This window comes from Phaseolus vulgaris, chromosome 3, assembly GCF_000499845.2.
Source record: "Phaseolus vulgaris cultivar G19833 chromosome 3, P. vulgaris v2.0, whole genome shotgun sequence".
In the NCBI taxonomy this organism is placed as follows: Eukaryota; Viridiplantae; Streptophyta; class Magnoliopsida; order Fabales; family Fabaceae; genus Phaseolus; species Phaseolus vulgaris.
This window is the reverse complement of record NC_023757.2, coordinates 29,879,725-29,951,813: the sequence shown is the minus strand read 5'-3', so window position 1 is coordinate 29,951,813 and position 72,089 is coordinate 29,879,725. Positions and strand designations below refer to the sequence as shown.

Sequence of the window (72,089 nt, the reverse complement as noted above, 5' to 3'; positions counted from 1 at the left end):
TTAATAATATGAATATAATATTAATTATAATAATAATGTTAATATAATATTAATATGTATAAATTATGTTAATAATAATAAGTAAAATAAAAATGATAATATGACCAAAGAACTTCTTCGGTCTAGTGGTTAACCCTAGTTACTAGAAGGACTTGGGTTCAAATCCTGGTTGATGTGCTTTCTTTGCAATATTAATTGTGGGTGGTTTGGGTTTTTATTTTACGGAGGTTTGAAAGCCTTTTCCTGGTTTTTAAAAAAACCCTGGGGAACCGCAACCCAGGGTAAACCATTTTTTCTTGTAGTGTCTTTCAATTCAAAAATTTTGCTCCATTTATTTCAAATATTTTTAAAAAAATAAGAAATGACACAATGCGCAAAATACTGAAATAAAATCAAATATTAATCTAACATAAAATAAGAAAAAAATTCAGAGTAGTTAAAGAGAATCCCCTTTAATATAGGTATAGATTAATAATTTTTTTTATTAATGTTAAATAAAATTTCTCAATTATAAGAAAAAATATTATGTCTTAAAAAGAATAATACAGAAGAAATATTTGTAAATTGTAGATAAATTAGTCCAAATTTTAAAGTTTATTAACATATCTCAAATACCTAACAAATTCATACCAATTGAGATCCATGTAGGAACTAATTGAAGGAAATAAGAGAATGCAAAAGGTTGTAGCAACTGATTGAACGTAATTGCACAAAATTGCAAAACTGATCTTATTCATTTTGATTTACTCAATCATATATATATATATATAATAAAATTATAATTATTAGAAGCTATAAAATAGGAATACTAACAGGCCTGTAAACTGGCTATTAATGCAATATAACAGTAAAATAGTTTAAGGGTAATAAAATAAAAATTAATAATAATAAAATCTGAATTAATAACCAACATCATCCCTTAGTTCTGATTTGGAACAACCTTCATGCCCAACATATCTCTTAACTTGATGAAAGCATCGATCTTCAATGGCTTAGTGAAAATATATGTAATCTGATCTTCTGATCAGCAGTATTCCAATTTGATCATGTTCTTCCCAACTTGGTCTCGCAGGAAGTGATATCGAATATCAATGTGTTTACTTCTTTGATGAAAAACCGGATTCTTTGCAAGATTAATTGCAGAGACATTATCAACATAAATCTTAATTTGAACATCTAGATTAAAACCAATTTGAGTAATGATATTGCTAAGCCAAACTGATTGACAAGCACTTGCTGCTGCTACATACGCAACTTCACAAGTAGATAATGCAACAATCGACTGTTTCTTTGATGACCATAAGCAAACAGTCTTTACGATTATAAAACAATTACCACTAGTGCTCTTCCTCTCGTCTGAATCTCCACTCCAATCACTGTCTGAGTATCCGACGATCTCAATCTTCTTAGATGAAGAGTAAAATAGACCAAAAGTTGTAGTACCTTTGATGTAGCGCATAATTCTCTTCACAGCTTGTAAATGAACTTATCGAGGTAGCTCCATGTATCGATTGACCAATCCCACAACATAACATATGTCGGGTCTAGTACACGTGAGATATATAAGGCTCCCAACAATCTGCTTAAAGTATGTTGCATCTACAGTTTGCCCATCACCTTCCTTCGTGAGCTTAATTCCAGTTTCAATTAGAGTCTTAACTGGGTTTGAATCCTTCATCTTAAACTTCTTTAAAAACTCATCAGCAAATTTTATCTAATGAATGAAGATTCCATCATCTCCTTGGATGAATTCAATGCCCAAAAAGTAGGACATAAGACCAAGATTAGTCATCTCAAATTCCTTCATCATGATATGCTTGAAATCATCAATCATTTTGAGATTACTTCATGTAAAAATCACATCATCAACATAAAGACATTGTAAGGACCGAGAAAAATAGTCTTAGAGTATAAATGGTACAATTAAAATGACACCTGAATATTTTATTATTAAAGTGAAAAAGCTATATAAATAGAAAATTAGTTATTCAGGTTTCATTTTAAAAGAACCATCATCTCTCTAGAAGTTTCCTTTTCCTTTCCTCTCCTTTCTCTCTAAGATTTTGACCTCCTCGCTCATTTGTTTGACGATCGGAGTCCACCATTAGACTCCTAGCAGCGAGATCTACAAGATTGCCCGATCAAAATCTTTCATAGAGTAAAATCATTTTTGTTCCCTTTTTCCTTTTCTTTCCCTTCTCTCTAAGATTCTGACCTGCTCGCTCATTAATTTGATGATCAAAGTCTGCCATTGGACTCCTGGCAGTGAACTCTACGAGATTGCCCGATCAGAATCTTAGAAAAAGTAAGTTCATTTTTGGCTCATTTTCCTTTGAGTTAGTTTTGATTTGGTTAGGGTTGTCTTTTAGTTAAGTTTGCATGTGAGATTTGTTAGAAAAGATGGCTTTAAACTAGAGGGGGGTGAATTATTTAAAGGGGTTTTCGCAAACTTTTCAAAGCTATAATGAACTTATTTCAGAAACCAATTGATTCAGCAATTCAGTTAGCCAAAACAACAAGCAAAACTGTAATACTAGAAAAAACAATCGGTTGTTTATACCAGCAAACAACAAACAAACTGAAATTAAAGAGTTAGGGATAGAGAGATTGTACACAGTTGTTTATACTGGTTCACTCCAAACTAGAGCTACATCCAGTCTTCTCAGAAACCCTGAGGATATCCACTAAGCAATCACCACTTGATCACTTACACCACAACCAAGAGAATGACCTTGAAAACCTCAAGAAACACACTCTCCTTGGCCAACACTAAGATTGCTGATCTTGAACACCTCAAGAACACACAGCCAATCTCAGCAAAACACACACGAATTGTTGAGCAGTTTACAGAGATTACACTTGTTACAGGTGAATATCTGAAATCAATACAAGTAAAATCCTATTCAGCACCTTGATCAATCTCTCAACACTTTTGCAATCTCAGAACTCTTTGAAAAACTCTTTTTTCAAAACTTTTTTTCAAGATCCTTAAAAACATAAAAACAGTTTTTCATAATATATCTAAGAATATAGTTTGTTATCAAATCTTAACAAACTCTTAATTGCATTAAAAACATATTGGTCAAAGCATTTAATGACTGGAGCGTATTCATTTAAAGCATTTAAAGCTCAGTCAAAGAAAACAGTTTTTCTGTTATGGTTTCAAAACAAACAATCGATTGTTTCCTCGAATCAATCGGTTGTCTTGTTACTTAACAAAATCACCATTCAAAAACAGTTTTCAAACTTTCTCAAAACACCTAAGTGTAAACAATCGGTTGTTTCGACAAAACAATCGGTTATTTCGACAAAACAATCGGTTGTTTCAACTTAGTTTAAAAAACATTTTGCTTTGATAAAAATTGAGATGCTAATTGCTTTGAGATTTAATCCAAGGGTTGATTACAACATTAAACTACCCCAGAACAAAGCTTAAACCAGCACAGCAGCATCAAGCAAAGCATAGGCTTCATCCTTCAAAGGATTTGGATTCTTCAAAACATTGAACACCACTTGGTTCAACAAGATTTTTATCTTCAGAATTAGTCTCTATTAGATCAGGGTCATAAGGATATAGTTAGATTTGTGATCAGGACTTTGTGGTGTAGGTTGGGTTATCCTTAAGCTTTTGGTGGGTTGGAGCTCTTAGTGAGCATCTGCTCAAGTCCAGGTAAGGGAAGTTAGTCTTATTCTTAATGAGGGTGACGTGGTCACCAATTCCAATATTTACTTACAGGATTGTCTCTTTTGAAAAGTAAAATAATATATTGACTGGAATGGTTCATTTTTTAATCTTTTATATTGATTTTAAGGTGAATAAATTATTGAAAGTGTTTGAATGATAATATAAATGAGTTGAATTGTTTTTTTTGAATATTTTATTGAATTACTTAAGTGAGATGTTTGATGAGAAGTGGTTGTTTGATTTTAGATGATGATTGATTTAAAGAGCATATATTTGGAATTAATTATGTGTTTAAGTAAAGTTTGAGATATATTTGGATTGTTTAGAAAGTTTAAATATGATGTGATTGAGTGGTGCATTGATATGTTAAATGATGTATGTAATGAGGTTAAAGTGTGATCAAGACAGTATTTTCAGGAAAGGAAATACCGTGTTGAGATTGTTATTAGGGTGTATTGATTTGTGAGTGTCCTGTGAATGAGACGATCCTGACTCTACTGATATAATGGAATCACATAGATGAAGTTATTCAGTTGGTGAGAGTCGAAAGAGGTCCATTTGGTTGAGTCTGAGGTTTGAAAGAACTTATCAGAGCAGATCAAATGGATTTACCCTGTCATATGAAGATGATGAGATATTGAGATAATTATGTGCATGGCTATGTGGGTTTCACAACAGTAGTATGACAGGTGCAGGTCTCTGGATGCTAATTTCAATACACGAGTCTTCCGGAAGTAGAGTCAAGTGTCTGAGTATGTGAGTCAGTAGAAAACTTACAGGAGTAATGTGGATGATGAACGTGATAGAGACTTGATGGTTATGTGAAATGTTTGAGAAATTGTATGAGAATTTATGAATTTTGTGTATCAATTTGAAATTTAAATTATATAGAAAACTTTGTTATAACTAGCTTACCCTGTTATTTGTTTGTGTTTGTTTCTTTATCTGTGATGATCGTGTTGTACACAGGAGTAGATAAGATTGCAGGTAATAGAGCTCCTAAGTGAGTAGCTGGAGGATGTGATAATTTTAAATTGAATGCTCTGTTTGTTTTTAAAACTTTTGATGTATATATTAAAATCCCTATGAAGAGGAATATTTTTTTTTAGATACAATTATGAGATAGTTATATATATATATTCATATGTTAAGTAGATAGTGTTTGTTTTACTTATATATGGGTAAAAAAATTAGGGATGAATAAATGAATACCTAATCATTAGTCTTTACATAAAGACCATGATCTGATGCACATTTTTTTGAATCTAGTGGCATGAAGAAATGAATCAATCCTTTTGTTCCAAGCTCTTGGTGCCTGTTTAAGATATAAAGCCTTAGTTAGTTTGTACACCTTCTCCTCTTTGCCAGATTGTATGAAAACCGACGGCTGCTTTACATAAACCTCTTCATCAAGTGGGCCATTTAGAAACACAGACTTGACGTCCATTTGGTGAATTTTCCATTGCCTTTGTGCAGCTAAAGCAATGATTAATCTCACTGTTTCCATTCGAGCTACAGGAGAAAATATTTCTCCATAATCATAGCCTTCTCTTTGCTCGAATCCCTTTGCCACCAACCTTGCCTTGTATCTATCAATCTCACCATTTGTTTTCACTTTAATCTTGTACACCCACTTCACATCAATTGCTTTGTGTCCTTTTGGAAGATCAGTGAGTTGCCATGTATTGTTTTTTTCAATCGTCATCAATTCTTAATTCATAGCCTTTTTCCATTTGGGGTGTTGAATGGCATATGCAAGTCTCACGAGTTCTGAATCTGCAAGAAAAGCAAAGTGAACTAAATCTCCATTGTCATCAACTTCATCATCAATATTTACTTCGCAATCTTGAAGGTGTACAGGTTGTCGTTGCTGCCTTCTTGATCGCTCCATCATAGTTGCAATTGGAGCTGCAACTTCAGGTTGAACTGCAGGTGCTTCAAGAGTGACTCCGTCTTCATCTTGTTTGTGATTACTATCTTCTTGAGCACAATTGATAGCATGATTATCACGTTTTGATATGCACTCATTTGCATAATGGTTGCGTTTATGGCAATTATAACACTCAACATTTGATTTATTATAAATGTCTCCTCGTCCTCCGCGTCCACGTTCACCGCGCCAAGCGCCTCCATGATTCTGGCCACCACGACCTTTGCTGAAATAGCTACCATGTTTATGATAGGAGCTACCAATTGAGGGTTGTGCTTATAAAGCCTATTCAATTGGTTTTTCAATATTATTGTCATTCATTTGTTGCTCATGCGCTCGTAGGGAACCAGACAATAACCTTAATGTCATTTTTGAAATGTCATTGGCCTCTTCAATTTCGGCAACAACATGTTCAAATTTGGGAGTTAAAGATCTCAAAATCTTCTCCACATTTGCCTGCTCTTTCACCATTGGTCTTCATCTGATTTGTTAAGGCAAGAACTTTATTTATATAGACATCAATAGTCTTTGTGGTTTCCATCTGCAGCAATTCATATTGGCGTCTTAGGGTTTGAAGGCGCACCCTCTTGATCTTGTCATCACCTTTATAATTGGTTGACAAAATTGTCCAAGCCTCACTAGCAGTTGTTGCTCCTTCGATCTGCTCAAACATCTCGTCATTCATTGGATGAGATACAAAGTCTTATTGTCCTTCTTTTTCTTATCACGATGCGCTACTCGTTGCGCCTCAGTTGCATTAACAGCTAATGCACACACTCCACTCTCAACGACATCCCATAACTCATGATAATCAAACAAAACTCTCATTGCACACACCACCGATTGTAATTTTTTCCATAAAGGATAGGGACTGATAATTGGGTAGAGTTCATGATAACAGACTAGCTCTTGATACCAGTTGTAGGAACTAATTGAAGGAAATAAGAGAAGACAAAAGGTTTTAGCAACTCATTGAATGTAATTGCACAAAATTGCAAAACTGATCTTATTCATTTTGATTTACTCAATCATATATATAATAAAATTACAATTACTACAATTACTGAAAGCTAAAATAGGAATACTAATAGGTCTGTAAACTGACCATTAATGCAATATAAGGATAAGTTTAAGGGTAATAAAATCAGAATTAATAATAATAAAATATGAATTAATATCCAACAATCCATTATTTTGAATTCTTTTATAATTATAAAATTTATTTTTTTAATTATATTTTACCCTGAAAAATATGTTGTGAAATAGTTAGTTGAGTGTTAAAAAATTATTTTCCAATGTCATTTAGATACTTCCTTTTTTTTTCTTTCTAAGTGGCAGTAGAAACCATATCCATGTGTAAGGACAAATTTGAAAAGAAAAAATTGCAATGGTAGAATCAATTTATCTATTTTCAACCTCCATCTTCTTTTATACTCTTCATACAAAAGTACAATATGATATATTAAATATAAATCTTATAATCTGTATGGGAGAGAGATTTAAGAATTTAATTAAGATTAGACTATTTTACTGCATGAAAAAATAGTAAAACAAATAAAGTATTAAATCTTGGATATTAAACATTAAATAAATTATTTATTCATAAATTTAATTTATTAGCCTTTAAAAGCAACTATTTGTCCATTTATATGATGTTTAGTTATATCTATTTATTTATTTGTTTCATTTGTTTACATAAAAAAAAATAATAATAATAAAAAAAAATAAAAATATATATATATATATATATATATATATATATATATATATATAAACAATGGTTTGAATGTCATTTATAATTAAATATGTAAAAAGAGTAAAACAGATTGTTTAATAATTTGATTAAATCTAGTTTAATACATTCTGTTTTATATAACAGTCCCATTATTAAAATTAAAAACATAAAATATATCTCACGTGTGTATATTACATATATAATTATTCGATACTTAAATAAAAAATACAAAACTAAATAACAATAAAAGTAAGTATTTTAAAAAGTTAAACGTACAATTTTTATCATCCATGTATATAAAATATCATTTTAATTCAATTCGAATATTTTGAATTTACATTATTGAGTTAATTGTTAACATACAGTTATCACGTCCGCAGCAAAAATAACATATGGAATAAACTAGAAAAGATAATTTTTTAATATATATATATATATAATATATATATATATATAATCTTCTAAATTCAAATTTTTATTTACAAATTCTAAACTTTTATATAACATTGAACACTTTTATACAAAAATAACATTTAATTTATTATCAATGTACACTTGATTATTAAAACTACTCTTTTTTTTTATCTCAATTGACAACATATATCAAATTGGGATAGTTTTTAGTTGTACTCGTTCCGCAAAATGATATTTAGGAATCTCTATTAATTAATTTATTTTATCATATAATATATCCATCTATATAATAAGATAAATTTTCACATTTTTCATAAAATATGATAATCTAAATCTAAAACATTTTTTAAGTAGCACAAACAAAAAGTTTTGTCACGTGTCACACTCTTTTTTTAAAAAAAAAATCAAAAATTAATTTGATTTAAAACAGAACTTTGGACACGCCATGTAATTAGCCTTTTCGAGCAAAGCTGGATACGTGTCGTGCGGTCATGCATTCAAGTTGGTCCAGAGTGAAGCGGCCCACATAGGTCCAATGTATTCATCTTCTTCCTTCAAAAATTAGGATTTTCTGGGTTTGATATGGCTGTTGCTATCTTCTTTCTATTTTTTTTATTTTTTTTATTTATTTTATTTTTTTTATTTTTTTTTTTGCTTATGGTTGTCGCCATCTTTTTTCTGTTCTTCATCTTTTCGTTTTATTATATTGTTCATTTTTTTCTCGTTGTCTAGGTTTGATTTTTGCGTTTCATCTTTCATGTTTTACCCTTTTTTTTGTTTTTTCTTTCGTTTTTTTTCTGTTTTCTTCTTTGTTTTCTCTGTGTTTGGGTTTCGTATCACAATGTTTCATTTTTCCTTTCATTTGCTATCTGTTTTTTTTTTGTCTGGGTTTCGTAGCACAAGTTTTCATTTTTTCCTTTCGTCTGTTTCTTTTTCGTATTTTTTTTGTGTTCATCTGTTCATTTCTTCTGTTTGCTATTTTTTTCTTATTTTTATTAATCTACGCTCTCTTTTTTTTCCTGTTTTTTGGTGTTGGGTTTCATATTGTGTTCATCTGTTCATTTGTTTTGTATTGTGCTATTTTTTTTATATGCGCTTATTTTGTTCATCTGTTCATCTCATTTTGTATTGTGCTCATTAATCTGTGTTTTCAATTTTGGGTTTTTTATCCAAGTATGAAAAGGTTTGAAAAGGTAATACCGTTTGTGTCCGTTTATGTTTTGTTTTTTCCTTTTTTTTTTGTGTTATCTGCTCATCTCATTCTTAATTTCTTCTGTGCTAGCTGTTCATCTGTACTATATGTTCATCTCATTCTTAATACTTAATTGTGTTCATTAATTTGTGCTTCCAATTTTGCGATTTTGATCCAAGTTGAAAGTTGAAAATGTTTGAAAAGGTAATTTTGTTTGTGTCCGTTGTTTATTATTATTATTATTATTATTATTTATTATTATTACTATTTTTATTATTTTTACCTTTCAAATATTTATTGTTTTATGTTCTCAAAATTTTCAATTCCAAATTCCAAGATCATTAATTAAGTGTAACGATGCTTTCTGATTCATATCTTCTTCCTGTAGTAGGTCCACTGACCTTTCATTTTGGTGCTTCTGATCCAAGTTTGAGAAGGTATTTTGGCGCTTCATACTTTTATTTATTATTTAATTTCATTTAATATTTAATGAATTTCATTTAATATAAGTTATTTAATTCAAATAAATTAATTATTTGTATTAATTTTATTATTACCTACAGATATATATTGGTGTTAGTATTTTTTTTATCTCTTTTTGTTAACGTGTTTTATGATAATGTATGGTTTTTTTATTAATTATTTGTATTAATTTTATTATTATTATTACCTACAGATATATATTGGTGTTAGTATTTTTTTTATCTCTTTTTGTTAACGTGTTTTATGATAATGTATGATTTTTTTATTGGTGCTATTGTTCTTTTTAATCTCTTTTTATTGCGTTTTATCTTATACGTGTTTTTTTCATGCACTGTTTCTCCTTAATCTCTTTAAGCTATTGTTTTTTTCATTTAATCTATTATATGGTATTTTTTCTCCTATTTTTATCATATTTAAGGTTTCGTGATTTATTCATTTTTTGTTTTCATTATTCTTTTGTTGCCTTTTTCTCCATTTTTGTTCCTTTTTTTAATTTTTACTTTTATCACAATTTCGACAAAAATGGATTACTTGGTTTTGACTTATTCTAATTTTGGTTTCTCTATAAATTTTTTTACACTGTCTGTTCATTGTGATTTTTTTATTTATTTGTGATTTGGTGATGTTTTTTTTTTATAAAAGCATATTAATATTTAGATATTGGTTCATATTTGTGAATGATACTTTGTTTTGGATGAATATGAATATTTATGATTCTACTGTCTCTGTTATAGTACACATACAAAATTTCGACAATTTGGATGATATCTTGACAATGGATAGGGAAAGTTCCAGACAATGATGTAACATGTTTTTTTTAAGGATCATGGTTTTGTTGATCGAGCTTTTGTCATACAATTTGGCAATGAACTCGGTCCAAATTGGTTTTTGATGGATGACGATAACAATAGACGCGCATCGTGAAGTATAATATGGATTTGTATATGCCTAAGTGACTGAAGGATAAATCCATATTACACTTCACAATGCGTCTATTGTTATCGCCATCCACAAAAAACAAATTCGGACCGAGTTCATTGCCAAATTGTATGGCAAAAACTTGATCAACAAAACCATGATCCTTAAAAAAACACGTTACATATTTGTTAATCATAATCTAAAATACAAAATAATAATAAAAGATAAGATACCTCGTTTAAGAGATTCATTGTCTAGAACGTTCCTTTAGAATTCATTGTCAAGATATCATTCAAATTATCGACATTTTGTATTTGTGGTACTACAACAGAGACAGTAAAATCATAAATATTCATATTCATCAGAAACAAAGTATCATTCACAAATATGAACCAATATCTAAATATTAACATGCTTTTATAAAAAAAATATCATCAATTCACAAATAAATAAAAAAATCACAATGAATAGACTATGTAAAAAAATAGAAATTGAGAAACCAAAATTAAAATAAGTCAAAACCAACCGTAATCTATTTTTTGTCGAAATTGTGATAAAAGAAAAATAAAAAATAGGAAAAAAATGGAGAAAAAGGTAACAAAAAACATAATAATGAAAACGAAAAACAAAAAATGAATAAGTCAGAGAACCTTAAATATGATAAAAAAGGAGAAAAATACCATATAATAGATGAAATGAAAAAACAATAGCTTAAAACTATGAAATAAAAAGAGATTAAGGGAAAAGAGTGCAGGAAAAAAAATGTAAAAGACAAAATATCGCAACAAAAAGAGATAAAAAAAACAATAGCACCAATAAAAAAAAAAATCATACATTATCATAAAACACGTTAATAAAAAGAGATAAAAAAAAACAGTAACACCTGTAAATATTTGAAGGGTAATAATAAAAATAATTAATTAATTTGAATTAAATATTAAATAAGTTATATTAAATGAAATTAATTAAATTCATTAAATATTAAATTAAAATAAATATGAAGTGCCAAAATATCTTCTCAAACTTGGATCAAATGCGTCAAAATGGAAGGACAATGAATCTATTGTAGAAGTAAAAAAAAAAAAAAAATCAGAAATCATCATTACACTTGATTAATGATCTTGGAATTGAAAATTTTGAGAACGTAAAACAATAAATATTTGAAATATAATAATAATAATAAAAATAATAATAATAATAATAATAATAAACGGACACAAACACTATTATCTTTTCAAACCTTTTCAACTTGGATCAAAATCGCAAAACTGGAAGCATAGATTAATGGACAAAATTAAGAATAAGATGAACAGATAACACAAAAGAAATTAAGAATGAGATATGAACATATAGCACAAAAGAAAAGGAGAAAACGAAAAAATGAAACATAAACGGACACAAACACTATTACCTTTTTAAACTTGGATCAAAAACTCAAAATTTGAAGCCCATGTCAATGAACACAATACAAAATGAGATTAACAGATGAACACAATACGAAACCCAACACCAAAAAGTAGGAAAAAAACGAAGTAACCAAAAAAAATGTAGATTAATACATAAGAAGAAAACGAAAATTAGCATCGAAGAAAGAATAAAACGAAAATGAACACATCAAAAGAAAACGAAAAAAGAAAAAAAAAAACAGAGCAAAACAGTGCTACGAAACCCAACATCGAGCAAAGAAGAAAAGGAAGAAACTTTTGTACAAAAAAAATAAAATAAGAAAAAAATAGTGAACAAAATGAGATGAACAGATGAACACAAGAAAACAGAAGAAAACGAAAGTAAAAACAAAACAAAAAAACAGATAGTAGATGAAAGGAAGAAATGAAAGCTTGTGCTACGAAACTCAGACACAGGAAAAAAAACACATAGCAAATGAAAGGAAAAATGAAAAAACCTTGTGGTACGAAATCCAGACACAAAGAACACAATAAAACGAAAAAACAAAAAAGAATAAACATTTAAAGAAAACAAAAAAGAAAAGCAAAACAACAGAAGAAAACAAAGAAGAAAACCCAAAAAACAAAAAAAAAACAAAAGAAAAATGAAAAAAGGACAAAAAATAAGATGAAACACAAAAATCAAACCCAATCTAAAACCTAGACAACGAGAAAAAAACGAACAACAAAATGAAACGAAGAAGAAAACGAAAAGAAGAAGAAAAAAAAAAAATAACGACAACCATAAGCAAAACGAAAAAAAAGGGAGGAGAAAGAAGATAGCGGCAACCATAGCAAAGGCAAGAAACCCTAATTTTTGAAAGAATAAGAAAATGAATACATTAGGCCTATTCCGGGCCAGCTTGAATGCATGATCGCACGACACGTGTCCAAATTTTTCTTTTAAATAAAATCAAATTTTGATTTTTTTTTCAAAAAAAACGTTGAGTACAACAAGTGACAAAATTGCCTCCTTGTGCTACCTAGAAATGTTTTAGATTTAGATTTTACAAATATATTTTTGCCAAGAACAATATTTTGCTTCTTTTAATATTACAAGTTTCGTTGTGTTTCGTTACATGTTGTTTGTTTAATTTTAATTTGGCAAATACGTTTTTGACAAGGACGATGTTATGGTTAATTTAATATCACAAGTTTCGTTATTTTAATATGGCAAGTTTCGTTTTGTAATAAATGAAATGATATAGAAATAAATGAAATGAAATGGTTTATAAGTAATTACATTAATTCATTCTCAAAATAAATGAAATGATATAAAAATTATTTAAAATGATAAAAAAAATTGATAAAAAAAAAACTTAATACTGAGATAAAAAAACTGTTTAACTTAGATATAATGTATATTGAAAATTAATATAATGTATATTTTTAAAATAGATGAAGAGTAATTATAGTTATAATAATATGAAATTATAATTTAAGGTTTAGAAAAAAAATGTAATAATTAATTTCTGATTCATATATCCTTTTATATCCTTTTTTTAACCAGTGTTATAGAACAACTTTGATCTGCCACAAATTAGAAAACGTATTTTAGAGAACGTATTTAGGACACAAACTTGGACACGTGGCACATAAAAAAAAGCTTTTGTATATTTAAGGTCCACATAAAATTTAAGTCCCACATAAAATAAATCAAGAGAAAACGCAAAAATTATGTTGGGTCCACATAATAACTATCTGTATATAATGTATATTTTTAAAGTACATGAAGATAAATTATAGTTATAATAATATGAAATTATAATTTAAGGTTTATAATAAAATAATTTGTAAGAATTAATTTCTGATTCATATATATACCCATGGTATTTTAGAAACAATTTAAGTTAATTTATTTTACACATAGAATTAATTATATCTATATCTATAATAATTTATTTTACACAGAATTAATAATATTTATTTTACACAACCTGAAACTTGAAATTGGATGAGAAATGAGAAATGAGAACCTATATAAACTAAGAAACCCGTTTTCATTTAATATTTGTATTTAATTATAATTTAGTTTTTTAATTTTTATTATTTAAGTACGATATTTAATAATTTAAAATTTAAAAAATAGTTATAATAATATAAAATTATAAAAGCAAGTTAACAATTTTTTTTTTATAAAAAACAAGTTAAGTTTAATAGAATTATAAGAGTAGTCATATTAAGCCTTGATTTCCTTTCAATATTTTGTATAAAAAAATTAAATAATTTAGAATTTATATTTTTTGATAATTTAAATAATTTAGAAATTTTATTTTGTGTAAGATACTTTATTAAGTAAGAAATTAAGTAATTTAGGGTTTTTTATTTATTAAGTAATTTAAGATTTGTATTTGTTTAAAATTTTGAATAATTTATAAATTTTATATATTACAAATTTTAATTTAAGTACTGTTATGTCCGGTTGACTTGTCTCGCCGGTCGTCTCCAACGGTTGTTTTGGCCCTTCTATCCTGCCTGAGAACTGTGCCTTCTCCGTCAAGAAACTTCTCACCTGCAAAGATAAAGGGGCGTCCTAGCGGCCGTTTGCACTCTGACGCTCAAGTAAGTATTAGGGCAAAGAACATCAAGTGTAGAAAATAACTTTAGTCTCCAAAGTTGTGTACCTTACTAGGGTTCTTAACACCCTTTATATAAGTTGAAACTAGGGTTTACCTTCGTTATGTTTCCACTATCTAGGGTTCCTTGGGAAGTGTCCTTGTGTCGCTATTGCGTAATCTTTGCGTATCTGGCACACAAACTTAACTAGAGTGCAACGAACCATTAGAGTGCCGCCTAGGTCCCAACTTGGTGCACCTAATATTCAACGCCATCTGTTTCGCGGGTGCCCTAAGTACTCACGTGCCATGCATGCAACTTCCCTGGGAAACCCTAATTCTACTGGACCCTTGCGCTCCTTAAGGTTATCCATGATGCTGGGCCTTCATGCGTCATGTACCCCGCATGCATGGGTCTCTCTTGCCTTAGGCTCCCATTTATCTTTTATCTTTAGTTGTTATCTTAATGAAATTCTAGGGCCCACCTTACAGGGCTTTCATTTCATTCCGTCGGCCGATGACCGATCTTATCCCTCTACTGACGAGGTTCGATACTGATCTCCGACATCAGGCTTAGGGTAGCAAACTCGAAGTCTAACCAATCCTCATGGTAAGTGTGTCTAGGACCCACCTTACCATTTACTGGTACAAGCTGCTTGAGGTTAGCCTCCGAGTCGATGACCGAGGACTGGTCGGGACAAGTACGACATTAAATACTTTAGGATATGTATTTATTTATTTTTCTGAGTAATTTATAAATATTATTTATTTTTTACTATTATATAAAATTAAAGCCTGATCAACGTTAGGGTTTTATTGAAAAAAAAAATTATATCTATATCTATATCTATAACAATTTTGGATAAACCGGTAACTTTTGCCACGTGTGATTGTAACGTATTTTTGGAAAAAAAAATATCTATCTATATGATCCTGCCTGTTGACCAAGACGCTGGAGTCTTACCTCGTCAAATCTGGATCGACTCCTGCGCCGTGTTAGCTTCGGTCCTTCGCCTTGATTCACCTCAAGAACCTGCAAAAGAAAGAACGGCGCCGCTGCGACCGATCACGCTCCGACGCCCAAGTCAGCGACTGAACCACCAAATACTAAGAGAAAACTCAAGAACTCTCAGGAACCGCGCAAAATTCTCTCTCAGCGTACTCAAGTTTTCGCAAGCGTAAAGAAGAAATCTAAACGTGCGTACCTCAGAAGTTCGTTAGAATCTCTTATATACCTGTGCACTTTCTCTCTCCTGACAGTTACACATCTGGACACGTGGCTCGCATCCAGCTGTACACGTGTCACCATCTGGAGCATCCTCGACTTGGGTGCCACTTCTCACTCTTCAGACTTTTGGCTAAGTTACTTATGCATGAAACAACTCAGCGCATAGCTGCCTTGGAGCGTGATCTCTTTTGCATGGCGAGCACGGGTGCCTTCATACACACCTTCCCTGTGGTCTCGCCGGCCGCCTTCATGATCTACTTCACTTGCTTCACCGTGCATGTTCAGGTAAGCTGTTCATCGTTTCGGCGATCTCTGATCACTTGGTCGTCTGGGTTCACATCCGACGACTTCATCTCAAACCCGGTGACCACTGGTTTAGGTGTGCTAGAGATCGGAGCACGCCAACCCAAGGACTGGCGACTACACGAGCCCCCCGACTTCCTTCCCTTTTGCTAGCCATGGGCCCTGCTCAACACGCCTACATAATAGCTTGCTGCCACGTCATCACTTCCGACTACCAGGGCGGTACACAAGCCCCCCAGTCTTAAGCGAAGACTTGTCCAGCAAAAAGACTAAAGGAGTCACGTCACTACCGATCTACGTGGCGCTGGCGCAGAATTCCAATCGTTCCTAATTTCTGCTTTTCTGACGCTCCACCAAACACCTTTCTAATCGCTCTACACGTGGCTTCATCCACGGTCATCTTTAACTGTCGTTTGCGCTTCCAAAATCGTTTGAAAAACCCTTAAACCCCTTTCATTTTTACTGTTTCATCATCTTTCTGCCTTCGAAACGCTCTGAGTCTTCTCTGCAAACCCACGACGCTCTTTGACTCTCTCAATCCCCAACTCCCTTCAACGTTTATCTGATCATCGAAAGGTACCTCTTTTACTTCTTCTGTTGATATTTGCTGCATCTTAACCGATTCGCATCATCCATTAACTGTCTGGTGCATACGCTGTGGGTTGTTTCTTCTTCTTCTCCCTTTTCGTAACTTAGGGCTTCGTCTTCACTCACTTTCATCGCAACGAACTTTCGTTCGTTCGTTTTTCATCCTTCGTCCACAATCGAGTCGACCTCTACAACCTTCGCTCATCTTTCTTTTCCTTTTTCCTTTGCAGTTCCCGCGATGGCTCGTACGAAGACCACCGCGAATCTTCCTCCTTCGTCGCGAAACCCTCCATCCCAAGCGCATAACCTACCGCGAGCCTCTGGTGCTCCCTCTTCCCAGGCTGAGAGGCCTGCAACCTCTCGTCCTAACCTTGCTCAGGCAACTCCACCAGTCGCCGGAGGAGCCTCCATTTCCACTCCAGACTACAAAAAGTTCTACCCATGGGCCACCTCACCTTTGCTGAAGGAGACTTCTTCAGTGAACTATGCACTGGCGGTGCTACGACTGAAGAAAGGGGACGAGCCCAACCTCTCGTTCCACAAGGAGCACGATGACAAACTGATGGTGCTGCCTTGCCCTCCCGATGTGCCGATCTGCGCGGATGACAAGGGGAACAATGGCGAGTTGTTCTGCTTCGTGTACACTACCCTCTTCAAGAAGGTGAAACTCAGGCTTCCCTTCACCCGTTTCGAACGGGAACTATTAATCGAGCTCGACATCGCCGCCGCCCAGCTTCATCCCAACAGCTGGGCATTCGTGCGGGCGTTCCAAATCATGTGCGCGCACTTGGGACTACCGGCTTTGGTAGATGTATTCCTTTTCCTGTTCGAGGCCAAGAATCTTGGAGATCATCTTTGGGTGAGCCTGAACGGAATTGCTGGGAGGTCGATCCTTTCTATCTTCCAGCAATCTTACAAAGATTGGAAGGGAAAGTTCGTCCAAGTGCACCAGAATGACCGAGACCCTTCGCTGCTCGACGACTTTCCCTTGTACTGGGTAAACAAGGGAAATAAGGACTCCAAGGGAAGCTTCAGAAGGCCAAGAAGTCCTGACAACATGGGCGAGTTGGACAAGGATCTATGCCTCTTCTGGAAAAGCGTGGCAGCCGCTAACATTACCTTTCCTACCTCTACAATAATCACCTTCGAGTTCCTCGAGGGCCAACTCGAAGCTCACATAGGTTAGCACTTACTTCGACCTTTAGGTTTTATCTTGTGCTGTATCTCTGTTACCTATTCTTGGGCGTCCTGCTGGTTGCACACCAGACCTGGTTTTTATTCCCTGCACCATTTGTTTGTCTCATGTGCATATGTACTCATTTTTACCTTTGCCTTTGCGCTTACCTGTGTATTCTTGCATTGTGCAGATCTCATGCTGGGTAAAGGCAAGTTAGCTGAATTGAGGGCGCTCGCCCGAACCCACAAATTGGCATCAGGTTCTCAAACCGTGCCAAACTCGGTGGTGGAGATCGCCGCTGCTCAGGGCAAATCGCCCCCTCAAGGCCCAACTCCTCCAGAAGCACTGCCCGCTCCTCAACGAAAGAAACTCATCTTGAGGAAACCAAAGAGGAAAACTCCTCAAGTGGTCCAAGAAGATGAAGAAGAGGACGATGAGGCAACTGAGGATGGCCTCATCACCAAAAGGAGAAGGCACCTTCTTCACCACCTGCTCCACCTGCTCTTCCAACACCAACACCGCCTTCTCCCCCAGCTCCAACACCACCAGTCCAAGCAGTACCCTTGGCGGCGGCACTTCCTGCGGTTGAGGCCAACGAGCCCAACTTCATGGAGAACCCTCCGAGCGCCTCCACGCCATTCGTATCCGCTGGAGAAGGTCCTCCTTCAACTGCCTCAATCGCCGAAGCTGCGCCAGGTGGGGATGAAGGCGCTCATAAATCGCCAATAATCATCACCGAGTCCCCCACGTCACCACCACGCCAAGAAGCCCAACCTCAACCAATCCAAGAGGGCGGTGGTGAGAGCCAGCACCAGGCTCCTTTGGCGCCTCCACCAACAGCGGCTGCAAACCTTCCCCTCGCGGTCAAAGGAATCTAGGTGCCCTTCACAGCTAGGCTTAAAATGATGGCAGAGGATCTACCCTCTATCATAACAAAAGCTGTGGAGAGCTCCAACAAGAAACTTCAGGATGATATCTCCACACTCGAAGAGGAGAATCGCCTGATAAGAATTAAGGCGGAGAAGTTGTCTTGCAACCTCATGATGGCGGAAATCGAACACTCGAGGGTGGAGGACGCCATGAGCACCGAGCTGAGGGTGGCGCGTAAGGAGGCCACCGATCTGCGCCAGAAGCTGCACCTCCTAGCTCAAGAGAAAATTGAGCTGGAGAGCAAGCTGGTTCCCTACCGTCTCAAGGTGGCTGACCTGGAGGCATCAATCAAAGCGGATGCAACCAAGGTAGAGAACCTTGAGAAGAGGTCGGTCGATCAGGAGGTTCTCTTAGGAAGAGTTGAAAAGGAGAGGGATGAGGCCGTGGCTGAGCTCGCCGAAGCCAAAGAGGAGAATGCAAAGATCGCTACAGAGCTGGCCCAGGCGCGGGAGGAAAACAGGAAGGTTGTTGAAGACCTCGCTCAGACTCGCAGTGAAACTGAAGAACTGAAGAAGCGAGCTGACGAGCTTAAGCAGCAAACCGAGGGGCTCAAGCAACAAAACGAAGAGCTTGAGCTGAGCTCTGCCCAGGTCCTCGCCGCTGGGTTTGACGCCGCCCTGGAGCAATTCGCCTGTTAGTACCCCGATCTCGACCTCTCCATGATATCAATTTGTAACGAAGTGGTGGATGGGAAGATAGTTCCTTCTGAAGATTAGCTGCTTCCCTCCATCACTTATCTGCCTATCTGCTTTGCACAAACTTACTTGTAATAACTTTCATTTCTTCTTATGTATTTTGAACTGATACCACTTTATTATAAATTTTCTGCTTCTTCATGTGATCTCTCTGTTTGCTTTGCTTCTTCTCGTAAAAATCGCTCAACGAAATTGACTTAGCAATTCTGCGGGCGCAATTGTTTACTTACTGCTTCGAACTCGATTAAGCTATCAACTCTCGAACGATAGCATCTTAATAACTTGTGAACTTTAAGGTAATGAACTTCAGCGTGAAACCACTCACTAGACAACAAGTTTCAATCCAACTAATAGTTTAAGACATAGTTCACCTGATCTGCTCCATCAAAACGGGCCCTTACTCTTGCCAACGCTTGAGTTTCTTCTGATCGCCGAAGAGTCTTGGCGATACCAGCTTCCTCTTGCCTTCATAACTTGGCCATTTTCCCTCATCTGGGGGTAGAGGCGCCTTTCAGATCCTCTTCTACCTTCCCTGAGTTTCAGAACAATAAGCCGGATAGCTAGGCGTTCTCTTCGAACCTACCTTAGTTATCCTTTAAACTTCTTCCACCCTCCACACCGTACCTGAACTCGTTCGAGACGAGAAGGATTTTATCTTGCCTGAACTCGCTCGACGGCGAGAAGGTCTTTTATCTCGTGCCTCTACATTGCCCCAGGGGCTACATCTTCTCTCCCCTGGAGGCATTGAGGACTTTTTACTGGTGCCTCTACATTGCCCCAGGGGCTACATCTTCTCTCCCCTGGAGGCACTGAGGACTTTTTACTGGTGCCTCTACATTGCCTAGGGCTACATCTTCTCTCCCCTGGAGGCACTGAGGACTTTTTACTGGTGCCTCTACATTGCCCCAGGGCTACATCTTCTCTCCCCTGGAGGCACAGAGGACTTTTTCTCTTTCTCGCCTGCACTCGCTCGACGGCGAGGAGGTCTTTAACTCGCCTGAACTCGCTCGACGGCGAGAAGGTCTTTTATCTCGTGCCTCTACATTGCCCCAGGGGCTACATCTTCTCTCCCCTGGAGGCACTGAGGACTTTTTACTGGTGCCTCTACATTGCCCCAGGGCTACATCTTCTCTCCCCTGGAGGCACTGAGGACTTTTTCTCTTTCTCGCCTGCACTCGCTCGACGGCGAGGAGGTCTTTATCTCTTTCTCGCCTCAGGACGCGCGAGGGCGTTTGAGGTCTTTTGAACATTGCTGGTGCCTCCGATCGCCGAAAGACGATGAGGACTTTTAACTTTAACTGATGCCGCCAATCGCTAAAAAGCGATGGGGTCTTTTAACTTTTAAAAAGCATGCAACATAACTTCAACTCGCCTTAAATCACATACGAGTGACAAGGTCTTTTTTCAAAACTTTCGTAATAACGATAAGCATGCAATCTAAAACACTTTAAACTTTGAAAAACTCTTCTTTATTGGGTGGCCTCATTAAAAACCCTCCTTAGGGAAAAAAGAGTGACCCCTTCAGACTGTTTTAACAGAAAGCTTGCAAACTCTTCGTGTTTGTTTTTACTTACAAAGCTTTTAACTGTAATATAACTTGAGGTGCGTGGCGTTCCAAGTGCGAGGAATCGCCCCTCCTTCCAATGTTTCTAAGCGGTAGGCGTCGTTCCCGAGCGCCTCGGTTATCCTGAACGGTCCCGTCCACTTAGGCGACAACTTATTCTCCATTTCGTACTGGTGGGCCTTCCTCATCACCAGGTCGCCTTCTTTAAACTGTCTTGGCATCACCTTTGAGTTATACCTTCGTTCAATCCTTCTTTTCACTGCCTCAGTCTTTACTCTCGCCTCCTCCCTGACCTCATCCAGCAAATCCAGATTCAGCCTTCTTTCCTCGTTCGAGTCTTCCGCTACGAAGTTCTGGAATCTCGGCGAGCTCTCCTGGATTTCCACTGGAATCATTGCGTCGCACCCATAGACCAAGCTAAACGGGGTCTCATGGGTTCCTGACTGCTCGGTGGTGTGGTACGCCCAAACTATACGGGGTACCTCCTCAGCCCATGATCGCTTGGCTTTCTCTAGTCTTCTCTTCAAGCCTCTGAGCAATACCCGATTGGCGGACTCTACTTGGCCATTTGTCTGAGGGTGCTCGACGGATGCAAATACTTGTTGAATTCCCACCCCTTCGCACAACTTCTTCAACAGGTGACTTGCAAACTGAGTCCCGTTGTCCGACACCAGGCGCTTAGGCACACCAAACCGACACACGATGTTCTTCCACATGAAGCTCTCGATCTTGTGTGCGGTGATCTGGGCCACTGGTTCTGCTTCGATCCACTTGGTGAAATATTCAATTGCCACCACCAAGTACTTCATCTGCCTGATCGCCAATGGAAAAGGTCCCAGAATGTCGATCCCCCACGTATGAAACGGCCAAGGGCTGTAGATCGACTTCAACTCCTCGGGAGGCGCATTGTGCCAATCGGCGTGCTGCTGACATTGCTTGCAACATTGTGCATACTTCTTGCAGTCCTCCCTCATTGTAGGCCAATAGTAACCTGCACGGAGGGTTCTTGCGGCCAGAGCTCGACCCCCGACGTGACTTCCGCATATCCCTTCATGGAGCTCGGCCATGATTCTTGTACATTTCTCTCCGTGCACACATTCCAGGAGTGGGTGTGTGAACCCAAACCTATACAACTCGCCATCAATCATTGTGAACTTGCTAGAATTCTTCTTTATCTTCCTAGCCTCCGTCGGATCTAGCGGGAGAAGGCCATCTTCCAGGCATCGCTGGTACTGTGTTATCCACGTGTCTGGCTCGTGCGTAGCGCAGACCTGCGTCATGTTCACCCTCTCTCCCCGAAATGCTCTTATTCTCGGCGATCTCAAGGTCTCCTGAGTCAAAGACCTATGACTCCTTGCCGCTTTCTCCGTCGACTTGCTTATTTGAAGAACCAGGTGATCTGCCACAAATGCTCTAGGTGTCTTCAGAGTTTCTTGGATCACCGTCCTCTGCCTTCCCCCCTTGCCCGAACTGGCGAGCTTAGCTAGCAAGTCAGCTCGGGCATTCTGCTCTCTAGGCACATGCACCACTTCAAAGGAGACAAATGAACTCTTCAACTCCTGCACATACTCCAAGTAAGCCGCCATTTGTGGATCCTTGGCCTGGAACTCGCCTGTTACTTGTCCCGTGACCAACAACGAGTCACTCTTAGCCATGAGCACCCTAGCTCCCATCTCCTTGGCCAGCAAGATTCCGGCGATCAGCGCCTCGTATTCTGCTTGATTGTTGTTGGCTTTGAAGGCAAACCTCAGGGATTGCTCAATCAGCACGCCGTTGGGTCCTTCCAAGATGACTCCAGCACCGCTACCCTGCTGGTTCGACGATTCGTCCACCGAGAGCACCCAACGGAAATCATCCCCCTCAACTCGCGCTGCTTCTGACGAGAGCTCGACCACGAAATCAGCGAAAATCTGCCCCTTGATCGGACCTCGGGGCTCATACTTGATATCGAACTCCGACAGCTCCACCGCCCACTTCACCATCCTCCCAGCTACATCGGGCTTCTTCAGGACCTTCTGGATGGGCAAGTCGGTCATCACCAGTATTGTAAAACTGTGAAAATAGTGGCGCAACCTCCTCGCCGAAAATACCACAGCCAGCGCGGCTTTCTCCAAGGCCTGATACCTCACCTCCGGGCCCTGCAGCACTTTGCTGACAAAATAAATAGGCTTTTGAGCCTGGTCCTGGTCTTGGGCGAGCAACGCGCTTACCGCCCTCTCAGTCACAGCAAAATACAACCTGAGAGGGGTCCCCACCAACGGTTTGCACAAAACCGGCGGGCTCGCCAGGTACTCTTTAAGCTTGATGAAGCCTTCTTCACACTCCTTCGTCCAGGCAAACTTGTTGTTCCGCCTTAAACACTGAAAGTACGGATGACCCTTCTCTCCGCTGGCTGATACGAAATGAGACAGGGCGGCCATCCGACCTGTAAGTTGCTGCACTTCCTTCACTGTAGCCGGGCTCCTCATCGCCAAGATGGCAGCACACTTATCAGGATTGGCTTCTATTCCTCTTTCAGTCAAGAGGAAACCCAAGAACTTCCCCGCCTCCACGCCAAAAATGCACTTCTCGAGGTTCAGCTTCAACCTGAACTTGGCGATTGTGGTGAACAACTCTTCCAAGTCCGCGACGTGCTTGCTCTTCTCCGGCGAGGTCACGACCATGTCATCTACGTACGCTTGCACATTCCTCCCCAGCATAGGTGCAAGTACCCGATCCATCAACCTCTGGTACATGCCCCCCGCGTTCTTCAGCCCAAAGGGCATCACCTTGTAGCAGTAGCACGATTTCTCGGTCATGAAGGCGGTATTCTCTTCATCCATGGGATGCATCTTTATCTGATTGTACCCCGAGAAGGCGTCCAGGAAACTCAGCAACTTACACCCTGCAGCACTGCCGACCAGGGCGTCTATGCTTGGCAAAGGAGACGAATCCTTCGGGCAAGCCTTGTTCAGATCAGTGAAATCGACGCACATGCGCCATTTCCCATTGCTTTTCTTCACCAGCACGACATTGGTCAGCCACTCAGGGTACTGGACTTCCCTGATATGGCCTGCAGCGAGGAGCTTCTGGGTTTCATCCCTGATCGCCTGCCTTCTCTCCTCGTTGAATTTCCTTCTTCTCTGCCGCACTGGTCTGACCTGGTTGTCCATTGCTAGATGGTGGCACAAGAAGTCGGGGTCGATTCCCGGCATGTCTGAAGCAGACCATGCGAAAGCATCCAGATGCCGCTCTATCACCTTGGCGATCTGGTCTTGGAGCTCAGCCTCCAAGGATCTTCCCAACTTGAAGACCTTTCCCCCCATCTCCCTTTCGAGCCATTCCTCGACGGGTTTGGGTCTAGCTTCCCTGGCGATCACCGCCCTGGCGATTCCCAGCTCCCTCGCTTCCTCTGGGTGGTTCCCCACCTCTTCTTCCCGCTCGGCGTTCTCTCCCTCAGCCTCAGCATCCATCATGGCGACGTCCCCCCCGGCGGCCACCTCCATCGCTGCACCAACAACTCTCCACTCTGTTAGCTTGGGCTTCACACCGAGAGGCGGCGTCGTTGTGATGTAACTCACTGACCTCTTGTTTTTCAGGCTATTCTCATAACACTTCTTTGCCTCCTTCTGGTCAGATTTGATGGTGATTACCACCCCTTCCATTGATGGCAACTTCACCTTCATGTGCCTGGTTGAAGGCACAACTCCTATTCTGTTGAGTGTTGGCCTTCCCAATAGAATGTTATACGCTGAGGGAGCATTCACAACGAGGTACTTGATTTTCTCCGTTCTCGAGCCCGCCTCATCCGTGAATGTAGTTCTTAACTCTATATACCCCCTAACCTCCACCTGATCGCCAGCGAAACCATACAAGCACCCTCCATAGGGCCTCAGCTGGTCAAGGGGCAACTGCAACTGTGTGAAAGTCGGCCAGAACATCACATCTGCCGAGCTTCCTTGGTCCACCAGAACCCTGTGGACCTTCCTTCCCGCCGTAACAAGCGAGATGACTATTGGATCGTTGTCATGAGGCACAACGTCCCTGAGATCTTCCCTTGTGAACGTGATGTCCACATCTGGCGAGTGGTCCTCGAACATGTCCACTGTCATCACGGACCTCGCATACTTCTTCCTCTGCGACGCGGTGCATCCACCACCCGAGAAACCTCCCGCGATGGTGTGGATCTCCCCGTGAGTGGGCATTTCGTGCTGCTGAGCCTCACCACCCGCCGGCTTGGAGCTCGACGCGCCCCCCGTCCTTCTGTCCAACAGGTAATCATTTAGGAACCCGCTCTTGACCAGGTCATCGAGCTGGTATCCTAATGCCAAACATGAGTCCACGGTGTGGCCAAAGCCTTGGTGGAATTCGCACCAGGCGTCTGGCTTTGGTCCCAACACCTTGTCGCCCACCTTCTCGGGCGCCTTGAGTCTGGCTGCTATATTGGGGATGGCGATCAGGTCCGCCAGCCCCATGACAAACTTATGCTTCGGCGGACGATTGTACTCCCTGGGGCGCCCTGGGCCCCTGCCCTTGTTTTTTCTTGGATCATAAGGATGGCGGGTCCTTTGATCTCTCTTGGTCGCCGCTGTCTCCAGCACCCTCTGTGGCTGGATCCTGGTCTGGGCATATGGTCTGGCGGGGGCCACGCTCCCTCTCTTCTCGGCAACCTCGCTCTCATCGGCGATGTGGGCCACCGCAAGTCGCCTAACCTCAGCAAATGTGGCGGGGTGAGCCCTGATCAGCGCTTCGCAGAAAGGTCCTGGCAGCACGCCCTTTTTGAAGGCATAGAACAACATCTCTTCGTCCTTGGCCGGCGAGCGGACCATCTGCGCCCCAAAACGATTCAAGTAGTCCCTGAGGGACTCTCCCTGGTACTGCCTTATGTCGAACAGGTCATAAGACACCCGAGGCGGCGCCTTGTTCACTATGTACTGCTCGACGAAAAGCTTCGAAAACTGCTGGAAGTTGGTTATGTGACCAGTAGGCAGGCTCACAAACCATTCCAGCGCGGTTCACTGGAGCGTGCTCACAAACATCTTGCAATACACAGCATCCGAGCCTCCTGACAGCATCATCTGCGTGTGGAACGTGGTGAGATGTGCCTCAGGATCCTCCACGCCGGTGAAAACAGCCTTCACGGGTACCACACTCGCAGGGATAGGCGTGTCTGTGATCGCCTGAGCAAAAGGCATGGGGAAAACGCGAGGCGGCGCGACCTCTTCAGCGACTGGGCGCCCTCGCTGCTCCTGAAGAGCTTGGCGCAATTCCTCAGTCACTCTGCTGAGCTCTTCATTCCTGGCCTGAGAGGCGACCAGGTCCTCATGCATCCTTGCCTGCTCTATGCGCGAGGCTTCCACATTCGCCTGCAGCGCACGCATAATCTCCACCATCTGAGCCATAGTCATGGCGCCTTCAGCAGCAACAGGCGCAACTGGACTTGAACGGTTGCTTCTCATCTTTCTCATGAAAACTTGACAGATCACAATGAGCGACGAACAACACCTCCTTCAGCAACGATCGATCCAGCAATCAATCGGTCAGAACTTCGCAAACTCCAAAGAACTCCAAGAACACAACCTCAACAGCAAACCTTCACAGAAACTCGCAACTTCACCACAAACCACCGCTTCTTCCACGAAAACCTCTGATCCACCGGTCAAAAAGTCCGAACGAACGTCGAAGCTTCGATTTCACCGATTGAAACTTGCGTAAACAGCGAAAAGCCTCACCTTACCGAACAAAACCTCGAACGATCGGTGAAAAGCACGAATCTACCGAACAAAGCTTGAATGAACGGCGGAAAATGGTTGCACCAGCACACAACCACACAGAAACTACAGAAACTTCCAAGAACTCACGCTGTGGATGGGAACAAGTTTTACACGACCCCACGGTGGGCGCCTGATGATCCTGCCTGTTGACGAAGACGCTGGAGCCTTGCCTCGTCAAATCTGGATCGACTCCTGCGCCGTGTTAGCTTCGGTCCTTCACCTTGATTCACCTCAAGAACCTGCAAAAGAAAGAACGGCGCCGCTGCGGCCGATCACGCTCCGACGCCCAAGTCAGCGACTGAACCACCAAATACTAAGAGAAAACTCAAGAACTCTCAGGAACTGCGCAAAATTCTCTCTCAGCGTACTCAAGTTTTCGCAAGCGTAAAGAAGAAATCTAAACGTGCGTACCTCAGAAGTTCATTAGAATCTCTTATATACCTGTGCACTTTCTCTCTCTTGACAATTACACATCTGGACACGTGGCTCGCATCCAGCTGTACACGTGTCACCATCTGGAGCATCCTCGACTTGGGTGCCACTTCTTACTCTTCAGACTTTTGGCTAAGTTACTTATGCATGAAACAACTCAGCGCATAGCTGCCTTGGAGCGTGATCTCTTCTGCATGGTGAGCACGGGTGCCTTCATACACACCTTCCCTGTGGTCTCGCCGGCCGCCTTCATGATCTACTTCACTTGCTTCACCGTGCATGTTCAGGTAAGCTGTTCATCGTTTCGGCGATCTCTGATCACTTGGTCGTCTGGGTTCACATCCGGCGACTTCATCTCAAACCCGGTGACCACTGGTTTAGGTGTGCTAGAGATCGGAGCACGCCAACTTAAGGACTGGCGACTACACGAGCCCCCCAACTTCCTTCCCTTCTGCCAGCCATGGGCCCTGCTCAACACTCCTACATAATAGCTTGCTGCCACGTCATCACTTCCGACTACCAGGGCGGTACACTATATTTATAACAATTCTAGGTAGCACAACCCGAAACTTAGAAATCTGATGAGAAATGAGAAATGAGAATTTTTATATATAGGTAGCACAACGGTAAGTTTTGCCACGTGTGATTGTAACATAAGAACCTATATAAACTAAGAAACCATTGTGTTTCCATTTAATATTTGTATTTAATTACAATTTAGTTTTTTTATTATATAAATACGATATTCAATAATTTAAAATTTAAGAAAAATAGTTATAATAATTTTATTTTTTTTATAAAAGCAAGTTAACAAAATTATTTTTTTATACGAAAACAGGTTAAGTTTAATAGAATTCTAAGAGTAATACAAAAATATGCATGGGTCTCTCTTGCCTTAGACTCCCCATTTATCTTTTATCTTTAACTGTTATCTTAACGAAATTCTAGGACCCACCTTACGGGGCTTTCATTTCATCCCGTCGGCCGATGACTGATCTTATCCTTCTACTGGTGAGGTTTGATACTGATCTCCGACATCAGGCTTAGGGTAGCAAACTCGAAGTTTAACCAATCCTCATGGTAAGTGTGTTTGGGGCCTACCTTAAGTGACCCCTTTTTCTTACCATTTACCGGTACAAGTTGCCTGAGGTCAGCCTCCGAGTCGATGACTGAAGACTGGTCGGGACACAAGCCCAGTCTCGAGCTGTAACTTGTTTCAGCGAAGAGACTAAATGATCGCGCTTGCGCGACCTACGTGGCATCGGGTAACAGTCGTGAATAGTACACCGAAGTGACATCTCATCATTTTCCGCTAATCAACGCACGTGTGTCAAGATCAATGGCTGGGATTTGCTGGCGCTCGACCCTTACGCTCCTGCCATTGTTTCATTACGCGAACCGTCACTTAGCATTCTGCGAAAGACGCTCTCTTCTCTTTCCTCCAAAACTCAAACCCTCGAATCGCAACACTCCGAAAGGTACGATTTTTATTTCCCGATCACTTTGCCATTTACGATTTCACTGCTTATAACATGCTTATACCTGCTTGGGACTGTTTACGATTCCCGCCCTTCTTCGCGCATTCATTTCTTCTGCTCATATTTTTCGGGTTTCCACTTTTCTAGGTTTCTTCCGATGTTGTCGAGTCACGCTGCTTCCCTTCTAAAGTCTCTCCTTTATTTCCTTTTTAGCTTTCCCGTTGAGATGGCTAAGCGAACGAGGTGAGTTCCCAAACTGGCTTCTCCTTCGAACTCTGCTTCTACCTCATCGTCATCTACTGTTCCTCCACTTTCCTCAGCCCCCTCACCTGCCTCTTTTTACAAGTCTTTGTACCGCTGGGCTCCGACGGATCTTCTGGGGGAGAAGTCTACTTTCACATCCCTGGAAAGTATTGCAACCTATAGGAAAAGGCAATCGTGCCACCCGTCACGCGTCTTTGGCAAAGATCATGATAAATTCGTGCGAATGGTGGCTTGCCGTGTGGGGGAACCGATGTGTGCTGATGAAGCCTCTGACCTCGAGGGCGCCTTCTGTTTCGTATACTCGACCCTTTTCCGAAGGCTGGGGTTCTGGTTGCCTTTCACCCCTTTCGAGCGTACTTTGTTGACCGAACTGAACGTGGCCCCTGCCCAACTTCATCCTAACAGTCTGGAATTTGTGCGAGCGTTCGCAATTCTCTGTTGCAGTTTTGGCCTTACGCCGTCGGTGGACTTCTTCATCTATTTCTTCGAGGCCAAAGACCCGGGAAAGAAGTTGTGGGTTAGCCTCAATGGCGTGGCTGGGAGAGTACTTTTAACACCCTTTCAGCAGTCGTACAAAGGGTTCAAGAAGAACTTCTTTAAAGTTTGGTGGAATCAGAGGGACCCTTCTCTTTTAGACGGGTTCCCTTTATACTGGACAAAGAGGCCGAACTTACGGAAGGTTTGGCATCCCGAGGATCTTTCTCCGCTGGAGAGAGGTATGTGTGAACTGTTATTTGGGTTTACTGCCCCTCTGAGCACTTTGGAGTTGCTCCAACGCGAGTATAGCCCCAAGGATCTTGAGAACTATATTGGTATTCCTTCGCTCCTGGACTTCTTATTTCGTTCTGGTCTTGCGTGCATCCTATGCTTGTTTTTATACTGACCTGCTTCTGTTACACATGTATGCGTCTCAGAGAGGATAAGAAGAGAAAATTGGCGGGCCTCCTGGCCAAACAAAGGGAAATTGCCACTGGGACAAGTCTTTCGATACCCTTGGCACCTTCTACATCCACTACCTCGACCTCTCAGCCTATTAATTCGGCCCTTGCTGCTAGTGAACTTAGGGGGGTGCTGGCGGTAGAATCGGACGATGAGGACACCTGCACCGGCTTAGTCTATAAGCGACCGAGGGTAGGCGTATCTACGATGCCCTCAACTTCTGTTTCGGCTGGCGCTCCGACCTTCGTAGACCATCCTCCTAGTGCCTCATTCCCCCTCCCTGCTGCCCTGGAGGGCGGGAAAGGGAGTGCCACTAGGATTCAAGGGACTGACTCCCCCATATCCCTCCCTCCGCTGTTTAGACAGGCGCTTAGGCATTTCCGAAGCGGTAAGGCGGAAGGTCTAGACGATAATATCCTCTAGGATCGTGTAGCTGAGTTTCTTGGGGGGCTTGCGCTTGCTTCCGATCGGGCACTTGTCAGGACGCAGGCTTTTAGGGACCTTAAGGAAGAGGATTTTGCTACCAGGGCAAGGGTCTTTGCCAATCGTGAGACCGCTCTGTACTTGGAGATGGTCAACCTTCGCCAGATTGAAAAAGACGTCAAGAAGGTCCTTCAAGACAAGAGTATGGAGGCGGTCGAATTGGAGGCCAAGATCCTGCCTCTACACACCCGCACGATTGAGCTAGATGACCTTGTTGAACTAAGTGTGTTCAAGCTTTGAAGAATCCAAACCCTTTTGAAGGATGGTGAAAGGCTAGCTGTGTTTGTTGTTGCTGAGCTGTCTTTTAGTTAGGATCTGGGGTAGATTTTATGTATAATCCACTCTTGATTGAAACCAAAGCATAAGCATTCTCAATCCTTTTAAAACAAAAGTGTTTTTCAAACTAAGTGAAAAACAACCTGTTGTTTTGTCGAAACAACCGATTGTTTTATACTTAGGAGTTTTTAGAAAGGTTGAAAATTGTTTTCAATGGTTGACTTGCTGTCAAAACCAAAACAACCGAATGATTCGTGGAAACAACTGATTGATTCGTGGAAACAACCGATTGTTTGTTTTGGTACCATAACAGAAAATTGTTTTGTGCTTTGACTGAGCATTAAATGGTTTTCTAACTGTTTACGCTCCAGTTTTTAATGCTTTGACCAAACTTTAAATGCAATGAATAGTTTGTTAAGATTTGATAACAAACAACAACCTTGAATATATACAGAAAAACATATTTGAGTTTTTCAAGAGATTGAGATTTTGAAAAGTTGAGAATTGCTTAGAGATTGAGTTGGATCAAAGAGTGTGAGATAGGATTTTTCATCTTGTATTGATTTCAGATTTGTTCTGTAACAAGTGTAATCCTTTGTGTCTTTTGAAAGAACCTTGTGTGTTTGCTGAGAAGTGTTGTGTGTTCTTGAGGGTATCAAGATCAACATTCTTAGTGTTGTTGTGTTGGACCAAAGGAAGTGTGTGTCTTGAGGGGATCAAGGTCACTTCTTTGGTTGTGTTGTAAGTGATATAGGGTTGATTGCTTAGTGGATTCCTCAGTGGTATCTGGGAAGACTGGATGTAGCTCTGGGTTTAGAGTGAACCAGTATAAACCTCTGTGTACATTTTTCTCTATCCTTAACTCTTTAATTTTAGTTTTGATATTTGTGAACTGGTATAAACAACCGATTGTTTCTGTGAAACAACGAATTGTTTTTCTGGTGCTGTGTTTTTTGCTTTGTGTTTTGGCAAAACTGATTTCTAAATCAAGTGATTCTCGAAGTAAATTCATTATTGGCTTAAAAGTTTTTGAAAACCCTCTTTAAATCATTCACCCCCCCCCCCTCTTCTAGTTTAAAGCCATACATTCTAACAATTGGCATCAAGAGCTTGGTTCTTGAAAGTTATTCAAGTTTGATCCGAAAACCTTTTTTTTATGGCTGGAAAACTATCTTTTGAGGAAGGTGCTTCAATCTACAAACCACCTTTATTCTGTGAATTGAATTACAAGTATTGGGAGGCCAGAATGAAAATCTTTGTGGAATCTATTGATCAAGGAATTTGGGATTCAATTGAGAATGGGCCTTTCATTCAAAGTTTAAAAGGAATGGTTCTTTAATTGCAAAACCTTGGTTCCAATGGACCAATGAAGAATGTAAAATTGCCAAGCTTGATTGTACTGCTCAAAACATAATAGCTTTTGCACTAGATACTAATGAGTTTTTCCGGATATCAAAATGCAAAACTACTAAAGAGATGTGGAACACACTCAAGGCTGCTCATGGAAACATCAATGAACCAAAGGAAGCAAGGTCAAGAAGTCAAGCAAGAAGGAAAAGAAGGCAAAACAAGAAAAGCCTCAACCTCTGCTTCATGGCCAGAAAGGAAGATGACTCAAGTAGTGTAAGTTCATCCAACTCCTCAAATTCTGAAAATTACAATCAATTGCTTCAAGCCTTTCAAGAAACACATGAAGAAGACAACCAATTGGCCCTCTTGAACAACTGGTTAAAGGGGATGAATAGCTGGCTTGAAAAGAGAGTAAAATCACTAGAAGAGGAATTGGAAAATTCAAAAACAGATTTTGATAACATGAAATTGTTTACAAAAACTCCTCTTGCAAGTGTGATACTCTTGTTTGTGAAAATTGCAAAAATCTTGAAAAGAAGGTCCACTATCTTGTTAAAACTGTGGATAAGCTTTCTAAAGGTCAATCCAACTTTGAGAATGTCTTGGCATCTCAAAAATGTGTTTTTGGAAAAGCTGGATTGGGTTTTAACCCACAAAACAAGCAAGACAGATTTTCAAAGTCATTTTCGAAAATGCCAGATAACAACCGATTGGACCATCGAAACAACCGGTTGTTACATGCTTCTACTGCATGAAAAGAGGCCATTCTGTGTAAAATCAGAAAATATGTTGTTCCTAGGGGCTTTATGAAGTGGATTCCTAAGTGCAGTAAAGGTTCAATTGATGAATGTAAACCAAATGGACCCACATTCATAAGGGGACCAAATCTTTGTACTTGAAAATCTTCTTTGTAGGAAAACTTCGAGGAGAGCAAGCAACAATGGTACTTGGACAGTGGATGCTCCAAGCACATGACTGGGGACAAATCAAAGTTCTTGAGCATCTCCTTTAAGCAAGAAGGGCATGTCACCTATGGGGACAACAACAAGGGAAGGATTCTTGGGAGAGGATCCATAGGAGACAAAGATATCTTGGTCATCCACGATGTGCTCTATGTAGAAGGATTAAAGCACAATCTGCTGAGCATTAGCCAACTGTGTGACAAGGGATCTCAACTGATGTTCAAGACAAACACATGTGAAATTTGTCTACCCAACACCAAAGAGGTAATGTTGGTAGGTAAGAGAATCAATAATGTTTATCTTCTAGATATCTCTTCACCATGTTCAATTGGTTGTCTTCTATCCAAGCAAGATGAGTCTTGGCTTTGGCATAGAAGAATTGCTCATATTCACATGAATCACTTGAACAAGTTAATTTCAAGGGATCTTGTGATTGGGCTACCAAAGCTCAAGTTTGAGAGGGACCATATTTGTGAAGCTTGCCAAAAAGGGAAACAAGTGAAAAGCTCTTTTAAAATAAAAAATGTTGTTTCTTCTTTAAAACCTCTTGAGCTACTTCACATGGATCTTTTTGGACCCTCAAGAACTATGAGCCTTGGTGGAAATTACTATGCTCTTGTTATTGTTGATGATTTTTCTAGGTTCACTTGGACTCTCTTCTTGAAATCAAAGAGTGATGCCTTTTCTGCATTCAAGAAGCTAGTAAGAAGGTTGCAAAATACAAAGAACAACAATATAAGCTCAATAAGAAGTGATCAAGGAGGAGAATTCCAAAATGAAAAGTTCAGCAAGTTCTGTGAAAAGATGGGGATTTTGCATAATTTCTCTGCTCCAAGAACTCCACAACGGAATGGGGTGGTAGAGAGGAAGAACAGGTCCCTTGAAGAGCTAGCTAGAACAATGCTTAGTGAATCTTCTCTTCCTAAGTATTTTTGGGTTGATGCAGCGAGCACTTCTTGTTATGTGATGAATAGAGTGCTAATTAGGCCTATTCTGAAGAAGACTCCTTATGAACTCTTCAATGGAAGGAAGCCTAACATCAATCATCTCAGAGTTTTCAGTTGCAACTGTTTCGTTCTCAACAATGGAAAGGAAAACCTAGGGAAGTTTGATTAAAAAGCTGATCTTGGCATCTTCATAGGGTATTCTCTCACAAGTCATGCATACAAAATCTACAACAAGAGATTGATGATTGTAGAAGAGTTTGTTCACGTTGTCTTTGATGAGGTAGATCGCAAAAGCATCCAAATCCCGAAGACCAGTGCTGAAAAGGATGAACATAGCATCAGTTTGGAGAAGCTGGACATCAGTGCAAAAAAACAACCGGTTGATTCACAGAAACAACCGATTGAAATTCTGCAACAGAGTGAGTTGCCCAAAGAATGGAGGATTCCTAGAGATCTGTTAGTGGAAAACATCATAGGGCAGATAAAGGAAGGTGTCTCTACATGTAGCTCTATCTCAAACTTCTGCAGGCACACAACTTTTGTCTCTCAAATTGAACCGAAGTCAATTGATGAAGCTCTCAAGGATGAAAAGTGGGTTGAAGTTATGCATGAAGAGTTGAATCAGTTTGCAAGGAATGAGGTATGGTTTCTTGTCCCTAAAACAGCTGAGATGAACATCATAGGTTCGAAGTGGGTGTTCAGAAACAAGTTGGATGAAGATGGTGTAATCACAAGGAACAAAGCAAGGCTAGTTGCCAAAGGCTACAATCAAGAGGAGGGCATTGATTATGGTGAAACCTTTGCCCCTGTTGCAAGGTTGTAAGCTGTGAGGCTGCTGCTGACTTTTGCATGCATGAGTGGTTTTAAACTCTTCCAGATGGATGTCAAGAGTGCCTTGAATGGCTACATCAATGAGGAAGTGTATGTGGATCAACCACCGGGCTTTGAAGATCACCAACATCCCAACCATGTCTTCAAGTTGAAGAAGGCTTTGTATGGACTGAAGCAAGCTCCAAGGCAGTGGTATGAGAGGCTTAACAACTTTATGTTGTCTCATGGTTATGAAAGGGGAATGGTAGACAAGAATCTCTTCATCAAAAAGTCAAATTTAGAAATAATTCTTGTGCAAATCTATGTTGATGACATCATCTTTGGTGCTACACAAGATAGTTTGTGTGAAGAATTTGTAGCTGCAATGAAAGGTGAGTTTGAAATGTCTATGATGGGAGAACTGTCTTTCTTTCTTGGATTGCAGGTTAAGCAAAACAAGGGATGGGATCTTTCTATGCCAATCAAAGTATTGCAAGGAGATTTGAAATGGAGAGTTGCAAAGAAGCAAACACTCAAATGCCATCAAGCTGCTACATGGATGTTGATGCTGCTGGAAAGGGAGTAGATCAAACCAAATACAGAGGATTGATTGGATCTTTGCTATATCTAACAGCTAGTAGGCCGGACATTATGTTTGTGGTGTGTCTTTGTGCAAGATATCAAGCAAAACCTAAAGAATCACACTTCAAAGTTGCAAAAAGAATTTTGAAATACCTCAAAGGAACATCAACTGTTGGGTTATGGTATCCTTCTCACTCCCATTCATTTAATTGGTTATTCAGATTCTGACTTTGCAGGTTGCAAGCTAGATAGGAAGAGCACAAGTGGCACTTGCCACCTTCTTGGTTCAAGCCTTATTTCATGGCATAACAAGAAGCAAGCATGTGTTGCTCTCTCTACTGTTGAGGCTGAGTACATAGCTGCTGGAAGCTGCTGTGCACAAATTTTGTGGCTCAAACAACAACTTGTAGACTTTGGACTGCAAATCAACAAAGTTCCTTTGATGTGTGATAACACAAGTGCCATCAATCTTACCAAAAATCAGATTCAGCATTCGAGGACCAAACATATTGAGATACGCCATCATTTCATCAGGGATCATGTAAGCAATGGGGACTGTGAAGTGAAGTTTGTAGAGACAAAACTGCAGTTAGCTGATATCTTCACTAAGCCATTACCAAAAGAGAGGTTCTTCTTTCTAAGAAATGAGTTAGGTATCCTTGATCTTAATAATCTCTCCTAAATCTGATTTGATATGTGTTGAAGTCTATTTGTGAAGACAAATAGGGAGAGAATTGATTGGTTTCTTGTGTATCTTTTTCTAAAACTGTTTAAATCTGCTGAAATCTCTGTTATTAAAAATGTTTTTGCTGCTACTGATAGAAACAACCGATTGTTTCGTGTAAACAACCGATTATTTATTTGGAAATATGCTTTCAATGTGGGAAAATCTAACCTACTGCTGTAAGAAGCATTGGACTGTATATATGCTATTTTTGCAGGTGCTGCTTTAGATTCAATCAGATCAAACACAAGCACCAGGTATTTGTCTTCATCAAATAGGGGGAGATTGTTGAACCAAGTGTGTTCAAGCTTTGAAGAATCCAAACCCTTTTGAAGGATGGTGAAAGGCTAGCTGTGCTTGTTGTTGCTGAGCTGTCTTTTAGTTAGGATCTGGGGTAGATTTTATGTATAATCCACTCTTGATTGAATCCAAAGCATAAGTATTCTCAATCCTTTTAAAAGAAAAGTGTTTTTCAAACTAAGTGAAAAACAACCTCTTGTTTTGTCGAAACAACCAATTGTTTTATACTTAGAAGTTTTTAGAAAGGTTGAAAATTGTTGTCAATGGTTGACTTGCTGTCAAAACGAAAACAACCGATTGTTTGTTTTGGTACCATAACAGAAAATTGTTTTGTGCTTTGACTGAGCATTAAATGTTTTTCTAACTGTTTACGCTCCAGTTTTTAATGCTTTGACCAAACTTTAAATGCAATGAATAGTTTGTTAAGATTTGATAACAAACAACAACTTTGAATATATAGAGAAAAACAGATTTGAGTTTTTCAAGAGATTGAGATTTTGAAAAGTTGAGAATTGCTTAGAGATTGAGTTGGATCAAAGAGTGTGAGATAGGATTTTTCATCTTGTATTGATTTCAGATTTGTTCTATAACAAATGTAATCCTTTGTGTCTTTTGAAAGAACCTTGTGTGTTTGCTGAGAAGTGTTGTATGTTCTTGAGGGGATCAAGATCAGCATTCTTAGTGTTGCTGTGCTGGACCAAAGGAAGTGTGTGTCTTGAGGGGATCAAGGTCACTTCTTTGGTTGTGTTGTAAGTGATCTAGGGTTGATTGCTTAGTGGATTCCCCAGTGGTATCTGGAAAGACTGGATGTAGCTCTGGTCCTCCTAGGGAAGGTCGAGGGTGAGTTGGCCGAGAAGACCGAGTCCTTTAGGAAGGCTGAAGAGGAACTTCTGAATGACGTCGTTGCGGCCTATGGCGAGGGGTTCCAAGATGCTGTTGCTCAGTTCACCTGTGCGTACCCTGACACAAATCCTTCCCTTTTTGATGAGTCAAAATGTGTCGTGGTTGGTCAGATCGTGCCACGAGGATGAATCTTTTTAACTCTATTTTGTAATCAACCAAACTTTTTATGTGGATACTTCATAAGCATTTATTTCTTTATAACTGTTGTTGTCTTGTATGGTTGTCTGTGTGGAGTTTTGATGCGTAAGAGGGGGCACAAGCCTCTCTTTTCGCGACTTTGGCTACCCCATAGTAGTGGCTACTTTCTTAATTCCCACCCCTACCGTATGACGTTAGGGTGTAACTGGGAATCCGATTCTCGCACCATTCCTTCCCTCGTCCCGGTGTCTTCACGCGAGGGGGGTTTACCCGGGGAGGCAAAACCACCTCTGTCTTTGCACGATACCTACCCGAGAGGAGGTTCCTTTATCTCAACAAACCGTTTTCGCATTTCTTGCCAGAGGGAGATTCCCGCAAGGAACCGTGCTACTTCTGCTCTCAACTATCACCGTTTCTCTCAGGAGGGAGATTCCCTCGTTTTTGTGAACCATACTATTCTCGTGCTTGGTGAACTTTCGTAAGAGGGAGGTCCACTCGGGGGACCATATTGCTTCCACTCTTTACTTTATCACTTCAAAGGAGAGGTTCATTCGTTTTTGTGAACCATGCTATTCTCGGGCTTGGTGAACTTATATAAGAGGGAGGTCCACTCGGGGAACCATATTGCTTCCGCTCTTTACTTTATCACTACAAGGGAGAGGTTCATTCATTTTTGCGAACCATACTATTCTCGGGCTTGGTGAACTTACGTAAGAGGGAGGTCCACTCGGGGAACCATATTGCTTTCCGCTCTTTACTTTATCACTACAAGGGAGAGGTTCATTCGTTTTTGCGAACCATACTATTCTCGGGCTTGGTGAACTTACGTAAAAGGGAGGTCCACTCGGGGAACCATATTGCTTCCACTCTTTACTTTATCACTACAAGGGAGAGGTTCATTCGTTTTGCAATGTATTTTTAACTGAATAACTTTTATTCGGGTGACCTCGTTAAAAAACCCTTTTAAGGGAAAAAGAGTGTCCCCATAAAGGTGTACAAGTGCAAGATTTAACTAAAGTAAAACTTCAGGTTGGTCGCATTCCAAGTGCGAGGAATCGCACCACCTTCTAATGTCTTGAGCCTATATGCTCCATTTCCAAGGGCCTCCGTTATTCTAAAAGGACCGGTCCACTTGGGAGATAACTTGTTTTCTAACTTATACGGGTGGGCCTTCCTCATTACCAGGTCGGCGACCTAGAACTGCCGAGGTCTCAGCTTAGAGTTGTACTTGTATTCCACCCTCCTTTTCAAAGCTTCAGCTTTGATCTTTGCTTCTTCCCTCACTTCGTCCAGTAGATCCAAGTTCACCTTTCTTTCTTCGTTTGATTCCTCGACCACGAAGTTTTGGAAACGAGGTGATTTCTCCTGGATTTCTACTGGGATCATAGCGTCCAAACCATATACCAGATTGAATGGTGTTTCCTTGGTTGTGGACTGAGGGGTGGTGTGGTAGGCCCAGACAATTCTAGAAACTTCTTTTGCCCAAGTCCCTTTGCCTTTGTCCAATCTTCTTTTCAGACCTCTGAGCAGAACTCGGTTGGCCGACTCGACCTGTCCGTTTGTCTAGGGGTGTTCTACCGATGCAAACACTTGTCTTATTCCCAACTCTGCACACAACTTACCCAACTGCTAACTTGTGAATTGGGTACCATTATCAGATACTAGCCTCTTCGGGATCCCGAAATAGCACACTATGTTCTTCCACACAAAGTGTTGAACCTTGTGGGTCGTGATCTGTGCTACCAGTTCCGCTTCAATCCACTTTGTGAAGTACTCTATGGAAACCACAAGGTACATCATCCCACGTATGGAATGGCCATGGGCTATATATTGATCTTAACTCTTCTCGGGTGCGTTGTGCCAATCAGCATGTTGTTGGCACTGCTTGCATTGTTGGGCGTATCTTATGCAGTCCTCCCTCATAGTTGGCCAGTAGTAACCTGCACGAACGGCTTTCAACGAGAGGGACCGGCCGCCGATGTGGCTACTGCATATTCCTTCGTGTAGTTTTGCATGAAGGGCTTTCAACGAGAGGGACCGGCCGCCGATATTGCTCACCATCCACACATACCAGTATGGGGTGGGTGAACCCGTTCCTAAATAACATTCCATCGATTATTGTGTATTTACTTGAATTTTTCTTCACTCTCCGGGCTTTTGCGGGATCTAACGAGAGTATTCCCTCGGCCAAGTAACGGTGGTAAGCTGTCATCCAAGTTTCTCCTTCCTAGACTTGGTGAACCTGTGGCATTATCACTCCAGCAACTGGATACCTGCTTATTCTGGGCGTTTTCATCATTTCCTGCGTTAACGATAGGTGACTCCTCCTCGTCCCTTCCGAAGTGTCAACGTGCTGGATCTCTGCCATTTTGTATGTGATCGTTCGAGGTGTCTTCAAGGTTTCCTTAATTACCGTCCTTTGCCTGCCCCCCTTGCTCGAACTGGCAAGTTTTGCAAGCAAGTCAGCTCGGGCATTTTGTTCTCTGGGTACATGGACTGTCGAACGACTTTTTCAGCACCTGAACATACTCTAAATATGCGGCCATCTGAGGGTCTTTAGCTTGATATTCTCCCGTGACCTGTCCTGTAACTAATAAAGAATCACTTTTCGCCAATAATCTCCTCGCTCCCATTTCCTTTACTAGCAGCATTCCCGCGATCAGGGCCTCGTATTCTGCTTGGTTGTTATTGGCTTTGAAAGAGAAATGAAGGGCCTGCTCAATCAGCAACCCATCCGGACCTTCCAAGATGACACCTGCTCCACTACCTTGTTGGTTTGAAGAGCCATCCACTGAGAGCACCCACTTGAAATCTGCCCCTTCTTGATAGGTGGCTGCGGAGGAGAGCTCTACTACGAAGTTGGCATAGATCTGGCCCTTGATGGGGCCCCTGGGTGCATAATGTATGTCAAACTCAGAGAGTTCTACCGCCCATCGTGCCATTCTTCTTCCCGCCACATCTGGTTTCTGTAAGACTTTGCATATCAGAAGGTTCGTCATTACCATGATGGTGAAACTTTGAAAGTAATGACAGAGCCTTCTGGCTGAAAATAATACTGCTAAGGTCGCTTTCTCCAGGGCCTGGTATCTTACTTCGCCCCCCTGTAACACCTTGCTGACGAAATAAATTGGTCTTTGTACCTGGTTCTGCTCATGTAACAGGACTGAGCTGATAGCTCTTTCCGTAACCGCAAAATACAAACGGAGTGGGGTACCTAGCTTTGGTTTGCACAAAACTAGAGGGCTGGGTAGGTATTTCTTCAAATTTTCAAAAGCCTCCTCACATTCACGGGTCCAGACGAACCTGTTGTTCCTTCTCAAGCACTGGAAATAAGGGTGACCCTTATCCCCCCCCGACCGACACGAATCTGGACAGAGCAGTCATGCGTCCCATCAACTGTTGTACTTCCTTCACCGAAATCGGGCTTCTCATATTTATTATGGCAGCACACTTTTCAAGGTTTGCCTCAATCCCTCGTTCAGTGAGCAAGAAACCCAGGAATTTCCCTGCCTCTACTCCAAACACGCATTTCTTCGGGTTTAACTTTAACATGTACTTTGCTATTGTAGTGAATAACTCTTCCAAGTCGGCCGCATGTTGTTCCTTTTGCTGGGTGGTGATCACCATGTCATCCACATACACTTGGACCTTCTGACCCAATATGGGAGCCAACACCCTATCCATTACCCGTTGGTAGGTGGCCCCTGCGTTCTTCAGCCCAAAAGGCATGGCTCTATAACAATAACAGGATGACTCGGTCATAAATGCGGTCTTACACTCGTCCCTGGGATGCATCATGATCTGGTTGTAGCCGGAGAAGGCATCCAGGAAGCTGAGCAACCGGCACCCCGAAGCACTGTCTACCAATGTATCAATACTGGGAAGCGAGTAAGAATCCTTCGGGCAGGCTTTGTTGAGATCCGTGAAGTTGACACACATTCTCCATTTCCCATTTGCTTTCTTTACCAGCACCACGTTGGCTAGCCATTCAGGATACTGGATTTCCTGGATGTGGCCAGCCTTCAAAAAATTCCCCGTTTCCTCCCATATGACCTGTCGCTTCTCCTCGTTGAACTTTCGTCTTATTTGGCGGACAGGTCAGACGCTAGGGTCCATGGTGAGGTGATGACACAGTAAATTAGGGTCAATGTCGGGCATGTCGGCAGCGGTCCATGCGAAGGCGTCGAGGTGTCTAGCTATCACCTCGGAGATTTGGTCCCGCGACTCTCTGCTTAGAGATTGCCCAAGTTTAAACATCTTCCCCCCGATCTCCCTCTCCACCACACCTCCAGCAGGCTCGGGTCGATTTTCCCGGACGATTTCTTCTCAGGTCACTCCATATTCCGTTGGTGGTCTGGACGTGAAGGAGAATATTCTTCCTTTCGTTTTTAGGCTGTTCTCGTAATACCTCTTAGCTTCTTCCTAATCGGACGCGATGGTGATCACTGCGCCCTCCAGAGAGGGTAATTTCACTTTCATGTGTCTTGTGGAGGGAACTGCCTTCTACCTGTTTAAAGTCGGCCTTCCTAACAGTATGTAGTAAGCCGAGGGTGCATTGACAACAAGGTACCTGATATTAGTGGTACACGAAGACAGGTCGTCGGCGAATGTGGTACTTAGTTCAATGTACCCATGGACTTCTACCTTGTTTCTTGCAAAGTCGTACAAACATCTGGCGTAGGGTTTCAACTGGTCCGCAGACAACTGTAGATGGTTGAAGGTTGTTAGAAACATAACGTCGGCCGAACTTCCTTGATCTACGAGGACCTAGCGTGTCCTTCTCCCGGCGGCTATCAGGGAAATTACCACTGGGCCGTTATCGTGTGGTACGATACCCTAGAGGTCGGCTTTCGTGAAGACAAGGTCTACCTCGGGAGTGAGATCCGTCTGTCATGCTTTTACTGTCGCTTGGGAGGCATATTCCTCTCTCGGGAAACCTCCTGAGATAGTGTTTACCACTCCATGCATAGGTACCTCGTGCCCCTGATCTGCTCCCGTAGCCACCAATGTCTGATCGTCCGTTTCTTCTTGCAGGTAGTCCTTCAGGAATCTCTTTTTTTGCTAACTCGTCTAGTTGATGTGCCAAGGCTAGACAATTTCGTATATGGTGGCCATTCACCTGATGGAATTCACACCAAGCGTTCTTGTTGGGCCCCATCTTTCTATCGGTCTTCGCTGGTACCTTCAATCTTGCCGCTATGTTGGGGATGGTGATCAACCCTTGAGCTCCACCCGTCTCGTGCGTGCCCCCGTCGGGGTCCGTTCGTAGGGTTTCTCCATCCCCTTCTTCTCTGTTGTTGTCTCGTGGACTCTCATAGGCTGGGGTCAGGTGGTTGCCTGGGGTCGGACGGGGGCCAAGAGGCCTTGCTTCTGTGTTACGCGATCGTCTGCAGGGATATGTGCTAACACTCGGCGTCGAATCTCTGTGAATGTCCTCGGGTAGACCCTTAGCAGTGATTCGCTAAAGGGCCCCGATAGCATTCCCTTGACAAAGGCATGGACTATCATGGCCTCATCTGTGGGCTTCAAGCGGACCACTTGTGATGGATTTCCTATGAGCTCTTCTTGGATGATTGGTTAAAGATGGTGCGGAAGCTTATGGATGAGATGGATAAGGTCCTCATAGGAGGTGTGGTGACCTTGAAGGTGCATGAAGAGTATGGACATGGGGTGGTTCGGCCAGCCCCTTTGTAGGTGGTGAAAGGAAGATTAAAACCTAGAAGCTAAGCAAGGAGCAAAGTATGGTACTAAATGGGCAGCATAACATTACTCAATTTAATCTTTAAATACATGAGCCAAGCCCTCTTATTTATAGTGTTTAGAGGGCTGGAAATTAAAAAGAAAGTGGAGGGAAATTCAAATGAGAAGCATTTGAATTTGGAGCCAATTCCTAGTCACAAGGAAAGCGTGACTTGGTTTCTTTTTTTGGCACCTCCTAAATCTACACCTACACCTTTTTTTTATGTCACATGGAAGGTGTGGCTTAGCTTTTTACATTTGCACCTCTTATATTTATATCTACACCTCCCTTTATGTTCTACTAAAAATACTTAAAAGGAATTACAAAAGAAAGACATCCAATGATGCTTAGTTGGCCCATATATTCTATTTGTTTGGCTTGAGTTGAAGCTTGAACTTGTATTTGGGCTTGGGCTTTTTCTATCATGGGCTTGGGCCTCTTCCATCATCCCCTCCCTCTTGAAAAGGATTTGTCCTCAAATCCAATGCTTCTTCTTCATCATCATTATGTGGATGTATGTGGCTGGATGGTTTCCATCATCCCCTCCTTCTTGAGAGAATCTGTCCTCAGATCTACAGTTTTGATCTCGAACAACAGCCTTATTCTTATTTTGAAAACTAGGCTCGTCCTCCAGGATCAAATGTCCATCTATGGAAATCCTGAAACAAAGCAAAGGAGTTAGTGTGAGCAATTGGAGAAAACTTAATTGTATGAAGTTGCCATTTTTGTTTTTCTTCTGTTTTTGGCAACTTTTCACAATATTTCCCTTTTGATGGTTGTATGTATCCTCTAATCCTCTTATGTTTTATTAAATTTCCAATAGTAGTTACTTTTCCCTTAGGCATAATTCCTTTAGGAGGTGGTAACAACTTTAAAAGGGAAAGAGGACTATGTTCACATACAACTTCAAATGTAGAAATATGAGTAATCTTATGGACTACTCCATTGTATGCATGCTCAATAGGAAAAGGATACTCATCCCAAGAATTGTGGTTCTCTCTCATGATTTCTCGAAGCATAGTAGAAAGAGCTATGTTTTCAATTTTATTTTGACCATTCTTTTGAGGATGATAAAAATTTGAAGAGAACAATTTAGTTGCAAGTTTTCCCAAGAGAATCCTCAAATCATGGTTTGCAAAATTTGGAGCTCTATCCAACAGTATGCTTGAGGATAAACGATGAATATGTATCACTTCTCTAGAGAAGAGTTTATCCATATCCATGAAAATGGAATCAAAACCTTTTGTTGTCCTAGGAAGCTCTAATATGAAATTTATCATGGGTGAAGGAGTATAGAGTTCATGAGACATTGCCTTAGGTGTAGTTTTAAAACAAGAAATGTATCTAGGGTAATTTCTTTGAACCTCCTTTCTCATGGGTGACAAATGTTTTCCTTTTAAAAGCTCTAGAGTTTTATCTACTCTAATTTGGCCCATGAGTTCTCCTTCATGAAGAATTTTTCTCTTATGTGTAAAGGTAGTCTTGTTGTTACAACCATTGTTTATAAGAATTTGTACATTTTGCAATGGTTGTCTCAATAAGACATGAAAAGTTTCTTTAGGCACTAGCTCACATAAAAATTTGTCTTTGTAGATGCCTATAGATAACTTGTGCTTCACTTGGTGATATCTTAACACATGAGAAATAATCTACTTCATCTTTATCTATGCAAGCCTCTCTCAAGGATTCTTCTTTTTTGACTAGGCTTGCAAGTGTTCCTTTACAAAAGGTAAGGCTAGGTTGTTCAACAAGAAGCATATTTTCAAAGGTATTTTCAACTTTTATTTCTTGTTGAATGACCTTGTGGGAAGGAACACTCTTTTCCCACGCCTTTTGTTCTTCAAGGGTTTTCTCTTGATTTTCTATTTTTAATATGCTTGTAAGGGGTGTTATAAGATATTCCTCATTCTTTCTAGATTCACACCACCCCTCACCTGGTTTTTCTTTTTCTTTTTCTTTAGCTTCCCTTTCGTCTTCCTCTCTTTTCTTTTCTATCTTTCTTTCCTTCTTTTCTTTATGGGAAGAAAAAAAAATTTCTACCCTCATTTCCCAATCTAAGCAAGCTTCTACATTTTCTTTTCCATGGAAATGGGGTAGGTCTACCCTAACCTCTCTTGGGCTTTCTTGTTCTCTTCTATCACTTCTATGTCTTCTAGGGGGTGCTTGATAATAATCATTTATTCTAAGGCTTCCCTCCCCAAAAGAATCATGAGCTTTAGAGATAGATGCATGAGAAGGTAATTTTTTTGAAATGTGAGACTTCTCATCCTTTGCTTTAGTCAATTCATTAGTTTTGGTCTCATTCTCCAATTGTTTAGATGAAATTGATTGAATATCCTTGGAAAGTTGTTTTAAAAGAGATTTCAAGGATTTCACATCACTTTTAAGAGATCTAGAGGAGTGAGAAGACATGACTAAAACTTTGTGTTTAGAAATGTTTTACTTTAAGAAAGATGAGGAAAGTTAATGAAGGTAGTTTTCCAGGTAAGAGAGGTGAGTCACAGTGAACTACTTAAATACCAAGTCTTTGCCTTAGCCAAAAACTATCCCTCAAGATCTTCACACAATTCTTTCTTTAGGTAAATCACTTAAAACACAATGAGGATGTAGAAATCAAAATTTTTATGCAACAAAAATAATGCAAGCTATCTAGCAAATTATCAAAGTTTTAAACAAGACCAAACAAAAACAATTAAGCCAAGTTAACAAAAACAAATGGCATAATTAAAGCAATTAACAAATGCTAAGCTTGAAAGTTTAAGCTAGTCGGCCCTAGGTGAGGCTTCTTGGACACTTGGAGCCCTTGAAGGCACACTCACCGTCTAATTACGTAATTAAACAAGTAATTAACAAAAGTTAAGTTGCAAAGAAATTAGATGAAACTCCCTTTGTTATCTCCTCTTTGTTGGGCCCTCCAATGTATGTGGTGTATTTAGAAAGTGTTTGTTTCTGCCCCTTGCCTTTGTTCCTCTTGTTATTAGGTAATTAATTCTTCAATCCAGCACCTATTAAGCAAACTAGACTCTCCTCAAGTCAATTCCCACTCAATCAACTACCAATTGATAATTATTCCACAACCAAGCTTAGAGGTCAAAGAATTAAAGCAAGAAACAAATTAATTTGAAAAACAGTACCACACAAATGGAATTAAATGTGACAACTAGAAAGAGTTTCAATTAAATATTAGACAAGCAATTAAAAGGTACTCAAAGAAAGGATGGCACACAAAATGGAACCTATGGAATAGCACTAGATTTGATTTCAAAATCAAAAACAGCACCACTGAAATAATTGTTGTGGTCCAGAAAGCGTGATTTTCACTGATTTATGCTGAGCTGGCCTTTTAAAATTTGCTTCTGAAATTTTATATGCAAACAGATCAAGATCTTAACAAAATTATGGCGTTGGTTTCACTCCAAACGCATGCACCATTTGTTTTTAATAAATTTTCTAAAATCAGTGCTCAGTTGCGCCAGTTGTAGCGTCAGGATTGCACACTGTTTTTATAATATTTATCATTTTTTTTCTATTTGTTATTTTGAACTGATTCTTTTTTTGTCTTTTCCCTAACACCTCAATCTTGCAAAATCCAGAGGTTCAGAATTTTCTTATGCGGAAAAATAATTTTCTTAAGCAAAACAGCTAGCACAGAGTAAAAAGGAATTTGTGTAGATCTAAACACAAATATGAACTCAAGCTAAAAATAAAAAGCACCAAAGGATCAAAAACACAGCAGATTCAGATCAAGCATTTATACCAAAAACAAGAAATAAATAAGCCAAACAAAGTACTACTATGATTTGATGACATTTTGGAAGAACATGACTAGACAAAACACATATAGATTCATAAATTAAAAGACTCAAATGAACACAAAATGAACCAAATAAAATTGCAAAAAGGACTCAAATACCTAAAATAAAACAGCAACACAAACTATATGGAATCCTACCAAAAATTGCACAAAGATTGCTCAAGAACAATTGAGCAAGATGCACCGATTGGAATTTCCAAACAGCACACCAATTCAAAACAAAAATTAAAAAACAGCAAGACAAATATGGAAGATGAAGAACAACACGGATTCAAGAAGAACTCAAAAAGAAAATGACAAAGAGATACTCATCTTTGAAGAACCATAGCTCATAATACCAAATGATGGATTTCCTATGAGCTCTTCTTGGATGATTGTGGAAGATGGTGCGGAAGCTTAATGGAAGAGATGAACAAGGTCCTCCTAGGAGGTGTGGTGACCTTGAAGGTGCATGAAGAGTATGGACATGGGGAGGTTCGACCAGCCCCTTTGTAGGTGGTGAAAGGAAGATTAAAACCTAGAAGCTAGGCAAGGAGCAAAGTATGACACTAAATGGGCAGCATAACATTACTCAATTTAATCTTTAAATACATGAGCCAAGCCCTCTTATTTATAGTGTTTAGAGGGCTGGAAATTAAAAAGAAAGTGGAGGGAAATTCAAATGAGAAGCATTTGAATTTGGAGCCAATTCCTAGTCACAAGGAAAGCGTGACTTGGTTTCTTTTTTTGGCATCTCCTAAATCTACACCTACACCTTTTTCTTATGTCACATGGAAGGTGTGGCTTAGCTTTTTACATTTGCACCTCTTATATTTATATCAACACCTCCCTTTATATTCTACTAAAAATACTTAAAAGGAATTACAAAAGAAAGACATCCAATGATGCTTAGTTGGCCCATATCTTCTATTTGTTGGGCTTGAGCTGAAGCTTGAACTTGTATTTGGGCTTGGGCTTGGGCTTTTTCTATCATGGGCTTGGGCCTCTTCCATCAACTTGGATTGCAAATCTGTTCAGGTAATCCTTCATGGATTCTCCCTGTCATTGCTTGACATCAAAGACGTCGTATGAGAGCCAGGTGGGAGCCTTGTTGACAAGGTATTGTTCCCTGAACAGTGCGGGAAATTGATCAAAACTAGTAATGTGCCCTCGGGGAGGCTGATGAACCATTCTAATGTCGCGCTTGACAGGGTGCTCATCAACATCTTACAGTAAATGGCATCATATCCTCCGGTGAGCATCATCTGGGTGTGGAACACTGTGAGGTGAGCCTCCGGGTCTTCTACTCCTGTGAAGGAGACCTTCGGACCTAAAGACATTGTTGGTAACATGACATTCATGATCGCTCGTGAGAACGGCATAGGACGTGCCCTAAGTGGCATTGGTGGTGCGCGCTAGTTTGTCGCGTGTTCCCCTACATGTTGTAAGCCCCTTCGTAATTCCTCATTGGCTCTACGTAATTTTGCATTGTCCGCACGGGAAGCCACTACTTCTGCTTAGAGAGCGCGCATCGTATCCATGACCTGCTGTGTGGTCGCATTATCCCTTTCAAGGGGCGCCCTCCCCTTAGATCTAGCTGTCGCTCGTCTCGTGCTCCTCATTTTGTTGGTTAAGACTCCTTATGCAATCGTGAGTGGAACCTTGTTTTAACGGGCCCCACAGTGGGCGCCAAATGTTCTGTCCGGTTGACTTGCCTCGCCGGTCATCTCCAACAGTTGCTTTGGCCCTTCTATCCTACCTGAGAACTGTGCCTTCTCCGTCAAGAAACTTCTCACATGCAAAGACAAAGGGGCGCCCTAGCGGTTGCTTGCACTCCGACACTCAAGTCAGTATTAGAGCAAAGAACATCAAGTGTATAAAATAGCTTTAGTCTCCAAAGTTGCGTACCATACTAGGGTTCTTAACACCCTTTATATAGGTTGAAACTGTTGGGTTTAATAGTGCCAAAGTTCAAGAGGGGGATTAATTGACCTTTTAAAACTTTCTCGCAGAAACCGTGTTTAACACAGTTTTACAGAAAATAAATCGATTTATGTGAAAATGAACAGATTTATTTCAGCACTGTTTTTGTTTGAAAAGCTTTTAATTCAGCAAGGTTAATCACAAGATTATGCAGATAGAATTTCCAGATGCACACACACAGATATCAGATTGAAAAGCAGTGTAACACAAAAACAGCAAACCTTAATTCCAATTCGTGTGATTTAGGTTCAGTTAAGGGCTTGACAATTAGTGAGACAATCTATTACACACAACCTGTTTTATTAGCCTTTAACAGATTATCAGTGTTCTTATTGAAACCACACATTTTTTCAGAAATCAAGAACAATGAATCCCAGAACAACAAGCTTCAACTTTAAGCAATTGTTTAAGGTTCAATTAATAGCTTTGACAATTTCTTGAGTAACCTATCACAGCCAATCTGTTCCAATGGCTTTTAGCAGATTATATATGTTCTTATCAGATTCAAACAACTTTTTCAGAAATTAAGAACAGTATGCACAGTGCCCAGAAAGAACAGATTTATTTTCAATTGAACAGATTTATTTCTTTGTTGTTTTATCAATTATGCAGAAACGAAATTGCAGAGAGTGAGAGAGAATGAACACAAGCAGTTATACTGGTTCACTCAACTGAGCTACATCCAGTCTTCACCAACAACAGGTGGAAATCACTAACACACAGTACAACCAAGTACAATTCCCACTGTTCTTGAAACCTACAAGAACTTAGGTACTCTTGCTGAAAAAACCTATTTCAGCACACACACACCCACTCTTCAAGAACACCTATCAAGAAGAGTGTTCAACCAAACTATTACAAGAAATGAGAATTGAAACGACTACACCTGATTGAGGATACAAAGATCTGCCTTAAACCAGTAGGCAAGATTGCTAGAACAGTAGCTGCACCTCACACCAAGCTTTTGGAACCAAACCAAGAACAAGCACTTTGTGATTTTTGAAATCTTTGAAGAACAAATGCTAATCCTTTGTAAACACTTAACTCTCTGCTGTCAAAACTTGTTTTTGCAAATGTATGAATTGGTATTAAACTCATAAACAAGTTTGCATTTTATAGAAAGCCAACTTATAACAGAATTTTGAAAAACAGTTAAAGCTGTTATAAAATGAACAGATTTATTTTCAAAAAACAGTTAGAGAATTTGTTAAGTGAGGAGACTTAGTCAACCACTCTGGTGCAAAGATAAAACTGAAAACGTTTAAGCTTGTCATGGCACCAGAGACAAAAAGAATCTATTCATTTACAGATGAACAGATTTATTTTTCAAAACGAAAACAGAGAAAGTTTAACTGTTTAAAACTCAGTCGTTTTGAAAGGTAGAAGACTTAGTCAAAATACCTGATGCACAAAATCTAATTTTCACAAGACATAGCCAAGGCATCAGTGTAAAAAATGAATCTGTTTATTTAGAAAAGAACAGATTTATTTTTATGCAGTAAACGTGCTTTTTGTAAAACATGTGAAAAACAGTTTAAGAAAACTTATGCTTGTTCTTATCACATGGCCAGTGGTTATGAGGTGAGTTACTCAGCAAAAAGCCCACTCTTAGACAACCTCTAAGCACTACCTAAGACATACCTAAAGCAAAGCAAAAAACAAATGAAATGTACATATAAGTCTTCATCAAACACTACATATAAGCCTTCATCAAACACAATCTTGAAGGGGCAGCAACCATCTTCAACAATCTCCCTCTGTTTGATGGAGACAAATCCCCATAGCTAACCTCATAGCTTTGTTGCTTTAAGTACCTGCACTGCACCAGATTTTAAACCAGAAAAAAACAGCAACATTGCATAACATGCAGAATTGGTTTAAAGGTGCAGAATTAACTCCCTGTTTCAGCTAGCTTCACCTAGCATGGTGAGCTATTTTTCTCCCCCTTGGGATTCATCAAACAGCATATAAGCATAGGGAATAAAGGGATATAAAGCAGAAACCATAATCATAATAGTTCAGAAACAGAAAACCAAAATGTTCAGCATTACAGAAACTTGAAAACTGATAAAGAAAGCATTAAAAGCAGAAAACTACTGATCCTTGTAGTAAAGCTATGCAAGTTGTGCCTGAACCCCTTCAATCTGATCATCAAGGTGTTGAAACCTTGCATGAGTAGTCTCAAAGTATGCCCTTTGTTCTGCAGACATTACATCAAGACGATACAGCACTTGCCTCTCAAACATAGACATTGGTTCTCCTCGGTATTCTGGAGCTTGATAGGCAACTATGGCATTTGCAGCAACTTCCTCATGTTCAGATTGGGTAGCAGGTGAGTCATCATCCATAGGAACAGCTTCATCCTCATCCTCATGTTCTGCTTGAGGGTCCTTCTCCTTGAGAACCACCCACTTGTCCTCAATTTTGTGAAAACCCATTTTGGTGAGAGTTGAATTATCAATCTCACTTACAGCTTTAATAGGGTCGTTTCTCTCATTTGTAACATCAACACCAAAGTAATCAATTAATTTGGAAACAAGAATAGCATAGGGAAATCGGTAATCAGCCAACCTTTTTTACTTGAGCATGTGTTCATTGACAATGAACACCCAGTTTACCTTAATCTGGTTCATGATGCAATATAGGAGAATGAGATCCTCTTCATGTAAGACAGCATGGTTTGTTCCTCTAGGAATCAGTTGCCATGCTATGATGTATGCAACTAGGCGTGGAGTGAGGTTCAAATGCCCAGCATGGAACCTGTTTATACTCTCTGTAGGATTCCTCATGCAACTCTTATAATATTGCAGCTTGTTGAATTCTGAAATTCCACTGGTATTTCCCTTTCCTACTTTCAATCCAGCATATTTTATTCCAGCCACAGAATTCCACACTTCACTTGTGATCTTCATCTTGATTCCTTTCACATAAGAGACAACATTCTTTCCATCCAATGTGAGGTTAGTGTAAAACACCTTAACCAAGTCAGGATATACATTACCCGTTAATTCCAGCATCTTTTTCAGTTTCTGGTGCTTCAACACAGCCCTTGTTTCTACCAATTTTTCAGATTTCAGCCAGTTGAAATCCAGCACCTTGGGTATGTTGATCTGCTTCCTGCTTGTCTCATGAATGTAGGCATTGATGCCCTCTTCATTTCCAGCGAACCATCCTTCTAACACACCTTGAGAGGTGGTTTGCTTCCCCTTATTTTTCTGTTTCTTGGAAGAAGAAGCCATGGTTGAACCTGAATTCTTTTCTTGGTTTCAAATGGTGAGAACAGAAAGAGAATGGCCAATGTGGGTAGCAAGTATTCACACATATTTATAGCAGAATAAATGGATTGATATGGCAGTTATGAGTGGATATGCATGAAGATTTTATGCTCTGAATTTGTGCAGAGAATCTTTGAAAATATGCACCAAATATTTAGGGTCACGATGCATACACTCAAACTCTTATTGAGCACCCAAACCATCAAATCGGTTACATAACCATGACCAAAACCGTCAAAGGTACAGAGGTTAATGCCCACTAAGTCAGTCAAGCAGTCAAAGATCAGAAATTCTCTTTCCTAGTCATCAATGCATATCAGTGCAGAAAATAAACACATTTAATTGCGAATAAACAGATTTAATTTTTTACTGCTAGGCACAATTGACATTTATAATACCCAATTCATTAAGCAGAAAATTAAACCTATCTTTGGCTAATGGTTTTGTGAACAAATCAGCAAGCTGTAAATCAGTACCAATGAACTTAATATCACATGTTCCATTAGATATGTGTTCCCTTAGAAAATGATGCCTAATTTCAATGTGTTTGGTTCTTGAATGCATGACAGGATTTTTGGTTAAGTTGATTGCACTTGTATTAGCACACAGCAGAGGTATATGGTTAAGTAAGATACCAAAATCATTCAATTGTTGTCTTAGCCATATAGTTTGAGCACAACAACTCCCTGCTGCAATGTATTCTGCTTCAGCAGTGGAAAGAGCTACACAAGCCTGCTTTTTGCATTGCCATGAGATCAAGCTTGATCCAAGCAAATGACAGGTTCCACTTGTGCTCTTCCTGTCAATTTTGCAACCTGCAAAATCTGAATCAGAATAACCAGTTAAGCTTAATGAAATGTTACCTGGATACCACAAGCCAACTTCTTTAGTTCCTTGCAAATACTTCAAAATCCTTTTGACAGCATTGTAGTGTGATTCTTTAGGAGCAGATTGAAACCTTGCACACATGCACACTGCAAACATTATATCTGGCCTGCTGGCAGTGAGATGCAGTAGTGATCCTATGAGTCCTCTGTATTTGGTTTCATCAACAGAATTTCCAACTTCATCATGATCCAAATGACAGCTTGTTGAGAAGGGTGTGCTGATTGGTTTACACTTGTCCATTTCAAATTTCTTCAGCAGATCCTTGCAATACTTAGCTTGACTTAAGAAAATGCCATCCTTGAGTTGTTTGACCTGCAAGCCTAGAAAATAGTTCAACTCACCCATCATTGACATTTCAAACTCACTCACTCTTCATGACTTTCACGAAGCTTCACACAATTCTCCATTGTTTGATCCAAAAATGATGTCATCCACATATACTTGGACTAGAATTGAGTCATCTCCTTTCTTCTTAATGAACAAGGTCTTATCTGATGTGCCTCTGTCATAGCCTTGTGAGGTGAGAAAATCACTTAGCCTCTCATACCATTGCCTAGGAGCTTGCTTGAGTCCATAGAGAGCCTTTTGGAGTTTGAACACATATTTTGGATGTTGATGGTCTTCAAAACCTGGTGGTTGTGAAACAAATACCTCTTCATTTATATAGCCATTTAGAAAGGCACTTTTCACATCCATTTGAAATAGCTTGAACCCTTTGATGCAGGAGAAGGCAAGCAGCAGTCTAACAGCTTCTAACCGAGCCACTGGTGCATATGTCTCATCATAGTCTATTCCTTCTTCTTGATTGTACCCTTTAGCTACAAGCCTAGCCTTGTTTCTGGTGATCACTCCATGCTCATCCATCTTGTTTCTAAATACCCATTTTGTTCCAATTACATTCATCTCAGGTATTTTAGGAACAAGAGTCCAGACCTCATTAAGAGCAAATTGATTTAGTTCCTCTTGCATGGCTAAAATCCAGTTGCTGTCCTTGAGAGCTTCATTCAAATTCTTGGGTTCAACTTGAGATACAAAAGCCATTGCTTCACAGAAATTGTTCAAGGATTTTCTAGTTGACACTCCTTTCTCAATGTTCCCAATGACATTATCAAGTGTTAAATCTCTTGGGGTTTTCCACTCTTTTGGCAAACCTGCAGCTGCAGTAGATTCTTGTATAGCATGTGTATCAGCAGTATCAAAATGAATCGATTCATTTTGATTTAAAACAGATTTAAATTCATTACTGTCAAGGTCATCAGCAGTTTTAGATAGGCTATGATCAGTTTCATAAAAAACAACATGCATTGATTCTTCTACTATAAGCAACCTTTTATTAAAGACTCTATATGCATGACCATTCAAAGCATAACCAATGTGCACACCTTCATCAGATTTAGCATCAAACTTACCAAGATTTTCTTTGCCATTATTCAATACAAAGCATTTACACCCAAATACCCTAAGGTGACTCACACTAGGTTTTCTGCCCTTATACAATTCATATGGGGTTTTCTTAAGAATTGGTCTTATTAAGGTCGTATTTAAGACATAACCTGCAGTATAAACAGCATCAGCCCAAAAATATTTAGGAAGCTTAGATTCATTTAACATAGTTCTAGCAAGTTCCTCTAGTGATCTATTTTTCCTTTCAACTACACCATTTTGTTGAGGTGTCCTAGGGGCTGAAAAGGTATGAGCTATCCCATGCTTCTCACAGAACCTCTCAAACTTAGCATTTTGAAACTCTCCCCCATGATCACTTCGAATGGATTTTATGCAGCAACCATTTTCATTTTGCAGAATTTTTGCTAATCTCTTAAAGGCAGAATAAGCATCATGTTTATGTGCAAGAAATAGAGTCCATGTAAATCTAGAGTAATCATCCACAACAACTAAAGCATACAAATTTCCAGCCAAGCTAGCAACTCTAGATGGACCAAATAAGTCCATATGTAACACATCCAATGGATTTTTTGTAGAGACAATATCCTTTAACTTGAAAGAGGATTTGATTTGTTTACCTTTCACACAAGCATCACAAAGCCTGTTGTCCTGAAATTTAATGTTAGGTAAACCAGAAACTAAATCTTTAGATTTCAATTTATTCAAATGATTTGTGTGTATGTGAACTAACCTCCTGTGCCACAACCAAGACTCATCACTTCTGGACAGCAAACACTCATTTGAAGAGTTAGTTTCCATGATATTCAACAGATAAATGTTATTCACTCTCTTACCAGTAAACAGTACCTTACTAGATGAATTACTTGAGATTGTGCAGCCTTTTGACTCAAAATTCACTTTGTATCCTTTTTCACAAAGTTGACTTATGCTAAGAAGACTATGCTTGAGTCCTTCTACATACAGCACGTTCTCAATGGTTGTTGAGATCCGTATTCCAACAGTTCCTCTGCCCAAAATCCTCCCTCGGTTATTATCACCATAGGTTACATGTCCTTCTGCTTTGAGCTTCAAGCTGGTAAACTTTGTAAGATCTCTAGTCATATGCTTGGAACAGCCACTGTCCAAGTACCACTGATTTTTCTTGCTGCCAATCTGCAAAACAAAATAAAAATGATACAAATGGTACCCTTTTCAGTATAGGGTCCAACACAGATTAAAACCTTCTCTTTGGCAGCCATTTTGCTAAGTTCTTAGGCACAAGATGCTTTCTAGCAATGCAAGATCTAGATGTATGACCAGATTTCATGCAGTAAAAACAGGTTACATGAGATGCCTTTTTGCCACTGTTAAAAGCTGAAAAAACTGATTTTGCTGGAACAAAAAAACTTGAAAGCTTTTTGACATTGGTTGTATTTCCAGGGGTATAACCAAGTCCATTCTTATTGAAAACAGCATTCTGTGATCCAAGGAGAGACTCAAGGTTTTCTCTTCCCTTGGTGAAATTGGAAAGGGTTTTCAGCAAATATTCCACTTGTTTTTCCAATCTTTTGCAGTTTTCACAGTTTTTAATAGAGGCATGCAAGCAAGTCAGTTCAAGGCTTACCAAATCTGTTTTGGCCTTATGCAATTCTTCCTCAAGTGTTTTTACTTTAGGTGCAAGCACATTATTTACCTTTTGCAGCTTATTACATATTACAGCTAGCCTATTGGCTTCATCATGTGTTTCCTTGAAGGCAGCAAGCAAATCATCATAGTTATCAGAATCAGCAGAAAAATTACTTACTGATTCAGAGCTTGACTCCTCATCCTTCATCATGAAACACAAATTGTTCTCCTCATCTTCTGTTGAAGAGCTGCTGGTTGAGGATACTTCATTTTCCTCCCATGAGATGTAGGCTCTTCTTCCCTTGTTCCTTTCAAATTTCTTGCTGGCAGATTTGTCCCTTGTTTGATTGTCTGGACAATCTGTTTTGATATGCCCTGTTTTGCCACATCCAAAGCAAGTATATTTAGAGGAATTTGAATCATTGGGTTTAGGATACCTTCTTTTCTGCTGGTTCCTATTTTTGCTTTTCTTCCTCAGGAATTTGCTGAATCTTTTTGTAAGAAGGCTGATTGTATCATCATCTTCAGCATCTTCTTTTTCTTCCTTGATCTCATTCAGTTCAGTTGCTTTCAGTGCAAGACCTTTGGGTTTTCTCTCTGTTGTTTCCTGCTCTTTAAGTCTTTTAAGCTCTAGCTCATGCTCCATTAGCTTTCCAAACAGTGCAGCAGTTCCCAACTTTGACAGATCACGGCTTTCAGAGATAGCTGTCACCTTTGGTTGCCAGCTTCTGTCGAGGCACTTCAATATCTTTATGTTGAGTTCCTCTCTGTCAAATTCTTTTCCCAAGCCAGTGAGGTGATTCACAATATGGGTGAATCTTTTCTGCACATCAGCAATGCTCTCCTCGGGTTGCATTCTGAACAACTCATATTCTTGGATGAGTGCATGTTTCCTTGACCTTTTCACATCTTCAGTACCTTCATGAGTCACTTCTAAGACTTCCCACATCTCCTTAGCTGACTTACATTGAGATATCCTGAAGAACTCATCCATTGTCAATGCAGAGGTTATGATGTTCTTGGCCACAAGATCATGTTGAGCCTTCCTCCTTTCGGTCTCATTCCATTCTGATCTTGGCTTTTCCACTTGTTCATCCTTGACAACCTGCATTGGCACATAAGGTCCATTGACCACAGCTTCCCAAATTAATGCATCAATGGATTCCATGAAAATTCTCATTCTAACTTTCCAAAATGCATAATTCATTCCATTGAACATAGGTGGTCTATTAACAGTAGAACCCTCAGCAAAAAGCACATTAAACTCAGACATTATTACAAACAAACTTGATTAAAATACAAGTCCTAGCTCTTGATACCAATTGTTGGGTTTAATAGTGTCAAAGTTCAAGAGGGGGGGTGAATTGACCTTTTAAAACTTTCTCGCAGAAACCGTGTTTAACACAGTTTTACAGAAAATAAATCGATTTATGTGAAAATGAACAGATTTATTTCAGCACTGTTTTTGTTTGAAAAGCTTTTAATTCAGCAAGGTTAATCACAAGATTATGCAGATAGAATTTCCAGATGCACACACACAGATATCAGATTGAAAAGCAGTGTAACACAAAAACAGCAAACCTTAATTCCAATTCGTGTGATTTAGGTTCAGTTAAGGGCTTGACAATTAGTGAGACAATCTATTACACACAACCTGTTTTATTAGCCTTTAACAGATTATCAGTGTTCTTATTGAAACCACACAGTTTTTCAGAAATCAAGAACAATGAATCCCAGAACAGCAAGCTTCAACTTTAAGCAATTGTTTAAGGTTCAATTAATAGCTTTGACAATTTCTTGAGTAACCTATCGCAGCCAATCTGTTCCAATGGCTTTTAGCAGATTATATATGTTCTTATCATATTCAAACAACTTTTTCAGAAATTAAGAACAGTATGCACAGTGCCCAGAAAGAACAGATTTATTTTCAATTGAACAGATTTATTTCTTTGCTGTTTTATCAATTATGCAGAAACGAAATTGCAGAGAGTGAGAGAGAATGAACACAAGCAGTTATACTGGTTCACTCAACTGAGCTACATCCAGTCTTCACCAACAACAGGTGGAAATCACTAACACACAGTACAACCAAGTACAATTCCCACTGTTCTTGAAACCTATAAGAACTTAGGTACTCTTGCTGAAAAAACCTATTTCAGCACACACACACCCACTCTTCAAGAACACCTATCAAGAAGAGTGTTCAACCAAACTATTACAAGAAATGAGAATTGAAACGACTACACCTGATTGAGGATACAAAGATCTGCCTTAAACCAGTAGGCAAGATTGCTAGAACAGTAGCTGCACCTCACACCAAGCTTTTGGAACCAAACCAAGAACAAGCACTTTGTGATTTTTGAAATCTTTGAAGAACAAATGCTAATCCTTTGTAAACACTTAACTCTCTGCTGTCAAAACTTGTTTTTGCAAATGTATGAATTGGTATTAAACTCATAAACAAGTTTGCATTTTATAGAAAGCCAACTTATAACAGAATTTTGAAAAACAGTTAAAGCTGTTATAAAATGAACAGATTGAAAATAAAATGAACAGATTTATTTTCAAAAAACAGTTAGAGAATTTGTTAAGTGAGGAGACTTAGTCAACCACTCTGGTGCAGAGATAAAACTGAAAACGTTTAAGCTTGTCATGGCACCAGAGACAAAAAGAATCTATTCATTTACAGATGAACAGATTTATTTTTCAAAACGAAAACAGAGAAAGTTTAACTGTTTAAAACTCAGTCGTTTTGAAAGGTAGAAGACTTAGTCAAAATACCTGATGCACAAAATCTAATTTTCACAAGACATAGCCAAGGCATCAGTGTAAAAAATGAATCTGTTTATTTAGAAAAGAACAGATTTATTTTTATGCAGTAAACGTGCTTTTTGTAAAACATGTGAAAAACAGTTTAAGAAAACTTATGCTTGTTCTTATCACATGGCCAGTGGTTATGAGGTGAGTTACTCAGCAAAAAGCCCACTCTTAGACAACCTCTAAGCACTACCTAAGACATACTTAAAGCAAAGCAAAAAACAAATGAAATGTACATATAAGTCTTCATCAAACACTACATATAAGCCTTCATCAAACACAATCTTGAAGGGGCAGCAACCATCTTCAACAGAAACTAGGGTTTACCTTTGTTCTGTTACCACTGTCTAGGGTTCCTTGGGAAGTGTCCTTGTGCCACTATTGCGTAATCTTAACGTATCTGGCACACGAACTTCCTTTAACTGGAGTGCAACAAATCATCATAGTGCCGCCTAGGTCCCAACTTGGTGCACCTAATATTCAACGCCATCAATATACATTTTGCTTTTTTCAGTAAAACTGTTTTGTCTATTACGTTGAATACAATATGTCTATATTGAAATTATATCAAACTATCAATGTCTTAAATGACATTAGTTCAACAAAGGAGTCATCGAATATGGTTGTTAGAGTCTTACGGCTATGGTGTGTGCAAGATTTCACGAAATAGAAAATTCTTTTTTCACTGGAGATGGTGCTACAGGATGAACAAGTAAGTTTTTCATAAAACTCTGAGTTCTGATATACATATATTTAATATGTGTTGCTTTTGAACTTGATTTCATTATGAATTTTTTTAGGGAGTACAAATCCATCATCGATCAGGAGGACACTTATATATAAATTCCAGAGTAAGATATCTGAAGGTTTGTGTATACCATACAATCGTTTAGTGTGGCATCCAATTTAGGATCTTACAGAATAGTCAAACATGCTTATAAGATTAACTTTCAATATGGAACAAAGGTATCTTTAATGCCTAATGAAGTTGTACCACAAAGTAAACCACATTACACACCTCCTTCACTACTTTTTGCTCTAGACTTTGACACTGACTTTTTAATAGGTTAGTTAAATTATTTTTTAAGCTAATTTTTTGTACCTTTTCAATACAAGTTTACTATTATTAACATGATTAGTATTCTACGAAGATATAATTGGAATTTGACTAGAGGTGGCACCGAGCAAGAGTTGACAAAGGAAGGAAAAGTTACCAAAATAAATGTCATCTCTATAGATTGTGATGGGTAATGTTTTAACCTGAATTCATCATATTTTTTTTTAAATTGACGGTGTAACAAAGTTGTTTTGTGAGATTAGTTTTAGGATTCAATGCACCCATTTTGGGAATTATGTAGAGCAGTGAAATGCATTCCTCTCAACTAGGGAAGTGGACAATGTAGTCATATCTATAGAATTTGCCAAAGCCAAGTTGTTCAGAGGTATTATTTTTAATGAATCATAGTATCTTATCTCTATTATTTTTTATTAGTCTGAATTTAAAAATGTTCTTACATGTTAATTTTTATTATATAGACAACATCTATGTTCAGACCTGTATTGCACAAGAGTGGAATATAATGTATTGTCTGAAGAAGTCTCACTGTTGAAGAAAAGGTAGTTTAGAAATACCATTATTTGATGTTGTCGAAAAAACTTTTTGAATGGATTCTAATTTTTTTTAATGGTAAAGGATGTTAGAAAAAAGGGACTCTCCATCCCAGTGACTTAGCAAACTTTGTGAATCTTCAGAGAAAACTCCTGAAGATGGGTTTCTTCATGGCACCGTCAGGAACACCATAGCAGGGTTGAAGGATTGTAGAGAAGTAAACGTCATTACATTTTTAAATTTTTCATATGTTTTTTTTCTTACTGATATTTATATTTTATTGAAACAAGTCAACACGTTTATAGTTCTTGCAACTATAAAACATATTGTGGATGATGATGATTGGTGGTATACTGCCTGTATCTGTAACAAGGCAATTTACCCCGACTCCAAAATATTTTTTTGTGAAAAGTGCAACAAGCATGTAATGAACGTGTCCCTTAGGTACACACTTTGACATATGTTTTATTGATTTATTGATTTATTCTCCAATATTGATTGCAGTACATCACTATTGTGCTGGTTTGATCATATTGTATTTGCATGCCAGGTATAAAGTACAACTCCATGTGATTGATGACACTAATTCTACAATGTTCATGCTTTTTGACAGAGAAGCCAATTCACTTACGGATAAATCATATGCTGAAATCTTTGAAAGTCATGATAAGGTTATCATTACACACCTTTAGATATGAATTATATATATAATTGTGCATTGTTAATTTGAATTTCATTTTTATTTTGAACTAAAATCTTCCAAAAGAATTTGCAGAAATATTGGAGAAAAAGGTTTTGTTTAAGGTTGATTCAAAAATGGATAAAGGCTTTAGGTTTGAGCAAACCTTTAGAGTTAAAAAAATTGTGTGGATGAAGACATCATTCAACGTTTCATCAGTGACAATAACAACTCATTGGTAAGTTATGTTGTCGTGTACTATTTCTGCAATATATAAAATAAAATGTCTGATTTGTTTAAATCCACATTTGTTCGTAAGGAAATATATGATGAAGATGATAATAAAGGAAAAGGAAAGTTGACAATGACTGGTGCTTCCTGTGAGAACATCACAGAGGTATAAATAAATTGTGATAGACAATACCATTAATTGAAAACATCAATTCTAAATGTGTATGTATTGAAACAAGATTTGTTTCCAGAGTTTGGGAGTGAATGCAATGAGTCACAATCTCAAACTGTGAATTTGAGCAATGACAGTGTTACCGTGACTCCACTTAAGAGACAATCTTCACCAATGGTGCAAGTTGTAGAGGACAATTTGCCACTAAAGACAATCAAAAGAACTGTTAAAATTGAGAAGTGAAATGTTATTTAAAATTTCTTTGTGACTTTTCATCTTTTGAGGATATGAGAGTAATTATATTACTTATGTAATATTCTAGTGGATTTGAACTATTATGCAAAACAATGTAACAAGTATTTCATGTTTTGACGATATTATGATTACTCTTATGTATGACATTTTGATTTTGATGTTTTGAGGATATTATGATTACTCTTATGTATGACATGTTTGGATTGTATAGTTGTGTATTGCTATTTTGTAGGTTTGTATGTTTTGATCCTCAATGGATGAAGATTTTGAGAGTATGCTGAAAATTTCTGTCATAGCAAAGATGCAAAGTTGAAGCATAATGTTCCAAGACATTGTTATAAGTTGAAGATTGTTCATATGTAATTTGGCAAAGTGTGTCATTGATTGAAGTTGTATTTGTACTTTCTTTTTAAAAACGCATATGAAATCTGTATTGGACATACAATATTTTATATATGTATAATTCATTTGACATTTCATTATTAATGTGAATAAGTCAATGGTGTACCTGACATCCGTATAAATTTACATATTGTTATGCTATTCATGACTATAAGATGAAATTTCAAGCACAATATTGGATTTTACCTCAAACATCCTTTGTGTAGTGTCAATATGATGAATATATTGCCCAAATACCACAAAACTTTATTGATCTTTTAAACAAGTCTAATCCATTAAATATGTTATCAACAATGTACCTCAAATACAATTACACAAAGGAATTTGCATTAAGGATTACGATTTTTGTGAATGATAATTATCACATTCAAATTCAAGTAAGCTAAGATGAAATTTTCTGAGTTGTTGAATTTTTACATTAACACCATGCTGCCTAAGCTTGCAATAATTATGAAAACAAATTTCCTAAAGACATTGTGTATATTTAAGTTGTAGACAAGAGTTTTGATTTCACCCACAAATTGGATGAGAATGAGCAAGTTATTTTGAAGATCAGTATCCAAATCGTGAAGCACAACCTACCCCAGAGCATTAGGCATAGTAAGATTGATACCATGGTAATATCAAGTATAGAGCATTCAATGGTACATAAAATAGCACTTGAAGCACAATATTCAATTTGACAGATAATATGACACGTTCAATATCTACCTTGGGAAGCTACCCATATCAATAGACAATCCTGTGTAGAAGTTTTCATAAAATGTGTTTTTTAAATCTTTGTCAACTTTGTAAGTATAACATATAATTTTTTGAATGTGCAAGCAACTTTCCCCTGTTCTTTATTATTAAATTATTAATACAATTTGACTGCTTTTTCTAAATCTTTGTTGTTTAGCCTAATTTGTTTTTTCTTGAGCAGAATAAGGGTATGATGTAGTACAAATATGGTAACAAACTTACATTAAAATAAGTTATTATTTTGCACACCATTGGAGTAACCCAAATTTCAAAAAGTCAAAGTGCATCCAAAAAAAAGGATTTGGATATTCCCGCTCTAAACTTTCAGTGGTCACTACGTATTTGACAAATTGTTTTGTGAAAAGAATTTAACAACCAATGAACTTCACTTACAGTGTTATGTGCATAAGGATCCATATGAGTCAAAGTGGGCAAGAAACCGAAGGAAGATCATCCTTCAGAATAAGTTACACGGAAAGGCTACCAAACTTACAACATGCAGAACCTCCTAAGCAGTTCATGTTTTTTTATATAGAATTTAAGTTTATCCTACATGACTTGATTTGTTGATATACTAAGATTAAAATTATACGAAACCTGTTTTAAGAATAGTATATGAAGTTTTGTATGTTGGTTATTATTTGTTGTTAATGTATTAAAATTAGAACTAAACTGCAGATGACATTCCAACAACAATCCAACAAAGAAAATGAAGATGGTTTTGAACCAAGAATGCACAAGTCAGAGGAATAAATTAACTACTATTTCATATGGATTAAACTACACACAGAAGGTGGTTTCTCACATAGAGGGTAAGGAAGAATTGTGTTTGTCAAGTGATGTTAATTTATAGAGAAAAGGTATGGATATTTCAGGTTTGGCTTTATATGAAGTTAATTTTTTAAGCTTTAGAATGTAAGTTTTATCAATTAGCTACTAATGTATTTAATATAAAAATTTAAAATTTTAATGCAGATGTACATCACAATTCATCCGAAAATGCAACAGACAAAGTTGCCATTGTTGTTGCTTCAGGATATACAACCCAAAAGAAAAACTTATCAGCTACAAATCATGGAGAATAGTGTAATTTTTCAAAGAATTCAATATCAGATTAGAGAATAGGCAACCCTCATGTGTTTTAAGTACAGGTAAGTTTTAAGGCCTTTCTTATAAAGTGATATTACATATCATTATATAAATTACCGAGTGTATATAATAATATCCTTTACTCGCACTTAATTTTCCTTCTAATCAAAACACACTGCAATCAGTTGCACAAAGGAAACCGTATATGCGGATGGATTCAGATGAGGCAAAGTATGCAAGAAACCAAAGGAAGATCATGCTTCATAAAAAGTTACAGAGAAACGCTACCAAATTTACATGTATAACCTCATATCTTTTATCTTTTTCTAATATAGAGTTTAAGTTTATTTTTGATGACTTCATTTCTTGATGTATTTCAGATAAAAATGACAGCAAAGAAAGTTCTCATACGAACACAATTTCTTTTGGAGAAGGAAATTTTGTTTTAAAAACAAGTAAATAAGATTCTGGGTATTTCAGGTTTGGCCTTATATGCAGTTAATTATTATAGTTTAAAATGTAAATTTTATCGATTAACTGCTAATGTATTCAATATAAGAATTTAAAAATTTCATGCAGATGTACATGATAGTTCACTCCAAAATGTAATAGAGAAACATGTCATGGTTGTTACCCCACAATATACAATCCAAAATAAATACCTAACACCTACAAATGATGGATAAGATTGTAATTTTTCACAGAATGCAATATCAGACTTAGAGAATAGGCAACCCTCATGTCCTTTTAGTACATGTAAGTCTTAAGGCCCTTCTTATAAAGGAATATTGCAAATTATTATGTAAATTACTGATATTTTATAATATCCTTTACTTGCAATTAAGTTTTCTTCTAATCAAAACACACAACAATCAATTGCACAAAGGAAACCATTATTGGATTTGAATTATAGTAAGTGATGTCTTAAACCTTGAAATTCGATTGACTTGGAAACATAATTATTTGTTATAGATTTCAATTAATAGTGCAATTGGCATTTGTCTTATCTAATTTTAAAATTTGATGACAGATACTCTAGTAGCGCCACAAATATCTTTTATATGTTCCAAAGTTCAAAAGTCATCTTTGAACACATTGTTGAATACATCTAAGCAGCCAACACGAATTGATGAATAACACCTAGGTTGTCATTATATGCCTTTCCATAATTTTATTAATTACTTTTTATATGCACAAAATGTTGATATCAATAATTTTTCTATACAGGAAGAATTGAACTTCTTCAATGTTCTGAAGTTGGACAACATTCTTACTTTGTCTCTCAAAAGAAAGCTAATTGATATCCTTTGAACATCATGAATTCGATTAGCAAAACATTACATTATGTTGAATGGTCTCCAAATTTTGAACATAATGGAAAATCATACAAGTTTCTTTAACTCGTTTCCTTATACTGTATACAAAATTGTTATAGTTTTATAAATATGATTTTTATTATTTATCTCAGATGATGTACACAACAATTTTATAAGTCAACTATATTCAAAATCTGAATTGCAAGGTTAGCACATTATTCTTACTTGGATGATTTGTAATATAAGTCCTCATTGCAGTTAATGTTTTACCAGGTGTATTACAGAAACCATAATTATATTTCTTTATTTGTAATTTTCAGAAGTTCTTCATGTTGGTCAACCTTCAATTGAATGTGTTAATTATGGAGCTATTATGTGGTTTGAGGAATGTGTTGATAGATCAAGACGTTCAACAGAAGTGGAATTTTCTATGTGTTGCCAAAAGGGAAAAGTATAGCTACCCTTTTTACAAAGACCTCCAGAACTACTAAACAATTTATTACATGGTGAAGATCCTAGAAGCAAGGATTTCTTAAATAACATTAGAACTTACAACAGTATGTTTCGTTTACTTCAATAGGTGGGAAGATTGATTCTTCTATGAATAATGGTTGTGGACCTCCTCAGTTCATACTCAATGCCAAAATTATCATCGTATTGGAAGTTTGTTACCAGTTGCAGGTTCCAATCCCAAGTTTGCAAAGTTGTATATATGATACAGAGAATCAATTAAGTAATATAATGAGCCATTTTAAGTAAGTATCTATGTATTTAATGTTATTTAAATGTTCCAATGGTCTCATTGTTTATTGTTAAATTGTTGCATATGGTTTTAGGTCATATAACAATAAATCTATACTTGACAAATCCTTGGTTGGTGATTTCATAAAGATGATTAATGAATACAATGTTCTTGAAAAATCCTTTTGAAGAGTAAGAGATCTGACTCTTCAGGATACACCATCAGATTTTACACTCCGATTATTTAGAAAGCGATTGAAAGATCCAAGAGGTACAACATGCCGTCATCAAATAAGATAGATGCTTTAATTGTGGGAGATTTCACAAACATGGACAAAGGTAGAGATATAAATGTGAAGAAGTTCAGTGGTGATTTATCAAGGCTTCTTGAAACACACATTGCTTTCATTCCACTACAATTCCTTTGATGTTCCCCTATGGAGAAGATGGTTATCAAGAAAATATTCCAATAAGGGAACATCACAGTGGTAGTGAAAGTAGAAAAATAATTTGTGTTTCCTTAAGGGAATTTATTGCATTTCGAATTCAATAAAGAAATTGTGAGTTTGGTAACATAGTACATGCACGTAGGCTGTTTCAACAATTTGTGGTGGATTGTTATACCATGATTAAAGCACACGTTTTTCTTTCATCAGGTCAAATCATAAATTAATTCGGTCTAAAATTTTCAATGGCCTACAAGAAGCAATTAATAGGGGAGAAACTTATGCTTCTTGTGTTGGTAGACGGATTGTTTTGCCTTCATCTTTTACTGGTGGAATGTGTTACATGTTCAACAATTGTCAAGATGTTATGGTCATTTGTAAAAGATTTAGTTATCCTGATTTGTTCATAACAATAACATGCAATGTCAATTGGCCTGAAATTCGTGATGTTCTTGGACCAAAAGGATTTAGTCTGTCAGATAGACCTAATATTGTTTGCAGAGTCTTCAAAGTCAAACTTGATGAAATGATGGCAGATTTCAAGAAGAATAACATTTTTGGTCAAAGAACTGAAGGTTATTACATTATATATTTATAGTCAAATGTTAACGGTATGAAACTCCCGTAATTAATTTGGCATATTCACTTCTTTTGTTTCAAGCATGTACACCATAGAATTTCAAAAAAAAGGTTTATCACATGATCATATACTATTATGGTTGGATGGATCAAACAAGCTGCATAATGCAACATACATTGACAATGTCATATCTGCTGAATTACCTCACCCAAATTTGTATCCGAAATTGTTCAAAGTTGTTACAAGTTACATGATACATGGACCATGTGGAGTCGCTAAATTGAATTCACCATGCATGAAACAAGGTAAATGTTCAAAATTCTTTCCGAAAAAGTTTACAGATGTAACTACTATTGATGAAGATGGATATCCAATGTATAAACATCGCAATACTGGAAATTTTGTGGAAAAAAATGGTATTCAAATGGATAACAGAAATGTTGTTCCATATAGTCCCCATCTTCTTATGAGGTATCAAGCACATGTGAATACAAAATACTGCAATAAGTCAAATTCTATCAAATATCTTTTCAAATATTTCAACAAAGGTCCTGACAGGGCTACAATGAAAATTAGCAATGGTACTACAAAAGATGGAGAGAAAACGAATGTTGACGAAATCAAAGATTATTATGATTATAGATACTTATCTCAGTGTGAAGCTGTTTGGCAAACTTTTGGTTTTGATATACATCATAGATAGTCAGCTGTACAAAGGTTGTCATTTCATTTTCCGAAGCAATAACCAATTATTTTTAAAGATGATGATAATATTCATGAATTGTTGCAAAATAATGAATCTATCCAGACCATGTTTCTAGCTTGGTTTGAGGCAAACAAAAAATATGTTGATGGAAGGAACTTGACATATGCTTAATTTTCAAGCAAGTTTGTATGGATTGCTCAACAGAGATAATGGAAACCGAGGAAACAAGGTTACAACATTGGTAGACTAACCTATGTACCATCTGGATGTGGAGAACTTTATTACATGAGGATATTGTTGACTATTCAGAAGGGTTGTGTTGACTATGCTAGCATAAGGACAGTGAACGAGCAAACGTTCAATACATATGAAGAAGCTTGCTATGCACTAGGACTATTGAAAGAGAACATAATTCATTGATGCAATAAAAGAATTAAGTGAATTAGCTTCTGGTCATGAACTCAAACGATTATTTGTTTCATTATTGTTCATGAACACAATGTCCAAACCAAAAGTGGTTTGGAAAGCTTCTTGGAATTTATCTTATACCAGAAAAGAAAAGAGTTGCAGTTACCAGGTATTGAATTTATAAAATTCTATAATTAATTACATATTTTCACTAAAATTATGAACGTGATGCATATTTTGAAAAATAATGTTAGGTTTTCAGCTCGAGGAGAAGCAACTACATGATCTTTGCCTATTAAAAATACAAGAGTTATTAATGGCAAATGGGCACTCATTACAAGACTTTGTTTGTTTGCCTCAACTTCATCCTTCTGTTTCATGTTTGTTTCAAAATAAGTTTTAATATGGATGAACTTAACTATAACAAAGATGAAATGGCAAGAGAGCATTCGTCATTGTTGAAATGTCTCACTACTAAGCAATTAAATGTTTATGAAGAGATCATTTCATCAGTTGTTTCTGAAAAAAGTGATTTCTTTTTTTTTATATGGTTATGGTAGAACTGGCAAAACTTTCATGTGGAGAACATTGTCTGTTGTAGTTAGATCTACAGGAAAGATTGTTTTGAATGTAGTCTCAAACGGAATTGCTTTTTTGCTGTTACTTGGAGGAAAGACACCGCATTCTAGATTTTGCATTCCTATTATAATAAATGAAGAATCAACTTGCAATATACCTCAAGGAAGTCATCGTGCTAGACTTTTGATTGAAACAAAATTGATTATTTGGGATGAAGCACCGATGATGAATCAAATGTGTTTTGAAGCCTTTGACAAAACTTTGAGAGATGTTATGAGAACGGTTAATAAAGAAAATAGTCAAAAACCTTTTGGTGGAAAGCTTGTTGTTTTGGGAGATGATTTCAAGCAAATATTGTTAGTTATAAGAAAATGATCAAGATATGGTGTTGTGAAGTCTTGAAACTTTCTCAGAACTTGAGATTAAACAATGCAAAATCTAATGTGAGTGCAAACAATATCAAGGAAATTGCTTATTAGATCCTTAAAATTGGAGATGGTGAATTTGGCTTGAATGAAAATGGTGAGTGTGTAGTGGAAATCCCACATGATCTATTAATTGAGGCCACAAAAACACCTTTGTTGTCATTGGTGAATTTTTGTTTATCGTAATTTGTTGACTGACATGACGTCTCCTGGGTACTTTGAGGATGGAGCAATACTTTGTCCTTCAACTGAATGATTTTATTTTATCTCTGTTAAGTGCTGAAGAAATAACTTATCTTAGCTCGGACACACCTTGCCAATTAGATGAAAATCAGGAAACTGAAGGTGAATGGTTCACGTTTGAGTTCTTAAATGAGATAAAATGTTTAAGGATACCAAATCATCACCTTCATTTGAAAATTGTCGTGCCTATTATGCTTTTGAGAAATATTGATCAAGCCAATGGTCTTTGTAATGGAACAAGGTTGCAAGTTATTGATTTGAAGAAAAATGTTATTTGTGCAGTAGTTCTAACAGGATCAAATATTGGTGATAAAATCTTCATTTCAAGAATGAATTTGATTCCTTCATATACAGGTATACCATTTAAATTCCAGAGAAGACAATTTCCAGTAGATTTATGTTCTACAATGACAATCAATAAAAGCCAAGGTCAATCATTGAGCAAAGTTGGTTTATATCTTCCACGTCTAGTTCGTTGAACAAGATGGTTTGATGTCTCTAAATCCACGTGGAAAACTTGAAGACGTTGTTGTTGTGTGTGTGTCTAGTTGTTTGAAACTTGTTAATTCACTCCGTAAGATGATCCAAGCAAAATTGAATCTTTAACATTTTGAAAAGATGGGTGTTCTAGAAGAAAGTAAAATTTGAACAGGTTGAAATTTCAAATCAACAGGTTGTTTGACAGTTAGTGGATTTCCAAATGATTTGGAAAAGCTTTGTCTTTGCCTTTGATGTCAAACAAATTTCAACAGGTTGAAATTTTGAATCAACAGGTTGTTTGACACTTAGTGTATTTCAAAATCATTTGGAAAAGCTTTGTCTTTGCGTTTGCTGTCAAACAAATTTCTACAGGTTAAAATTTCGAAACAACAGGTTATTTGACACAGTAGATTTTAATGTTGACTGTTCATGCTAGGGACATGGGACCTAGAGAACTATTGAAGGCTCCATCTTCTTCCTTTCTTCTAGTGGGTTGCTAAAGCTTTACAGTGATCCTTCTGGTCTTCGCTCTGCTCCTTCGGCTCTCAGTCTCAGATAAATGCCAAATGGGGAAGGTACCTGCAGAAGGCACTCCGACGCTCAAGTCAGTAAATAAGGTATTCGGCACTCGGGTGTGTACAGTAATAATGACCTACCTCTCTTCTTGGAATGTGTGCTATTTATAATATTTTAATGGGCTTACCTTATTAGGCCTGATTGGTGGAATGGATCACACTTATGGTTGCATTACGTAATTCTTAATGGTAGTTTGGCTTCACTGACCTTCGTTTGAGCGTTAATGGATTGAGTGTGTCGATCGACCTGGCTGTTCATGGGGGTTTCGGTAAGCTTGATCAGGTAGAGGGAGTCATGGTAGTGACTGGTCGATCTATACCAGTACGCTTTCCCCCCAGGCTCGAGGATAGGTGTATCCATTGAGTCTTTGATGATGAGTGTCGATCGGTTCCCTTTAGGCATGCGACTGTTGAACTTCCCGAGGTATGACGTGACCTCAGGCGACGTGACATGACCCACATTAATGATGGGTTTTTTGGGTGCGAAGCATTGTGGACCGTTCGATCTGAGAGATCTAACGGTTGAGATCATTTCGACGTTTCGTATTTTGAGTTCCTTGGGTCCTATAAATAGTGGTCCCAACAGTGTCGCGGTACTGTTCTATTTCTCTGTTTGAGTATCCAGATAACCGAGCATTCTCTCGCCTCCTGCTCTAATAACCGAGTGTCTTCTCGCCTTCCTGCTTTGTCTTAGGCTTTGTATAAGGTTAGTTATGTCTACCTTGTCTCGGTCTACCTCCTCTTCTGATCCCCCTTCTCCTCCTCTTGTTCGTCCCTCTTCCTCTTCTTCTTCTTCTTTTTCTTCTTCGTCCTCTACCACCGATTCTTTGTCGGTCAGGGTGGTCGACGTGCCGCTCCAGGTAGAGATTGTTAGGGGAGATGATTCGGCCAATGTTGTTGATCGGTCGGGCTCTCTCCTACGAGTTGTCCCTCTGGTGATCTTAGCTGGGTCGACCCTAAGGTTGTTGGGATCTCGTTTGCTTACTCAACCGAGGCATATGTCTCCAAATTTCTGGATAAGTGTTCGGTTTTTAAGGCAGGCGGGCACTCTAGCTTCTTTAGTGTTGTGCCTTGCTCATCTACCGAGAGCGTTTGCTTGGGGAGACTAGGTATTGGTCCCCCCTTCTTTTACATGTATACCTGTCTCTTTTCAGACTTACATGTTTCTCTTCCTTTTGACAAGTTCACAATGGGCGTCCTTTGGGCACTCAATGTGGCTCCCACCCAGATTCATCCAAATACCTGGGCATCCATCCAGGCCTTTTGCCTGTTGTGCGACATTCTACGCCTTCACCCTTCTTCTTATTCCTTTCTTTCTTACTATACCTCTCATCCTGTTCAACCTATTTCTTGGCACTCCTTGATCAATCGGTCAGTCGAGGGACGAACCTGGAGAGGGTTGTCAGATGCCCCGGGAGTTGTTGCACCTCCTTGATGTTCTTTGGACTTCTCATGTCGACTATGGCTTGGCATTTGTCGGGGTTGGCCTCTATCCCCCTGTGGGTGAGCATAAAGTCCAGGAATTTCCCTCCCTCAACCCCGAATGTGCACTTCTCGGGGTTGAGCTTCATATTGGTCCCTCTGAGGGCTTTGAACACCTCCTCGAGGTCTTCCACATGCTGGTTAAAAGAGTCAGACTTCACCATGATATCATCCACATATACCTCTACACACCGGCCGATCAGTCATTGGAAGATTTTGTCCATGAGGTGTTGGTAGGTCGC

General features: G+C 38.6%; 1 protein-coding gene across 1 annotated transcript; it reads right to left on the bottom strand.

The window, feature by feature from the left end:
• Positions 1-39,645: 39,645 nt before the first annotated feature.
• LOC137805529 (uncharacterized) lies at positions 39,646-40,182 on the bottom strand. Its single transcript, XM_068605472.1, has one exon. It carries the CDS (start codon positions 40,180-40,182, stop codon positions 39,646-39,648), a length of 537 nt encoding a protein of 178 aa, XP_068461573.1.
• Between the last annotated feature and the right edge of the window lie 31,907 nt (positions 40,183-72,089).

What these genes read in the sequence shown, in the direction of transcription:
- LOC137805529 (XM_068605472.1), bottom strand. Translation starts at nt 40,182, where the DNA reads ATGACGAACCTTCTGATATGCAAAGTCTTACAGAAACCAGATGTGGCG.